This window comes from Balaenoptera borealis (assembly GCF_965194805.1).
Source record: "Balaenoptera borealis genome assembly, chromosome: 14".
Lineage (NCBI taxonomy): Eukaryota > Metazoa > Chordata > Mammalia > Artiodactyla > Balaenopteridae > Balaenoptera > Balaenoptera borealis.
Window position 1 is genome coordinate 77,658,715 of NC_138875.1, and position 60,948 is coordinate 77,719,662.

At 44.0% G+C, this 60,948-nt stretch overlaps 1 long non-coding RNA gene across 1 annotated transcript; it reads left to right on the top strand.

Annotated features, from left to right (window-relative positions):
- The first annotated feature begins 26,895 nt into the window (after nt 1-26,895).
- On the top strand, nt 26,896-46,224 carry LOC309611385. Its single transcript, XR_014234496.1, has 3 exons — nt 26,896-41,029; nt 43,420-43,513; nt 45,440-46,224. It is a non-coding gene; the product is annotated as an uncharacterized lncRNA (long non-coding RNA).
- The last annotated feature ends 14,724 nt before the right edge of the window (nt 46,225-60,948 follow it).

Consider the following 60,948-nt stretch of genomic DNA (forward strand, 5'->3'; position numbering starts at 1 on the left):
CAGAAAGAGATAGAGAGAAAGATGACCCTACCTTCTTTCCCCTGGACATGTCAGGTCTAGATGCAGCCAACTGGGAACACAAGAGATATCATTGCTGAAGGCAAGGGCCACACACCAAGGATGGCAGAGCGATGAGAAGAAAGAATCTGAGTCCTTGATGGCACTGTGGCACTGTTGAGTCAACCCAGCCCTGAAAGCCACCCTACCTTGGACTTCTTGTTGGGTGAAATCATGCCTTCACTGTTAGCCCCAGTTTGGGCTTTGTGTTACTTGCACCAAAAGCTTCCTAATTCATCCCCAGAATAGGGAAGTTGATCTGGGCTAGAAGGCAGCAGAAGAGAGAGGTTAAGTAAAGTCCATATGGGTTTCAATACGGGTTCTGCTACTTCTTAGTTGTGTGGCCTTGGCAAACTACCTCTGACCCTTAGCTTCCTTATCTGTAGAGAGGGGGAAATAATTCTGCCCACCAAGTAGAGCTGCTATGAAGAGTCAATGGATGAATGTACATAAATGACTTATGCTAAATGCCTGACCCATAGAAGACCTCCGTAAGCCGTGACTACCTCTAAGGCATAATTCAGACAGTTCTTCAGGGCCCTGGACCGCCCCCGTATCTGACAGCTTGGCAACCGCCTCGGAGATCATCAGATGAAAGGTCTCCCCAGAACACCACGTATTCCCGTCATCGTCCTGGGGCTTCCAGGAGTCTAGGATCCAGCACGGCACATCAGGACCCCAGATGCCCCCCTCTACGCACCTGCTTGTTCCCCAGCTCCGGGGCAATATTCGCTTGGAAGTTGGCCTGTCACACCACCTGCTCACAACTGGTTTGAGACTGAAGTTTAAAACCAAACCAAAGTCTCCTCTTCTCCCTGTTCTCTTTAACTTTCCTCAGTAAACAGGAGCTCCCATACTTTGTACTGGCAGAAGAGCATCCGAGAAGCGAGACTTGGAGATGCTCGCCAGGCTTCGTTTAATCAGAACCAATGACGGCTTTCCTGCGTGTACACTGCCCTAACCAGTTGCAATAAATGCATGTGGTGTCCATACAGAGGCAGCAACAACCTCTGGTTGCCTTACTGGGGGAAGGAAAAAATGAGTAATCATTTGAGAAAGTCTCAGGTGTTTTCTTGTAGGAAAGCAGGTACCCCAGAGGCAACTGGATTCTAAGATTTAAAAATTATGAGTAGAAGAGGGAAAAACCGGGGCTGATGATGAAACTTGGCATGTGCCCATCCTATGGTATCTGTTTTTATGGGCAGCATCCGGATTCATTGATGTCCCTGCTGTTATCTGTTGTTAAATATTTCGAAAACTGCCCGTGGGAAAACCTCTTGTGACGGTCATAAGAAATTTTCTATCTTTAGAAATGGAAACTTTGATTTAACTCTGGGCTTTGGGAGAGATCACCAAAATGGGTGAGAAAATATATTTTGTTGAGTGTGATTGAGCTGGAGCTGTGCTTTTTAGGTTGCTAACCTCTGTGCTAATAGAGGTGTGTCCATGTTACAAAGGAAATAAGCTGTCCCATTGTCCTGTAGGGCGGAATGTTTTTGAGAAGAAAAGTACAGTAAGTCCCCTACATATGAACCTTCAAGTTGCAAGCTTTCAAAGATGTGAACGTGCATCTGGTCTCCTATTGCTGACGATTCTTCAGCTCTACCGTCTCCCACCTCCTCTCCCTCCTCCAGTCAGTAACTCTTGTTGCCTGTTCCCTCGATGTCAGCCCCTGTATGCCAGCTGTTGTACTGTACTACTGTACTTTTCAAGGTACTGTACTGTAAGATTTAAAATGTTTTCTTTATTTTTTGTGGGATTTTTTAAATGTATTATTTGTGTGAAAAGTGTGATAAACCTATTACAGTACAGTACTATATAGCCGATTGTGTTAGTTGGGTACCTAGGCTAACTTTGTTGGATTTACGAACAAACTGGACTTATGAATGCACTCTCGGAATGGAACTCGTTCGTATGTAGGGGTTTACTGTATATGTTAGAGAGTTGCTTGCAAAGGATGGGGATGGATGGGAAACAATGGAAATTGCTACTGTAGGAAGGTGGGTTACTCTGGGATCAAGCAGTGTTGCTTGTCGGCCCAGGTAACAAAATATGGCACAGAGTTGGTGCGAGGCCCACCCTAGCCACCTCTGCTCACCCACGCTGTGAACTTGGGAAAGGGGAAAGAGGGTTATCTCGGCATTGACCACCTTCTCAGGAGCCCCTTGCACCACAGCCATCTCAGGACAGAGGACCTCAACCAAGGGAAGACAGTTGTGCACAGTTTGGTGTCTATATTAGATAAATTGGTTTGTGAGCACATTTGAATCTCCTCTTTTGGTACCCTCAGCAATACTTGGTGACCTTTGTATCCATCAAGAACTTGTACAGTTGCAGGTGACAGAAATTAAACTCCAATTGGCTTAGCCAAAAAGGAACTTATTGGCTCATGAAACTGGGAAGTCCAGGAATAGTAATGGCTTCAGGCATGTCTTGACCCAGGGGCTCAATGATACAGCCAGTTTTCTTGCTTTCTCTGTCTCATAAAACAAATGATGCAGATTCAGGCAGTGATGATCTGTGGATGAAACCATTAGATGAAAAGCTGATGAGGAAACGTGCAATGAAGAGATCAGGCTGTCATCACCTGAATTCCTTGATCAATCGCAGCATTCAACTAATAGTGGGACAACCAGACATTGTGAGGCCTCTGTGATGGATTCTTATGAAAAGGTTGAATCTGAATCTACTTAAGCCTCGTCTTAGTTTGGGTTCCCCCTGAAGCAGCTCTAAGATGAAAATTCAAGTACACATAATGTATTTAGGAGGTAGTCCCTGGAAATGCTGGTGGTGGAGTTAGAAAATGAGACAGGGAAGGGAAGGCAGACAGTAAAAGGTGAGTTATCAAGCAAGTTACCCCTGTGGGTGATTACAGCTTAACCCTGGAACCCTCAACCCAGGAAGTCTGGGAGCCAGTGTAAACTATGCCCCTCAGAGTTACCCCACCCAAGGGATGGCACAGCTGGAGTATTTATATAGCAATTCCTCTAAGCCACTGGTTAAGGGCTATTACGGAGTGGGGAGTGTTGAATCTCCAGCACTTCTGGAAAGCGGACCCTGGTAGCTGAGGCAGCCTCTAGGTACAGAAATGCCAAAACTGTCAGTTCATACTAAAGTGATACATGCAAGAGGACAGGCATGAGGCCCAATGTCTACTACGAGTCTTTAGAGCTCACTGATATTTACAAGAAACACAAGGGACTGGAAACAAGTTAAATGACACCACATGAGCATTACATAATGATAAAGGGGTCAATTCTCCAAAAAGACTAGTAATCCTCAACATGTATGCACCTAACAACAGAAACTCAAAATACACAATGCAAAGCTGATAGAACCGCAAGGAGAAATAGACACATCCACTGTTACAGCTGGAGAATTCAGTACCCCTCTACCAGTAATCGACAGATCGAGCTGGTCAAAAGTCATTAAGGACATAGCTGAAGGGTGGGAGGGAGGGAGACGCAAGTGGGAAGAGATATGGGAACATATGTATATGTATAACTGATTCACTTTGTTATAAAGCAGAAACTAACACACCATTGTAAAGCAATTATACTCCAATAAAGATGTTAAAAAAAAAAAAAAAGGACATAGCTGAACTCAACAACACCATCAATCAACTGGATATAATTGACATCTATAGACTACTTCATGCAACAACAGCAGAAAATATATTCTTCTTAAGCTCGCCAGGAACATTCACCAAGACAGACCATATTCTGGGCCATAAAACACACCTTAACACCTGTAAAAGAATAGAAACCATATAATATATGTTCTTAGACTATGATGGAATTAAACTAGAAATCAGTAACAGAAAGATAACTAGAAACTCCCCCAAATACCTGGAGATTAAACAACACATTCTAAATAACACATTAATAGACTAATAGACTAATCTAATAATAGATTAAACAGCACTTCTAGAGAGCGCAGGCGTCAAAGAAGTCTTAAGAGAAATTTAAAAATATTTCAACTAAATGAAAATTAAAATACAACTTATCAAAACTTGTAGGATGCAGTGAAAGCAGTGCTTAGTGGAAAATTTATAGAATTGAACGTATATATGAGAAAAGAAGAAAGCGCTAATATCAATAATCTAAGCTTCCACCTTAGGAAACTAGAAAAAGAAGAGAAAAATAAATTCAAAGTCAGCAGAAGAAAATAAATAATAAAAATTAAAGCAATAATCAATGAAATTGAAAACAGGACATCAATAGAGAAAATAAATGAACCTAAATGACACACAGACAAGTCCAGAATGTGGGACATTATCTATGACTTGTTTCCACAGCAAGTCAGTGGCACGGAAAGAGAGTTGGGGCGTGCTCTACATGAAAAGATAGCTAAAAAGTACATCAACCAAATGTAATATGTGTACTTGTTTGGACCCTAATTAGAACAAGACAACCATAAAAGATTTTCTAAAGACAATCAGGAAATTTTGATCCTAAACTGAGTATTCGATGATAGCAAAGAATTATCGTCAAATTTGTTAATGTGATAATAGCACTGAAGCCATGTAAGAAAATGCCCATGTTATTTAAAGATGCCCATGGAAGTAACGATGAAATAACGCAATGGCTGGGATTTCTTTTAAAGTTCTTCAACAACAATTTTAGATAAAAACAAAGTCTGACCCTGCCCTTACTCCTCCTCATTTTAATCCTTGGACCTGTCAGGGTTTGTGTTTCTTTAAAATTTAAATAAAATGTCAAATCATAGATTATTTGGCACTAGTTTGGTTTTTAAAAAATATTGCATTAAAATACTATTTATTCTGATTACCGAGTGTTTTGGGCGGCCCCTTAAATTCTATGGGAGTGAAGCATGAGTCCTGGCACGGTGTCTAGCTCAAGTCGCCTTATTCCTTGCCTGGGGGATGCCTTGCCTTGGGGTAACCAGAGTTGGCCACTGTTTTCCAGGTAATTACCCACAGAAGATTTCGCCACCTTCCACTTTTACCGCTTCTACATATTTTACACCCTCTTCCACCCTTCAAGGAGCCACAATGGGAGACACAGTCCAAATTTAGGACATGGTGGCTTGTGGTTAATTAGGAGTCTCGCCAAGGGAGAACACGCTATTTGCCATCCCTGCCTTGAGTCTTGTTAGTGTTTTTAAATCAGCTTTAAAATATCCATAGCCAACCCAAGTGCTTGTCTCCTATTCACTCTGCCTTCTTACTTTCACCCCCTTCTAACCTGATACAAGCCACATTCTCCCACCGCACCCCCGTCCCTAGGTAGACACATTCTGCATTTTCTGGGATTGTTTCTCTGCCCGGTTTCCAGCAGGAAACAAGGACAAGATTTGAGTCTTTTTCTGACTGTGCACACATGTGATGGTCCCTGGCTCTTAAGTGCAAGAATCCTTATTCAGTGCATAGGGTTCCATTTCAAATGTTCCTCAAACCCTCTTGGAAGTGAATAAAATGTTACACTTGTAAGGGCCCTAGAGAATAACTGAATCCCAGGCTTCTTAACTCTTTTTATGAGGTACGCAATGAAAGCTCTAAGAGTCAGGTGGATCTGGGTTCAAATTCTGACTCTGCTGCTGTGGGCCTTTAGACTAGTGACTTAACCTCTCTGAGCCTGAGTCAAATAGGAATAAAAATTGTATGGACCTCATAGGGTTGTTGGGACAGTAAGTGAGATGATGTCTGTGATGTGCTTAGCATAATTCTTGGAACAAAGTAAATGCTTAATACATGCTGGTTGCAATGATTATTTTGGGGGTCACCTGTACCTCTTTGAGAATCTACAAAAAGCTATGCAAGACCCTTCAGGAAAATATACATAAAATGTTTGCATTCCTTTACATAAAAAAGAATTAAATATGTTTTAAAAATTAATCCATACAGATATTTTACATTATTATTATGAACATGTTTTATGAAAAAGAAAAAATAATAAAAATCCTTTACGAGTATACTGTAAAACAATTTAACAGACAATGTGAAAAATAGAAGGAACGCATTCTTTTCCTACCTCATACCAGAAAGGCAGTTCCCAGCATTTCCTCCATCAAGGACCATTCATGGCAACGTTCATGGCTTACAGTCTTGCAAAGCCAAGAGTAGCCATGGAAGATGCACTTTCTTATCCTGTTTCACTTACTAAAATAGAGTCAATTCTTTCCCGTGTTGTTACATAGACTTCCTACGTATTCATTTTAAAAATGCACTGTTTTTGTTCTGATTATGGAATTGGTACATGCACTATGTGTGAGTAGAGTGAAAAATCGTCTCTCATAATCCATCCCTAGAGATAAGCGTTGAGAGATCGGGGTATATCCTTCCGGTATTTGCTCAGTGCAGATAGGATGCATGTAAAAACACGTGCTGGGCTTGGTGGGGCATCTAAGAGAGGTGGTTTGTCACGTGGCTGGAGGTGGGACCGTCCACATCCCACATACCTAGGTTTGCCTCTTGGATCCAGCAAGTCCTCCAGTGACCTTGGACATCCTTTTAATATCTCCAAACCTCATTTCCGCATCTGTGCAGTGGGACAAACAATAATACCTAGCCTGAGGAATTGTTGCAAACATTAAATGAATTGACGCATGTAAAGCTCTTAGCAAAATGTTTCTCCAGCGCGGCACTACTGACATTTTGACTGAAGAACTCTTTGGTGGAGGGGGCTGGGCGGGGGTAGTCTGGCCTGTCATTGTAGGATGTTTAGCAGCATTCCTAACCTCTACTCACTAGATGTGGAGGGCATTCCCCCCACCGCAGCAGTTGTGCCAACCGGAAGTCTCCAGTCACAGCCACGTCCTCCGCCATAGTAAGTGCTCAATAAACTCTCTTTTATATTATCATCATTACTGAACCTAAAACATTCCATGGCTCAAGTAATACAAAAATACAAATCTACTGGTATTTTAACTGGCTGTGAAGGAGTCCAGTTCCTTCTTTCTATTCACAGCCCTTCCAGAAAAAATACTCAGTTTAACCTCAGATACAAACTTTTCCTTAGGAGAACTTTTCACCTGTATAATAGTAAAATACTGATGAAATACTACATACAGAACGACAGGATTCAGCCATTTTTATTGGCTCTGTGCCTCCGAATCTGTCCTCTTTCTCCCCCTTCCCCCGCACGCAGGTGACAGACAAAACTGAGTCTGCAATTAATAAGCTGCTTTTCCTGCCCCAAAGTACCTAATTTCTCGTCCCTCATTGTGCATCGAGGTGTTTTTCCGCAGAGCCCGAGGAAGATGGGATTATGTGTACGCATGCATGCATTCACAGGCTAGTTAGGATGCAAACCCCCGGGGATAAACTTGGAAAACGACTGAATTAATCACTTATGATCTGCATTCGGTGCACATTATCATAATATTGATATAATACACACACTGTTCTTTGCTTATTTCTATACTGAGAGCTTGCCCTGCAGCAATTTTGAGGAAATTTGAGACCCACGCACCTGGCTAAATGCTCTCTCTCTCTCTCTCTCTCTCTCTCTAAATAACCCGAGGTCTCCTGGTTTGCAAGGATCAGACTAAAATGAGTTACAGTTGCCAGAACATTTTTAAGTAGGGAAATAAATTAGAGTGGTAATAATCATAACAATTATATAATACATGTTAAAAATCGTAAGTTCCCCAGCGTACTTCATAACTTTATTTTGGTGGGGTGGCGGTGTGTGTGGAAATTCCATCGTCTGCATCTGGTGACATCATCAGGCTGCAGTGAGAGGGGCCGGCTTCTAAATTCCAAATGTCACCAAGGTGCCGAATGAGGTGGCACTTCGACTTTCTCAGCCGAGTTCGCTGGGCTTGAATTATTACAGACATCGCTTGCAAAATGAATTTAGGACTTCAGGAACGTTTCTGGATTGACCATCTTTCTCTTCCACTTTCTCCATCAAGGAACCCAAGGCAGCCACACCTGTACAAATCATCTACATGCCCACACTCTCAATAATTCCTCCATCTCCACCTGCAGACTGAAGAAAAATAGGACTGAAAAAAGGGATGACAGCATGTTCCCAAACCAGAGCCCCTTCCAGGAAGCCCAGATGACTAGAAACCATGTTTAAATGCCCCCAAATGCCCAAACCTGTGTTCTGGGCTGTAAGGTTTGGTCTGAGATCCATCCATTCAATACACAGATGAAAGTGAAGGATTCAACCAGTGCAAATCAGACACAATTCACAACAATGCTAGTCAACATTTATATGCCTGGCCTTGTGCTAACCACTTTGCTTGCATTTTCTTGCTTTTCCTGCCGTGGGGGACTATTAATACTCCCATTTTACAGATGTGGAAACCGAGGCTCAGAGGGCGTAAACCACTTGCTCAAGGTTACAACAGCTTTAAGTAGGAGAGGTAGGTCAAACCCAGATCTGGGTAACTCCAGAGACGATACTCTAAACCATGATGCTATATTACTAAGACAAGCTGCATCCCTGTGAGATGCAAGGTTTTCAAATCCCAGAGGCATGCCTGCAAATCTCGACATAGTCATGCATGATGGGAACAAATTCTAGCATTACCAGAGTATGGTTGCTATGGACTATAGCCCAAACAATCATCTAAATGACTTTTCTCCATGATAATTTGGAATAGTCCTCATGTCAAAAATTAATGTTGCATCTGTTATCAGGCTTAAAGACCCAAAGCAGAGCTTACCCTTTGACGAAACAGCTATTCCTTTCCGGAATATGACCAATAGACCATCACATGAAGTAATCTCCCGTGTTCTATTTCCCATCTTGTTGGGTCACTTGTTTCTCAACCTCCTAAGAGCCCTAATAGAGTGTTTGGAAGCCCAGGCTTTGGTTAGACAGTCCTAGGTTTGAAAGCTGACTTCCCCTCTAATCAGCTCTGTGGTCCTGAGCCAGGGGCTCCACCTCTCTGAACCTCAGTGTGCCTGCCACCTGTGAATGGAGGGATGCTCATTGCCACAGTCACTGCCAGCCCATATTGTTGTGCCTTTGCAAAATTAGGAAAAGGCACCCCTCCCTCAAGTCACCTTACTTCTGTGTTGGAAATTTGTCATAATATACTAATTTCATTAAAAGAGACACTTTACTGCCATCTGCTGGAAAGCTGTTGTAATAAATAGACATACATGTGTACAGGCCAGGCTGTGAATGGCATCCTCTTTGTGCAGTGCGTGACCTGCACAACTGTACCTGGTTGCCCAGTAATTCCTCACTGGATTGTTGGGAAATTTCATACTGCCTGCCAAGTGTTTACTTAGCACTTTGGTAGATATGGTCCACAGGTCCTCAGCAAATGTTGGCTGCTGTGTTAAGCTCTGGCTCAAACAGGTTGGATGATAGTATCTCTTCTGGCCACTTACTGAGAATTCTCATGGAGCATCCGTTTTGGGGCTGGGGTCTCGGTCTCTCAGTAAATCTCAGCCCATCTCTCAGCACTTGTCCCCTTCGCCCTCCATGGTTCCAAACAACTCTTGCTGCCCTGGACAGCAACTTTCAGCTCCTTACGTACTTCCTCTCTTGCCTCTTGGCCAGGAAAAGGGACTGAGAGAACTTTCTGGGGCTGGCTCCAAAAACTCTGGTATTCCTTTGATGCTTTGAATCTCTGAGTCTCCCCCAGAGAGCCTTGTAAAACGTTTGGTATGTTCCATCAGTTTTGCCCCTGGCCCAAAATTTCCTGGGATGGATGAAGAACACGGTGTCTGCAGTTCAACAAAAAACCTGGGTTTGAATCCTAGCTTTTCCATTTACTAGCTGTGTGCCCTTGGGTGAGTAACTTAACCTTGCTGTGCTTCAGTTTCTTTACAGCTGAAAGGATCTACTAATCTATCTATCACCTAGATGTACAAACAGAAAAGGAGAAAATGTGTTTAAAGCACTTAAGAGTAAGCCCTTTATGAATCAAAGTTATCGTTTTCATTGACAAATGGGAAAAATATTTCAGACTATTATAGGGTCATACATTTCCAGCTGCCCATCTGATCTCTAATGACCTTGTTTACTAAACCAAAAACTAGAACCCCAAATCTGACAGACCATCCCGAAAATGTCTTCTTCTAGCGGTTTATAGGAAAAGCTAAAAGTCTAATCACATTTCCTTCTGCATTTAAGGCATCACACAAAATCAGATGTGTCCCAGCTTCTGTGGGACACAGAGTTGCTTCACTCAGGAAGTGCTTTTAATGTCACAGCTGTTTCTTCTTCAACAACAAATACTCTAGAGATATGAATTGCCACTAGCAAGGGACCCACCAGCATAGTTTCCCCTCCATGGTACTCAGGCGGCCTATACCCAGCCCTTTATCATTATGTCCTTTTTTTCCTGGAACTTTAGGCAGGATAAGAACATCCTCTGTTTCCCAGTTTGTCCTCTTATGTTTGCTGTCCGCTCCATCCCCCATCCCTGGCTGCAGACTTCCAGAGCCTTCTCGCTCAGCCTGAGGATCTATGGCTTATTGAAACAGCTCTGGTACACAGAGTACATGCCTAGGTTGTTACTGGCTAAAAAACAGCTGTTTTTGGATGATGGGTTAGTTCATTCTGGGGGACATGGGCAGGGCAAGGAAGAATCTCCTCAGAAGGCCAATCTACGTACAGATGGTCCAGAAATGCAGGTCTGGAGGCAGCTTCTGCAGCCTCCCTTGGCTGTGTGACTTTCAGCAAGTGGCCTCACCTCTCTGAATCCATTCACATTTCCTTTGTCCTTAAATGCAAACGATGTCTTTAAATGCAAACGAGGCAAATTTTTCACAAACTTGTAGTGCTTAAGAACTAGGTCTTTGGAGGAAACCCACCTGGTCTCTGAAGTCCAACATTCAGCTGCTGTGTGACCCTGAATCAATTACTTCCCCTCTCTGAGCCTCAACTTCTTCATTTATGAAATGAGGATAAAAGATAGTTTCTATCTCCTGGACTTGTTGTGAGGATTAAAAGAGATAATGCTTTGAAAGTGCTGGCAAAGTGTCTGACCTGGGGTGAACACTCCATAAATCTTAGTCATTATTATAAGCCTTTTAATAAGATAGAGGCTTTCTGGGGATTAAAAAAAAAAAAGAAATACTCATGAGCCAAGAAGCATTTTGGAAAACTGCTTTATTTAACATGTTCTGAATGTATCTGGCTAGTCTTTCCCACTAAAAAAAAAAAAATTCCCCCAAGGAGGCCACAGTCTCGGCACAGCACACAGCCTGCTCCAGGCCACACAGTAAGTTTGATTTGGGCTCCCAGGAATGAAATCCAGGCCTCTGACCCCGAGTCAGATGGTCCAAGCTCCCTGCTCTCAATCACAGCCAGAGATGTCACAAGGAACCGTGCCACATCTTAGGGAAGGAAAATGAGATTTCTCTCTTGCCTTGATCTGGTCCCGGGCTCCAGTCAGGGGGCGAAAAAAACCTCAGCACCCTGGAAATCTCTCCTCTCTCCCTTTCCTTCAATTCCGGAGTGCCCTTGCCTCGCTGCAGTATCCCAACCCCCAAAATTTCCAAACCAAGACTGGGCCTTTGAGATCCCTCAGCTGCCCTGCCAACAAGGCGGGGCCTAGAGCAAGGCTTCCCGAGCAACACTGAAGACAGGGCCAAAAAAACAATCATCAAGATAAATAATATTTTAATGCGGTATATTAAAAAAAACAAAACTAACGCAAAAAAAAAAAAAAGTTCACGGTGAACAAAATGTCAACATTTTAAATAAAGCGAGGATCAGTGGCCAGGAGAGCCCCCTCTCACCTGCAACCCACAGTATAGCCCAAGGGAGTGAGGTTAAATTTTGCCACTACCTTAGCCCCACCCCCTTCGAATTTCCCGTAAGGGCCACAGCCATAAATTTCCACCTTCCCTCCCTGCGCGCGCCCCTTTCCCCGCAGAAGTGAGCAGGGGTGAACAGCACCGAGGCTATTTGGAAAGCTGAAGCGAGAAAGGGGAGTTGGGTGGGACATTCCAACTTTCCATCTTGCGTTTAAACTCCATCTAGGCTCCTCTCCTTAATAAAACAAGAATTAGATTTTAGCTCGAAGAGTCGCTTCCTGTTGTCCAGTTTATGACCTTGGCCACCTCGCAGCCTTTTAAAGCCGCCGGGACTGGTTTCCTCCAATACCTGAGGTCGCAAAAACAGGTAGTAAACAGATTTGGAGGCTTCCTGCGGCTCAGTGGGCAGGGCAAGTTCAACGACCCCACCCCACGCGTTCTGGGTGCGCTGCGCTCGCTCTCCGAGAACTTTAAAACTTTTCCTTTGATCCCCTCTTTTTGAGGGCTTGGGGGATCCGGGGGGGGGGGGAGGGGGAAGCAGCCGGGAAATGAGGTGCTGAAGCAAAGATTTTATGCTCTCCTGCCTCCGGCTCCAGCTCCGCCCTCGCCCAAGGGGGAGGACTTTGAATTCCAGACCCGGAATTCTTCTCTTTTTTTTTTTTTTTTTTTGAAATTGATCGATTTTATCCGGGAGCTTCAAATCGAAACCAGGAGAGGGGGCTTTGAAATGTCAAAGAAAAGTTGCAAAAGGAAAAAGGGGGTGGGGTGAGGGAGGGAGTGGGCAGGCAGAAGTTTTCTTTCCAACTGAAAAACGCCTCGCTGGTACCTTTGTAACGATGCTTAACCTTTTCACCCTTGCAGCGGTGGTGGTGAGCTCCTTGGAGCTCTTTGAAAATTTGATGAGACCTGTGGACCTTCTCCCTGGAAAAAGAAAAATGCCCTTTAGGGACGTGATACGTTTGTATTCAATTTCTGGAGGCTCCGGGAGTCCGGAGCGGACCGTTTTTGCGCAATTCGCGGAAGTTTTTTCCAAAACCTTCTGCCCGGCCGTTTGCCTTGGAATGGAACCGTTCCCAATTAAAATTCGGGACGAGTCCTGTTTGCCAGGGGTCATCTCGACCTAATTAAAAAAAATTTTTTTTGGAATTAAAAAAATCCAGCCTCGTTCTGGAAAAGGCAAGAGCTGGCAGGCACGCCTTCCAGCTGGGGACTCGGTGTAGCCCCAGACTCGGAGCCTGGAAACCTGGGCCCGCAGAACACCCCGCCGCCGCCGCTGCCGGTGGTGCCCCAGTTTTCAACGAGGCCACCTCCTCACACTGCCCCAGTCCTTTCCTTCCGGTCCCCACAGCGGGGTGCTGGGACAGGAGTCTTCTAAACTTGGCCATCTCCCTCCCCTTCCCTTTAGAATAAAGTATCAAGTCCGGAAGACCTCGGGCTGGTGCCGGAGGTACCTCTTTAAGTGTTGGTACCTTGGGAGGCCCCGGAAATGCAGATTTGGTTAATTGCAGGGCGCTTCCTGTCTTCTTCAGGTGGGCCCTGGGGCCAAGAGGATTAAAATAACTATCCTAGGAGTCGTTGAAAACCTCGTCCAAATTGTCGTTTTTAATCGTTTAATTGTTTTGAAGATCTCCTAATGGCAAGGCACCCTGGGGCAGGGCAGGAAAAAATGAGGGCCTGGCTCAGCCCAGGCAGGGCTGAGCTCACCCTACGCCTTTCCTCTCCAGCAGCCCAGGACTGGTGCTGCAGTAAGGGAGGGGGGCAGAGTGGGTGCAAAGGGTGCTGGGGTCACAGAGGGCAGCTGTCCCAAGAGACATCACCTTAGGACAGATGAGGGTGCGATGGAGAGAGATGTACTGAGATAAACAGAGAGAGAGAGACGAACATCAGAAAGAGAGGAAGAGATGCATACATAAAAGAAGACAAAGTGACATAGTGAAACAGAAGCAGGTAAAGCAGAGGGAGAGCGGTAGACCATAAGAGACGCACACAGAGAGATGCAGAGATAGCTACAGGTAGAGAGACTCAAAGCATCCAGAGTGTGCTTCACCCACAGCCCAGGGATTCTGGTGGCCAGGCTGCCATATGGTGGCCCAATAGCCTCATGACAGCCCCTCCAGCTCCTGGGTCTCGGTCCAGTTGTGTACTCACCATGTACGGTGAGCCCACATGCCCCGTTTGAGACCTGGGAGAGCTGTCGAGGTCCCCGGTGGTTACTTGGCTCCTGGGATCTGAGCAGATGAGGGCTTTACACATGATTGGTAGCTTGCTGGCAGCTGCACGACTGACCCAACATGAAAGGAAGTTACTAACTGCTGAACGCCGACACATCTGACAAGAAGGTACCATTGAGGAATGATGGACTGGTGTCAAGAGATTGCCAACCTCTCGATAGTGAGACTTCTGCTGGCAAGAGAGAGTCCTTCCTTATGCAGAAAACTGGGCTAGTGGGGTCCCCAGGAGGGATGCAAAGAGCTTCCCGATGCAAGGTGGAGCCAGTTGACCATCTGGAACGTTAGAGATGCCCCATGAATGTCTGCTGAAGAATCAGGGTTATCAGTCCAGTGCCTGCTCAATGCCCATTTAGTCCTTGCAAAAACCCTATGAAGAGGTAGCATTATTGTCTGTTCTGTCCCTCGGTTCACAGGGGTTAAGCTACTTGCGCCACATCTCAGGAAGCAAGTTCTGTAGGGTGCGAACAGGAAGGTCACTTGTTCCCTCGGGGCTGCGCAGAGGGTGGGCTTTTTTTGCCTTTGAGCTCCTGTCCCAAAATACCTATTTCTGTCTCTGAGCTGCACCTCCCAGGCAGAGGGAGAAAAACCCACTGGGTTGTAGCACCCTGGCAGACCCATCCTTAACATTGTGGAGCCCTGGGGCAAGGGTACAAATTGAGGTCCCCATACTGTGATTGAGAACTTCAGAGTTATAAATCAAGATAGCAAACTAGTCTTTTTTTTTTTTAATTTTTGGCTGTACCGTGCAGCTTGCGGGATCTTAGTTCCCCAACCAGGGATTGAACCCGCACCCCCTGCAGTAGAAGTGCGGAATCTTAACCACTGTACTGCCAAGGAAGTCCCAAGATAGGAAACTGGTAAATAAAATGTGTTCTATCATCCGACAAGTGGGCAAGTGTACCTTTCTAATAATTTGGAAGACCAAAGTGGACTTGAGAATTCTCAGTTCCTTTGAGTTCTGTCCCAGAATCCAGTGACAGAGGAAGAGCTGACACCCAGCCTCCAGCCCCACACCGTTATGGCCCACCTTGGTCTGTCTCTACCATGAGGGGCTCTGTACACAAGTGTGGACACCCCAGCCTGCACTCCCAAGCCTTATGCATATTCCCTCCTGCAAACAGCCACCTCTGGGCCATCCCGCATGCCCAGGGGTGAGCACAAGGGTAGGGGGATATACCCTCCAGTTATGCATCCAAGAAATAGGACCAAGCAGGGTCTGGATTCAGACTGGGGCCCATTTGGGCAGAAGTCTCAGTTTCTGGGTACCCTGAACATGTGGGTACCAGTGATGGAGGGATGTAGCCTCTGTCCTACAAACTCTCTGCCCCTATGAGAGGGGCATGGGCAAAAAGAGGCAGAGCGGAGCCCGCTAAAGCACAGAGGCCCTCTTGCCCAAGACCAAGAGTAGCACTGCCCTGGCACGGCTGGACCCGACCATGGATGCCCCCCAGAACCCCTCACTGTCTGCAAACCTTTCTGACACCCACAGCTTACGCACCCTCCGAGGCCCCAGCCACGCTCAGCTCCTGCCATCGCTGATGTTTCCTCTGGGAGCACATTTGGCAAGAAAATCTGCTGTGTGCAGAATTATAGGTTGTTCTTGGCCCTGGCCTCGCCCTCACCCTCGGTGCAAACACAGACATCCACACAGAGCAGAGCGGGCTTTGCAGGAGCTCCATGGGGTTTGGCTTATGGCAAAGAAACTGACCTCTCCTTTCTCCCTTGCTTGAGCTGGAACCCTCCCAGTGCCAAGGAGGAAAAACAAAAGCATTTAGGAGCAGACTTGGAGGGAAACCCACCTTCCCTCCTCCGCTTCTCCCCAGAGATACCTGGTGCTTGCCTGGCACGACTGAGAAGACCTCTCTGCTTCCCTTCCCGGATCAGAGTACATCTGGGGTTCTAGAGGTGGTCCCTGCGTGCACTTGGGCATCCTTGAGATCACCCTAAAATCGTATGCAACATTGTGCATATCTATACCTCTGCCTTTTTTATATCTGTGTATGTCTGTCTCTATCCCTCTGTCTCTCTGCTTCTGTCTGTGTGTCTGTGCCTTTGGGGTAAGGGGCCCAGCTTTCATCAGATTATCTGAGATATCCATGATCCCAAAAGGGTTTTGAGCTCCTGGGTTTAGAGGTGAAGGATTTTCAGGGGCAAGTGGTACCCATGTCCACCAGCATAGGTATGAGAACCTCCAGGACTGCTGCTAATAGCCTTACAATCGAAACAATGGAATTATCCATCAACAGTAGAACAGATGATTGCATTGTGATAAAGTCATCAAAATGAATCCTATTCTGCAGTAAAAACGAATGGACTACAGCCTCCTGCAAAAAAATGTGGATGAATCTCTCAAGCGTAACACTAAGTGAAAGGAGAGGATGCAAAAGAATCCTATAGTGAGGATTCCTATTGCTGCTTCAGTACACCTGAGGGTTCCGGCTGAAACTGAATCCTGGTTTGTCTCACCCTTTCACACTCCAGAAGCTAAACTCTTTAAACTGCTCTGCTCTGGAATGATCGCCAAGAGTTTATAAGCGGAGAACCTGTTCCTTCCATCATGCTGAAGGAGGCAGGGGCAGAGAACAGAGTTAAACAGGGCTGCGCCCTGTGTGCAGAGAGAGGGGCAAAGGAGCGCTTGGAGCTTGGGACATAATTATTGTCCAGCCTGTATTATTGTCTCTTGGAGCACATTAAGGTTTGAAACCCAATTCCAACCATTGCAAAAAGGATATTTAAAAGTTTGGCTCTACCTTCACTATATTCTTCCTTTTAAAACTAATTTAAATAAAACAAAACCAAAAAATTTTACGATCCCCCGCCCGCCTCCAAAAAAAGCCCACAATATGACGATCTGGGCAACATGAATGATCACAACTTGCCCAGAGATTACCCTAAAAATCCTTTGATGTAAAAATTTGCTTTCAATCTTTCCGCATATACAAATATTTCCCTCTGTTTTTTACCTCGTTAAATTCCTTAGATGCAGGAGCCAAAGGAAGCCTCGTGCAGAACCAAATTATCTCTGTTCCACATGTTTAGTTTTTAATAATAAAGTAAAATGAAATGAAATCCAAAGGGTGCAAGCTTTCCAACCAGGCTTTTATTACCTGATCGGAGCACATGTCTCAGCCACGCCCGAGGGAAGCTTCCTTCTCGGACCCAGACCCCAGCTGTCCAGGGCAAGCTCTTATCCTGTCCCCTGATCCCAGGCCACTCCGGAATTCTCATCCCCTACATCTGGTCCTTCTGCAAGGGCTGTGGTTTCTTCTGGCCGAGGGTGAGCCGTGGCTAAGTAGCTGAGTCTGGAAGTAACTCAGTTTGGGATTCAAAAATGAGTTTTCTTACAGTTTAAGTCACTGCATCCGGTGGCCCAAGCTTTTTTGTTTTCCTGTTGATTAATTCAAGAAATATTTATTTTCAGCGTTTATTAGGTGCACTCAGTGTGTGAGATTCAGGGATAAAACAGTGAACATGCTGTATAGTATCCCTGTTTTGGGGTGCTAGCCATTCTGGAGGAGAAGACAAACAATAAGCAAGTAAAATATATATATGTTTGTATGTGTGTAATTTTCTGCATAGTATGTAATGATTTCTAAAATTTTATATGTATAAAATTATAAACAATACATAATTTTAGTATACACACAGACTTTTCTCACCCACCATAATTCTTTCTCATATGATTTTATTTTTTGCATAGTACTCAATGATTTCTAAATTATATGTAATTTCATATTGTTATGTGATTTTATTTAATTTTATATAATTTTATGAGTATAATAATATATATATATAACTTTTAGAAATCTTTAGGTACTATGCAGAAAATAAAATAAAATCACGTGGGAGAGAATTATGGCGGAGGAGGATGTCTTTTAGATAAAACGGGGTCAGAGAATTCCTCTCCAAAAAAATAATTTTTTAAAACGTTTTATTGCAAAAATGATATAAATAAACTTATTTACAAACAGAAATATACCCACAGACATAGAAAACAAACTTACGTTTACTAAAGGGGAAAAGGGTGGGGGAAGGATAGATTAGGAGTTTAGGGTTAACATATACAGACTACAATATATAAAATAGATAACCAACAAGGACCTACTGTATAGCACACAGAACTATACTCAGTATTTTGTAATAGCCTGTAGGGGAAATATATATATAACTGAATCACTTTGCTGTACCCCTGAAACTAACACAACATTGTAAATCAACTAGACTTCAATTTAAAAATAAATAAATAATAGTTTTATTGAGTCAAATTTACATACATGAAGATTCACCCTTGATAACCTTATATAGTTCAGTGACTTTTGACAAATGTGTACAGTTGTGTAACAACCACGATAATCAAGGTATAGAATATTTCCCTCACCCCGAAAAGTTCCTTTGAAACTCTTTAGTCTCCTTTCTTTCCCCTGGTCCCTGGCAACCACTGACCTATTTTCTGTCCCATAGTTTTGCTTTCTCTGGAATGTAACATAAATGGAATTAGATAGTATGTAGTTTTTTTTGCCTGGGTTTTCTTCACTTAGCCCAATGCTCTTGTGGTTCATCCATTTTGCTGCAAGAATCATCAGTCAGTTCCTTTTTATTGCTGAATAGTATTCCACCAAGTGAATGTACCATGGTTTGCTTGTCCATCCCGTAGTTGATGGACGCATGATGTTGTCTCCAGTTTGGGGCTGTTGTGAATAAAACTGCTACGAACATTCATGCACATGTCTTTGCATGAACATATGTTTTCATTTCTCTTGGGTAAATGCTTAGGAGTACAATTGCTGGCTCATATGGTAACTCTGTTTGTAACTGTATAAGAAACGGCCACACTGTTTTCCAAAGAGACTCTACAATTTCGCTTTCCCACCAGCAACATAAGAGCATCCCAGCGGTTCCAAATCCTCAAAACTTGGTATTGTCACCTTTTTACTTTTAGCCATTTTACTGTGTTTTTCCCTAATGCCTGATATTGTTGAACATCTTTTCAGGTACTTCTTGGCCATCATTATATGAAACATTTAATTTTGTATATTACATGTTATACTATAATTATATATATTTATATGTTTATAACTTTATAACATATGTATTATATAACACCTGTTTGAATTAATTCAATGCTGATAAGAAGGCAGCCTTGTGAAGAGACAGGGGAAAACTATTCCCCGGAGAGGGAATAGCAAAGACTTGGAGGTGGGAACCAGGTAGGGATGATTGAGGAGCAGAATAGCCAGGGCAGGTGTTATCAAGAGTGATGAAGGATGGTAGGAGAGGGGATGGTAGGCAGGAGCTAGATGTAGGGCTGTGTATTTCGCGAAAGAAAAAATAGAGCCCTTGGAGGCACTATTGTTACGTAATAAAGTATCCCAAGACATTACAACTTTAAATAACAACTCTTTTATTATGCTTGTAGATTCCAGGAGTCAGACATTTAGACTGGGCAGAGTAATGATGGCTTATTGCCATTCCACAATGTCTGAGATCTTTTTTTTTTTCCACAAAATCTGAGATCTGAGCTGGAAAGACTCAAATGACTGGAGGTGACTTGATGGCTAAGGCTGGAATCTTCTGGAAGCTCTTTTCCTCATAGTTTGGTGCTTGGATTGGGACCATTTGGAGGCTGGGCTCAGCTGGGACTCTCAGCAAAGCACCTGCCTTCCTCCCATCATGGCGGCCTCAGGGATCCGTGCAGAGGTGTTCCAGGGAACAAAGCTGAGGGGGCATCGACCTTCATGTCCCGGCCTTGGAAGTCACACAGCCTCATTCTGTCCCATTTCTTGGTGGAAGCAGTCACAAGCCTTCCCAGGTTTAAGAGACAGGAAACTAGACTTTTGATAGGGAGTGCAAGGTCACTCCAGAGAAGAAGCTGGAGAATGGGGGATATGGTCGGGGCAGCCTTTGGAAACTAGAATTGGCCACAGAACAAACCCTGGTAGTGATACAGATTGTTCTGCTCAACAAATGCTTCTGAGGGGTGATAAATAAGCATGTGGATGAACAAGACCCACTCCTTGAACTTGAGGAATTCCCAAGGCAAATGGAGGAGATGGAGATGTAAATAAAAACCATACTGTACAGACCTCTACAGCATGTATCACATTAGGCTGTAAAGTCCGCGCAGGAAGCAATCCGTATTGCCTGGGAGGTGGATGGCGGCTTGGGCTCTGGGGGATGTGCAGGAGTTTACCAGTTAGGCAAGGACAGAGAGCACATTACAAAGAAGAGGATGATCAAACAGTGGAGGTTCAGGTAGGAGAGGAGATTGGAGATGACATTGGAAAGGCAGACTAAGCTCAGGTAGGTTCTAAATGAAGGCTGGGGAGTTTGACTCCATCATATTGGGGGATTAGGAGCTGTGACTGGTTGCATACTATGGAAGGACACTTGGGGGGCTGGAATGGTGGATGGATTGACCATTGACAAGGGATTATGTTAGAAGCCCAGAAGCCAGTAGGGAGGTTTCTGTAGCAGCCCAAGTGAAAAGTTATGAGCGTGCAAATTGGGGCCAAGGATGGAGAGAACGGGGACAGAGCTAAGAACATCTGGGTAGTGGGTTCAAAAGGGGTCCCGAGAATGGGGAGGAGCTAAGGGGAAGGAGCATGCTTGTCCCCTGGGCAGCTGTGGCCATCATCTGTTCTCAACCCTGACTGTGCACTTGAGTCATCTGGGGGAGTTTCCCCCCAGCTGGACCTGCTTCAGCTCCACACCAAGTCAGCTCCACCAAAACCTCCGGGTTGAGCACCCATCACTGGTGTTTTTTAAGAGCTCCCGCGGCAGATTCTCACTCGCAACTGAGGTTGGAGTCGGCGGGAATACATGATGCCTTTCCAAAAACCCTTTAGAGAATCCCCAGAATGCTGTCTTGGGCACAGCAAGGAAAGAAAGAAATGATTTCGATTTGGAACATGTTGGGCTCATGATAACAAGGATTTGAATCCTTCTCCAGGAGGCTTGCCATAGTTTAATACAAGCTGGTCAATCCATAAAAAGAGATTAGATGGCCTCTCCCACAGCACTGTTACAAAAAAGGATGCAGTGTGCTCAGAAGCCACAGAAAACATTTATTATAATCCTAAGCATCCAGGCAGAGTGCTGTGGGCTGTCGCCGCAACAGCTATTCTTATCACGCCCATTTTGCAGAGCTGGAAACCGAGGCTCAGAAAGACCAAGTAACTAGCCCCAGGTTACCAGGGAGGAAGTAAGTGGCAGAGCCCAGAGCCAAACGCAGGCAGTCTGATCTCAGAGGCAGAGGGTCCATAGCTCGCCCTTAGCACCCTCTACATGCTTGCATATCCCTAGCACTGTTAAAATGACTGCCCGTATGAAACCAGGCTTATAATTTCCATCACTTCGGTGTCGTCACGACTCCCACCAAAAACTCTCCTGACCATCACTATTGCCTTTTCACTCACATGGTCCTCCAAACCCCAAGGAGAATTTAACAGAGCCTCCCCGGCATATCATAAAACAAAACCAAATGCTTTCTCTGCCCCCCTCCGCCCCCCTTTCCCTGAGTATCTGTCAAAGCCAGCAGAGAAATAAAAACCAGAATCTCCAAACAATACACTTCCCCACAGATAATAAATAAAATCTCCAAAGAGGGGGAGAAAAAGAGCAAAGAGTCCCATAAAGATGAGGGGCTTGGGTGGACAGGCACATGATGTGCATGGGGCTAAACAGCTACCAGCAGACCCTGGGGCAAGGAATCAATTGAGATAAAAAATGGACGTCCCCGTTACACATGCCGTGCTCACAGAAGTGTGCGGACACCGGCAGGGAACACGGTCCCCCTCAGCCCATCTTGCTCTTTGGCACACAAATAAATACACATGTTGCCTCGCGTGGAGCAGATGCGCCATAAATTCTTAAGCAATGCATCAAAGTACCAATCTTCGTTTATGCATTTTTTTTGCAAGTACACATGTTTATGGGCAATAGCTTCTCCGCTCTCACAACTGTGGAACTAGCAGGAACTTTTTGAAACCTTTTGTATTTGTTGGCACGCGTTCGGTTAAGCTTTCCTGTGTATTGCTCGTGGAGAAAGCTGGAGAAATCAGTGATCCAGAGTGGCAACTGGGGACACCTCTGGGAATTGGAGGAGAAAAGGAAGCAACACTTTTCATTTCTGTTTCTTGGATTTTCATAGGATAACATTTTGCTAAGGGGTCTGTAACCATTTTTTTCATCTAAAGAAATTATTTTTCTAATGATCCCTTAAGGTCTTTATGAAAGTATTAAAGTCCTTGTAGAAAATGAAATAGAATTTTAAAATATTTTGAAGTGTGTTGTAGGGACATGGACAAAGCATGGAAGAGAAAGTGGACCCACAATTCTCCATGGCGATTGATCAGATATTTGTTTCCCTGCTCTCTGGTCCCCACCCAATCGTGACTTTTCACGTGTAATCGGAGTATAGATGACCATTAAGAAGTGTTTCTCTAAGCTCTGTGGATGAGCTTTATGACCGCTTTTAGCTGATGGAGGCCCCCCACCCCGCTTATATCCAGATGTGTAGTTGTATCCAGCGGCTTGGGGGAAGGGGGCCTGCCCTGAGTGTCAGTCCTTGGAGGGTCCCGCTCTGTCCCTCCTCCAGCCACACCTGTCTCATGGGTTGAGACCTCTGAGCCAAGGGGCATCCCACCCAGAGACCACCCCCTGTTCTGAAGTTGGCAACTACTGAATAGAATGTAGATCCGTAGATTCTGCTGGCGTTTGTCATGTGTGTTGTAAGATCCTCAAAATGAAATCTCCCTGAAACATCACCTCTGCTTCTTCCCTAGTTTAGGGATGAGGCTAGATTTTGTCTTCCGGTGAAAGGGAGATTATAGTTGGTCATTTTCTGAACTGGGTTTTTTCTTTTGAGTGACACAGCCCAGGAACTTGGCTCAGAGATGTGTGGTTTCTGTGTGTGCAGTGCTAGGCGGCTGGGGAGAAGATTTTTCCCCCATGAATTTCAAAGGATGCCAGCTTCTCTGGGTAGGTTTGCATGATCACTGTGAAGGGTGGGAGTTGAGACCTCAGGAAGGATGACCATTTCATGATCTGAGCCTCAAGACTCCAGACCTGTCTTGCCAGACACCTCCTGGATGTCTCCATGTGGTCCATACTCAACTGCCTCAAATTCAGTGTGTTCCAAATTGAATTGGCTTTCTTATCTCCAAATCCGGATTTCTCCTGGGCTCCTCATCTCAGCAGATGGCTTCTCCATTCACTGAATCTTCCAGACCAGAAGCTGGACACCGTTCCTGTCTCTTCCTTCTCTATCACACCAGTAACAATGGCAGAAGCATGAAACTTCTGCCTGCTTTGTTCTACACATGTAGAGCGTCACTTATTCCTCCCATTCACCTGTGCGGTCAGCGTTATCATTACACCCACTGTACAGATGAGGAAACTGAGGCTCAGGGAGACGAGGAGCTTCCCAAGGTTACCCACTGACAGAACCTAATTTCCAACCCAATCGGTCAAACCTTTTCCTTCTATCTCTCGTGGTCTTCTCTTCCCAGAGGAGTTCTTCAAAGGCACCCAGTAGGTGTTCAGAAAAGGTGTGTTGGACCGAACGGAACTGACCTAGAGCCCGTCTGCACTGCGTCTCCACCCTGTCGGGCTGGAAATTGTTGCCAACACGAGGTCCTCCTTGGAGAGGAAGGGGAGAAGGCTAAAAGTGGGGAGAGAATGGATGGGGGACTTCAAAGGGAAGGAAAACGATTACTGGGAAATCTGTTTATAGAGCCAGTGAGTGATGGTGAGGTGGAAACGCTGAAAAGCCAAAGGAGGGCGAGGGAGTACCTGGTCCACGAATCCATCACTGGTCCTTTTTCATCTGCTGGCCAAAGTATGTACCCCTTTGAAAGTCTCCTCATCCCCTAAGCTGGGCGGCCAGCACCCCACCACCACCCAGCTCTGGGCAGTGCTGATTAGAGCGTGGCTTGAAGGTCACCTGGGTCTGCCTTCCTGAGTTCTGAGACGTGGAGTGCTCAGGCTTAATTAGAAACAGTCTCAACGGACACTTTTTAGGAGCACTTACTATGTGCCAGGCACAATTCTGAGTTCTTTAGAGTTTTTTAAATCCTCATGACAGCGTTATGAGGAAGGACTATAATTAGCCCCATGTTTTAGGTGAAGAAACTGAGGCACAGCCTGGCAAGCCTGCCTAAGGCCATGTAGCTGGGAAGAGGTAGAGCTGGGCATTTAACCCAGGAGTGTCTCCAGAGGGGACGCTTTTAACCCCTACACTCTATGCCTACCTGGCAGGGAAGTCCTGGGTCATGAGATCAAACCCTGCTGCCGCAGCATTCTACAACCAGGGGACTTCTGCAAACTGCTTCCTCTCTGAGCCTCAGTTGCTGCATCTGTGAAATGGGGACAATAAAGCTAACTGCCTCAGAATGCTGCTGTGATGTTCCTGAGATAATCCACACCCAGCTAAGGAGGACTTAATCTTATCCATGTTATTATTTCTAACCAAACATTGGGAACCTCTTTCCCCATGTCCAAAATTTACAGAGAAGTGTGGAAGGGCTGGGAGGGGAAAATAATCCTTCCCTTCTTCCCGGCCACAGGGTTTCAGGAAGAGCACAGGACATCATGTATGAATGTAGTAGCATTTTTTAATTTGCCTTTTGAAATATTTCAGGCACACAAAAGAATAGAGAATCCTATAATAAACACCCATGTGTTCAATCCCCAGCTTAAGAAATAAAATCTTTCAGGTACCGTTTCTCCTAAGTAACTCTCCCTAATTGCATTCTTTCCCTACCTCTCCAAGGGTAGCCATCTTCCCGATGTTGAAGTTTCTCATTTATATGCGTATCTTTACACTTTTACCATCTATGTTTACATGCATGTGTTCTTAAATGATACATGGTATTATGTAACACGTGGTATTGCTGCACACATCTTAAAACTTCATATAAATAGTATTATACTGTCCATATCCTTGTACAAATTTTGCCCAACATTGTTGTTTTTTTAAAAAATATTTATTTATTTATTTGGCTGCACTGGGTCTTTAGTTGCGCCACGCGGGATCTTCGTTACCACGTGCAGGATCATCTTTGCGGTGTGCGGGATTTTTGGTTGCGGCATGCGGGATCTAGTTCCCCGACCAGGGATCGAACCTGGGCCCTTGGGATCGTGGAGCCTTAACCACTGGACCACCAGGGAAGTCCCCCAACATTGTTTTTGAGATCAATCTATGTTGACATGTGCATTTCTAGTTGGTTATTTTTAACCGCTGTAAAACGTTCCACTGAATGAATGCGCCTAGATTTATTCATTCATTTTCCTGTTGATGACCAGGTAGGCAGTTCCCAGGGTTTTACCATCACGAACAATGCTGCAATGAATATTCTTGTGCTTGGCTCCCTGTACATTTGTGTAAGAGTTTCTCGAGAGACCAGAGCTCAAGTGTTGGAGCTGGCTTGAAATGTTTATGTCCCTTTGAGCTGTTTGGCTCTTGCTTTTTTGCTCTCCAACACAGTTGTACCATTTTATCCTGCAGGAAACAGTGGCTGGGTGGTCCCGCTGTTCCACATCCTTGCGAGCCCTTGGTTTTGTCAAATGGCAGCAATTACCACTGAGAAGCATTGCTATTAGGAAGACTATGTGATCTCTTTGGAAGCCAAGGGCTTCCGGGTGTCGACAGTTGAGCCAGGCAGGTGATTTGAAGTCTTTCCCCAAAACAAGTCTACTAGATGCCTCAATCTTCTCTTCTCTTCAAGGAAGCCTTCCATGACCCTTCAACGTCTGAACCAGCATCCCCTTTTCTTCGCTCCTAACTCAACTGGACATCATGAAATTGGAAAAGGCCAGTTTTAGCCCTAGACTCAACCCCAGAACCTGGGACCCAGCAGGCACTGGATGAATTTTTATTGAATGAATAACAGAATCAATGTTACTCCATTGTAACCTAGTGCCTGATGCATATGGTCCAGGGCCGGGTGGGGGGTGGGCGTTGCTGCCCTTTGTTGAATGAATGAATGAATGAATGGGCCAGTTAAATAGGAGATAAAATAGCTCCTGCACTAAGGGGGACTTTTGTATTCATTCATTCATGAATTCATTTCTTTGGAAAAAAACCCCTTAATGAGCACCTATTATGTGCCAGGCCCATGGTCCCCATCGTTCAGCACCTCATGGTGTGTCATTCTGCAGTGTGACAGATGCTGGGACAGAGGTAAGCACAGAGAAGGGAGACTGAACCCAGCTTGGGATGGGAGGCAGCAAAGTCTTCCTAGAGGAGATGCTATTCCCTGAGATCTCCCCCTCCTGTCCTCTCCCCACCGTCTCCCAGCCGTCTCCTGAGAACCCCTCCCCACTCTTCCCCAAACTGTCTAAGAGGTCAAATTCAGTTGCTTTACCTTCAGTTTTCCCCAAATCAAAAGTCAAAAGGTCAACATAGTTGAGGTGTGACCTGAAGGGGTTTTGCATTTGGTCCAGGGAGGCCGATGAAGAGGTTTGCCTCTTTCTTTTGTGGTTACTCAAGAAAGAAAAGATGGGGAGGTGGACGATTGGGTGGGGAGAGTGGCTTTGCTGACATTGAGGACAGGGGATGGAAGCAAGGGGGAAGGAAACATCCTGAAAGAGACAAAAGCACGCTCCGTGATACCGTGGGTTTGGGATCCAGGATCCAGCATCTTGGAAAGTCACACCCAGGGACCTGCCAAGAAGGCCTGCAAACACACCTCTCAGCTTAGGCACGACCGTAAACCACTCAGCCAGCACTCGCCGCCTTTACTGCGATGGCCTCTTGATGTATTTACCCAAAGGTAGCTGCGGGCACGAAGCCATAAATATATCCCAGCGTCTAGGTGACATCATCCCAGATTCTCTGCCCAGTGCTGCACGGCTTATGAAGTCACTACAGCAGGAGACATCTCCTGGGAGGGCGGGGTGGGCAACTCCAAATGTATTTGACCTACTTCATTGAGGGTTTTGTTTTCCCTTTCACTTTGGGGGTGGGGAGTTGGGGTGAACTCTTTTCACTTGGAGAAAGTTTACCTACCTCCTTGACTTACCTGCTTCAGGGTTTCTGGAGGGAGAATAATGATGCTTTGCAAATAACAGGGAAAATGGATCGGCTTGGAGAGCAAATGGGCTGCTCTATGATTCGAAGGACCAGTCTAGACTAGGCGAACTGAAAAAGTAGCCACTCTCTCAATGTTGGCTTTCTCTTTAGATGTTAACTCTCCAGGGTGAAGATTTCTACTTGCTCTGTTCACCGCTGTGTCCCCAGTGCCTGACACATAGTTGCACTCATTTATTGAGCGGATGAACCTTTGATTGAAGGTTTTGATGAACTTTACTGCTAACTGAAAATAACAGCTAACTCCGAAATTCTTTAGTTTTGTAAAACTTAAGGAAGAATTCTTAAACACTAAGGAGTACAAATGGGTCAACCTTTCTGGAGGGAAAATTTTAAACATGTTTCAAAAAGCCTTGAACCCCAGTAACTCCCCTGCTAGGAGTTCCTCCTAAAGAACTACTCAGAATTCTGTACTGATATTTAGATGCGAGATGTTCATGGCAGTGTTATTTACAGTGGAAAGAAATTGGAAAGAACCCAAGTTTCCAGCAATAGAAAACTGGTTGTCTAGATTGTGTCACCATATTGAATGTCTTAGAAAACTACTGCTAAGAGTGAATGTACGTAGTCTGTAAGTGGGTGTTGGTGGCTCATAAAACAGTATACACTATATGACCCCAATTTCGTTAGAAAAACTATGTATCTATATGGCTGTATACTAATAAGCTTACAGAGGTTATCTCTGGATGGCGGAACTATGTTGTTAAAATTTTCCATTGTTTTATTTTATTCCCCTATTTTCTACAATAAACATAACTCAGTTGAATAATAAATGTCATGAAGAGATCTTAGGATGAGGAAATACAGTCAGGGAAGGGTACATTTAAATACATGCCCGGCATAGGAGGGATTCCTCTAAACAGAGAGGCTTGTTTTAAAGGTACAGGAGGTCTGCGAGTGGATTCTCCCAGAGGATTAAATGATTGGTCCTAATGATTTGATGGTCCCCTGAGGTGGTATTACTCATGGACACCTTTGCTGTGATCTCATACTATATTACATAGGTGGGCGGGGGGCTGGCCACATGACTTGTTTTGACCAATGGAATGCTAGCAGATGTGACGCACACAGAGGCTTGAAATGTACCTGTGAGTTGACAGACTCACATTTGGAATATGTGGCGGTTGGTAGAGTGTCAACCTGGTAACATTGGAGCTATGTTTCCAAGAGTCCCCTTAGTGTGGGGTCCAGACGGTAGGTGGCCAAAAGTGGGATTTGTGTGAGTAGAGGGTGGAATGAAACACAGCCATTATCCTTGGAAGGTCGTCTTGGTTGGACATGATGACAAAAGCAGAGGTGTCAGCACTTCTCTATTCTGTTTCCAGTTCTGCTTCCCAAATATCAACCACCATCAGCCCCAGGCTCTCCAGCAGAGGTTTGGAGCTGAACTCACAGAGGCCACAGCCATACAGAAGCAGATCGTCTCACGGACCCCTCTTCCCATCACAATCTGCACCCCCTAAGCTTCCTTTCAAGAGTCCCATTGTGGCTGGACCTATGTGGTTTCTCAGATCGTCTGGTTGGTGATTCCTCCTATTGATAGAATCCTCTAATTTCTTCCTGGACCTTCTGTTTCCCAGCTCCTCCTATACTTACCCATTTGCAAGCTCCTTATCCCAGACCTCACAGCGAAACTGCTTCTCAGATGGGCCCCCGATTGGTGCAGACCATCTCAAGCGAGAGGCGGTTTCAGGCAGAAGCGAGCAGTGTATATATCCATTCTCTTAGAAACTCTGGGTGCCTCAGTTTCCCCATGTGCACAATGGGCTCTCCACCTCTCCCCATAGTGGTGAAAATGACATGAAATGAATCAATGTTAATGAGTAGATACAAATGACTAGCACTGTTTACTGCCGGTCCTTATTGCCTCTCCTGCTTCTCCCATATTTTACAGGGAAGGCAAACGAAATTTCTCCCTCTCCAAATTGTATCTGCTTCATGTTCAAGCTGCCCGGTTCTGGAAGATCCTTCTGGCTAGCATTTAACTTGTCGGACACTGTGCATGAAAAGAAAGCTTGGCTGAAAACAATATATACAATAATTCGTTGTGGATGTTGAGTTGTTATACAGTACTTTCCCTCTCATCATCACACTCAGTTTCTTGATTCGCCCCAGGAAAGAGGCAGGTCAGGGAATGCTCTTTCCATTTTATACATGAGGGAAACAGATGTGACAGGCTCCAGGCGACACGGCTGCTTAATGGCAGGAAGTAACTCCAGGCATTCTGATTCCAGGTCCAGAGGTTTTTATATGACATTAAAATGACTATAATACCTGCAATTTTTGAGCCTGCACTGTGTGCCAGCATCTGTGGTTAAGTTATCACCTTTTTTCCTCTCAACTGCCCTACAGGTTAGATATAGTTCTTATGCATTTTTTAAAAGGAGGAAACTGAGGCATGGGGATATTAAATAACTTGCCCAGGGTCATATAACTTGTCTCTGAAGAGACACAAGGGAATCTCTGAAGAGAAATTCTGTGGCTACGAATATTGACCGTGAAGCTACATGGAAATAGAATATTCGGGGAGGGAGGGCTGATCTGAACCCCAAGCCAGACAAGGTCTGAAACCATTGATTGATTATAAGACATGGAGACACATCCATACGTAAGTCCAGAAGATTAAATGATTGGTCCTAATGATTTGATGGTCCCCTGAGGTGGTATTACACATGGGCACCCTTGCTGTGGTCTCATACTATATTACATAGGTGGCTGGGGTTTGGCCATGTGACTTGTTCTGACGAATGAGATGCTAGTAGATGTGATGCACACAGAGGCTTGAAATGTGCTTGCGCACTTGGCCTTGCTCTCTTGCATGCTGGTGACCCACCATGAAAAGAGCATGCCCACTGTAGCCAGTGCCCCTGAATGAGACACATGGGGCAGGTCACATGCCCCAGATGGTCCAGGGAAACCAGACTTGGACTCAAACTGAAGCCTGAAGTCCAACTGAGAGGCAGCTGACCCACAGAACTGTGGGCTTGAGAGTGCATGATTGTTGCTTTAAGCCTCTGAGTCTGGGGACGGTTTTGTTATGCAGCATTATTGTGGCAATAGCTGACTAATACTTAAGATGCCCTGATCATGTCGGAGGAAAATGTTGCTGAAGAAAGTGCATAGTAGTCTCTCTTTTAAATATAGATGCATATGGTTGCACATGTGTGTGTTCATGTGTGGATGTGTACGGCAGTCTTTGGGTCAGATGTTCATGGTGGTTTTCTAAGGGGATGGGATTTCCAGGAACTTTCACTGTTTAAATCATACATAGTAGTAATGTTCCATTTTTTTAAACCAAAAAAACATATAATGCTTTTGTAATCACACAATAAAATCAGTTTTCTTTATAAGACTTCATATATTCTGGTCACTAATGGATCTGTCAACAGGAAGTGACTTTGTCTTGAGTGAATATACAAATATTTCCTTCGGAGGACCTTTCCCTCAGCTAACCAGATTCCACTGGCTACGTGATGTGAACAAGTTCCCTGAAAGAACCCAGATGACGGATGGGAAAAAACAAACAAGAGATGATTTCTCCAGAACAGTGGATCTCAACCGGGGGTGATTTTGTCCTCCCCAGGGAATATCAAGCCATGTCTGGAGACATTTTTGATTGTCATCACTGGGGCGGGGGTGGAGGGGTTGCATGGATGCTGCTGGCATCTAGTGGGTAGAGGCCAGGGATGCTGTTAAACATCCTACAATGCCAGGGCAGCCCCCTACCCCTGCAAAAAAGAATCATCCGGCCCCAAATGTCAATAATGCTGAGGCTGAGATCCACTGATTTAGAGGTTGTCTGGGAAGCCCTCCCTGGTCCCCAGTCTGTGACAGACTGGAGAGGCACAGCCAAGCACCCTCCACAGGGACTCAGCTTGGTGCATTCGGGGTTAACCCCGAGCTTGTCCTGTGGGAATAAGATGCAGAGCCTGGTCATTCTGAACTTTGGGACAGACATGTAAGCAAGGCATGGGTTTGGGGAGCTAGACCGGACTCCAGACAGGGCTGGTGCCCAAGACGGAGACTGTGATGGGTTCACGGTGTAGAAGCATCTTTGCTAAGATTGCTTACAGGGTAAAATTAGACCTCTAGGTGCAGGACAGTTGTATACTATGAACACTCATCTGTGAAAATGACAGAAGTAAAATCTTTTTCATGTCTATATATATATGTATAAAGATTATATATATATGCACGTATATATACACACATAGATTTTATATGTATATATGTATGTATACATATATACATATATGTGTGCATGTGTGTACAATGTATACACATAAGTATTACACACACATATATCATACACAGTGTACAAGTATAATGTATATGATATATATTTCTAGAAAAAGTCTGGAAGTATATATACTAAGCTATGAGTAAAGTAGTTGAACAGAAAAGGTATAGAAAAAAGATGAATTTCACTTTTTTACTTTACATTTCTGCACAGTCTAGGATTTTTGTTTTTTTACAGCAACCATACATTACTGTTTAATCATATTTTATAAAAAGGAAATAATAATTACAAATATCTAATAGAATAAATATATTTAAACATGTACTGTTGTTAGGAACATAGAAATACTGATCACAAAGGTGGAAAGGGCAGAGTTGACCTTTTATAAGTTTAAACAAATTTTATATTCCATGAAATTGACATATTTTAAGTGTGTAATTCAATACCATCTCAGTAAATGTACGGAGTTGTGCAACGTCCCCTATGATCCAATTTTAGAATATACCCATCACCCCAAAAAGGGGCCTTTGAGTCTATTTGCAGCCACTCCCCATTCTGACGCCAGAGCCAGGCAAATACTAATCTTTTTTCCATCTCCATGGATTTGCCTTTTCTGGACATTGCGTGTAAATGGATACACTCTGTCATCGTCTGCTCCTGGCTTCTTTCACTTCGCATAAGGCTTTAGAGATTCGTCTGTGCGGCAGCATGTACCAGCATACGTGCTCTGTTCTTTTTTGTTGCTGAGTAATACTTCTTTATATGAATACACTGCATTTTATGTCTCCGTTCACCAGCTGATGGACATTTGGATTGTTTTCCCTTTGGAGCTCTATCATATGTTTTCAAAATATATTTATAGGGAACTCCCTGGCAGCCCAGTGGTTAGGACTCGGTGCTGTCACTGCCGGGGCCCAGGTTCGATCCCTGGTGGGGGGACTAAGATCCCACAGGCCATATATATATATATATATATACACTTTGAAAAACACCAGTATTTTCCTGTATGCATACACAACCCAAAATATGACAATTCTTTTAAATATGTAAATGCTGCAAAACATATTCTCTACCTATCTAATCGATATCCCCATATTCTCAGAAAAGTCTCAGCAGTTTAGAATTCTTTGATGTGGAAGCCATAACGTTATTTAGTTAAAAGAACTAAAAGCAGGATATACTAGATATGTGTGTGCTTAACAGTAGCTAATATTTATTAAATGTTCATCTCATGCTTAGGAGCTATTAAAGTGTTTGATGAGTATTAATTCCTTTTATTCTCTTGACCACACTATGAGGAGGATAATGTTATTCTCCTTATTTTACAGATGAGGAAACTGAGGAGCAAACAGGTCGCTGATGTGCCCGAGTGCCCATGGGTAGGAAATAGAAGGATTCAAAGCCAGGGAATCTGGCTCTGCCTCCTAGCCTCGTAACCACTAATGCATGCATTGATTTTTTTCAAACAGTATAAATCACCTTATTACAATGTATTTATTCCTCAGCTTTAAGCCATCCATGCCAATATAAGCTAAGCATTGCATTTCTCTCCCGATGTGCTACAGTTTAAGCTTTTTGATTATGTACCCAACCCCACGTGGAGCCTAAGACTGTGGGCTCTTGAGTCCCACCCCTTAGCCGTATTGTGCAACCTGGAGCAGGGACCTCAACCTCTCCAGTCCTCAGTCTCCTCATCTGTAAAATGGGGGTAATCCAGCTCATAGGGTTGCTCTAGTATTAAAAGAGATGAACATCAGATGCCTCGCACAGAAAAAGCATGGACTAATGTAACCCAGTGTAATTGGTGTTCTATGTGTGTCACGCTTCTTCTTACCGCTCACGTTCACATCAGCTGTTCATTTTGATACATAGCATCGTGGCTGCTTTTACACAAATCCACATCAATATTTACACGTCGAGAGGCACTCGTCCGGAATTGGGAAATAAATCTCCAGACAGCAGGGGCAGGCTCCAATCTCCACAATTTTCCGAGGCAAACAGGGGAAATCTTTGCTGCATGTACGTACACGCTGAGCCCCAGAAACACGGGCAGCCTTCACTTACCTCCCCTCCTCACCGCATCATCTACCCATCCCCCTCTCTTCCAGCATTCCGAACTGCAGAGGCCGACCCTGCCTCTCTTGATGATTTAAGTTTTGGAGAAGGACCGGAGAAGGATTTGTTTTGACATTTAAAGGCAATCCAGGTAATGAATGACAGGGGCGGCGTCCACCTCCCCGTCCATATATCTGCACAACAGTATCTATTTTTGACGTAGCTGACACGCCGTTTCCTTTGGCAGCGCAAAGGGGGGGCTCGTCTTTAAATTAAACTCGTCTCCGACCCCTCCGAGCCGCAGCCGGTTCGGAGGCAGATGCTGGTGAGGGAAGCAAGAGGGCCGGGCCGCCTGTTGGCTGTCATTGATGTATGGTGCAAAGGCCCGGGCACCGTGAGCCGGACCCGAGACCTTCTCAAGCATTAACTAATGACAGAGGAGGCCCCCAAGTCGTCTAATGACCTTTAACGTGCACATATAGAAGCTAACTTTAAAGCAGGTGAGATAAGCAGGTCAGACAAACAAAGAAAATAAAATAAAATCATATCATTGTCTCTGGTTGGTTTGGAATGGGGAGGGAGAGATGCATTTGATGAAGAATTAACTACGGCAAAGAGGCTCTCAGGCTTCCTTGAGAGTCTTTGTCTCAATAACTAACTGATCTTCCCCCCAGCCCACTGCCTAGAGGTTCCAGGATTCTGTCCTTAAGAGCAAACTTGGTAGAGCAGAGAAAAAATGCTAGCATCCAACACAGTCAGCAGATCCCAGCTCTGCCACTTGACTGGCTGCGGGTTTGCGAGGGGGGGGTCTTCTTTCCCGAAGCTCAGTTTGCTCATCCGTAAAAGGTCCCATATGTCCTTTGAAAGGTTATCGTGAGGGTCTAAATGCAGAGAAAGAGCCAGAGGGATAGAAGGACAGAGAGACATGGAGAGACAGGGCAAAGAAGAAGGAGAGAGAGAGAATATATATATATGTGCAAGCGATTTATAAACTGTTGCCATGTACTTTCCAAATGTTGCAATTATTTGATAATGATAAGGAGACAGTTGAAGTCTGTAAGGGGGAAAAAGCAATCACAAGAAATAAGGTATTAAGCTGGTTGCCTTCTAAGCCACATGGACATTTCTCTCCATGCTCGGCCATGATTCTTCCCTCCAATCCTTTTCCCTTGAGGTCCTGAATCTTTGATCTTTTACTTAGAGAAAAAAACATTTTTTTAAAGACAGCCAGGGGGTCTTAGAGCCTGTGTGATCCCCTCTGATTTAAACCTTAAATGGAACAAAGACCTCCTGGAGAATACCATCACCAAGTTGACTTCTCTGCTATTGGGGTGAATTTTCTTCCTGTCAAAGCAAAGAGAAGTGGGGTGAGTGAGTGCGTTATATAGGGCCCAGAAGGGGCCGCTCTCACAAGCACACGCAGCCATCCTTCATCCGCTAGCCCAGAACTCTTACGACATGGAACTTGGGTGGAAGATGATTCTAGCTTTCACCGGGCCAGAGTCCCCTGGACCCTGGCACTGGCTTCTGTGGGATGACGGAAGATGTGTCCCAAGACCCTGAGACAGAAACGATAAGGAGCCTCTTTCCAGAAAGCTAGTATCCACCCAAGGCTTTCTCTCTGCTGGTAGCAGCTACTATAACTATGCCCCTGGGAGACTTGGGAGTAGCCTCTAACCTCGCCTCATGCAAGCAGCCAGCTGGATTCCTGTGTCCCCATCTCCTCGGACCCACAGGACCCCGATGCCTCAGAAACACAGCATGTTTTTGGTCGCTGGGTAGAAATGAACTAAGAGTCTGGAGGGGTCCATGCCCTTTTGGTGGATGACCTTCGTTTGCATGATGTCTATTGACATCTCATGGAATTAGCTATCCAGGGAACTTACTTTGGGAAAACATTGTTTCAGTGTCAAGCTTTGTCCTTGGACCCTCTCTGTCCATTTTATTACTGATAATGACCCTAAAGGCATGCTTCTTTGGAGATGTCATCAAGCTGGAAAGGATACCTCAAATTTAGATGATTTTAAAAGAATCTAAAATTCTAAATATTGCTCGACAAAATGTCAAGGGATGCATTTAGACTCACTTTTATGTTTTAATCCAACGCCAAAACGCAGGATGGCCAAGAGGTTTCATCACGGTTGATGTGACTGTGACTTGGCAGTCTGGGTTACTGAAACCAACCGATCATAAGTGATGCCCAAGTAAATTGAGGGGGCTACAACCCAAATGTCCATTAGTCGCCCAACGGGTAAAGAAAATGTGATCTATCCACACACTGGAAAGTTATTCAGTCGCAAAAAGGAATGACATACCGACACATGCTACCACATGGGTGAAACTTGAAAATATTATGCTCAGGGAAAGAAGCCAGAGACAAAAGACCACATATTATATGATTCATTCATATAAAGTGTTCACGGCAGGGATAGGAATGATAGCCAAGGGGTAGAGTATTTGTTTTTGAGTGGATGAAAATATTCAAAAATTGTCTGGGGTGATAGTGGCGTATACCTGTGAATATACTGAAAGCCACTGAATTGCACGCTTTAAATGGGTGAGTTGTATGGTATGTGAATTATATCCCAATTAAGCTGTTTAGAAAAATAACTCAGGGGTGTGTTAGGGTTCGTTCACAGAATAGCCTCTTGGCCAAGGTTCTATTGGAGAACCTGTAGGATTCAGGCCTGGGGCTCTATTGTTTGTGAAGGACAGGGGATACCAAGATGAAGGGGTTCTGGATCTTGGAGCAAACAGATGGAGTTGTTTGTGGCTGTTAATCCTGGGGATAGAAGATGGCAGCCCACAGATATTTAGAGAGTTGTGTTGTGGAAGAAAAAAGAACCTCATCCAGTATAGTTGATGAAGGTGACACGGGAATCAATTAGGGTTCAGCATGTGATAGAGATTTTAAAGCTAGGGTGTTTTATAATATAGATAAAGGAGAGGCTGTCTGTGAGAGCCAGAGCTCCCAAGGAAGGCAATCTTCAAGAGCCAAGTGGGGACCATCTATCTGGGATGTTAAAAAAGGGATTTTCTTGTGCTAAGAAGAGTTTAGAATAGAAGCCTGGGGACTTCTCTGGTGGCACACTGGTTGAGAATCCGCCTGCCAATGCAGGGGACACGGGTTCGAGCCCTGGTCCGGGAAGATCCCACATGCTGCGGAGCAACTAAGCCCGTGCGCCACAACTACTGAGCCCGCGCACCTAGAGCCTGTGCTCTGCAACAAAGAGAAGCCACCGCGATGAGAAGCCCGTGCACCGCAACGAAGAGTAGTCCCCACCCGCCGCAACTAGAGAAAGCCCGTGCGCAGCAACGGAGACCCAATACAGCCAAAAAAAAAAAAAAAAAAAAGAATAGAAGCCTGCCAAGAACATGTCCAATTCTTAAGTGCCTGTGATTCCAGAAGACTAGAACCCAGGTTCACTAGAATCCTGCTAAAGCAACATCTGCTTTGGGACAAGAAGCTTGAATTATACAAACCACCAGAGGACCACTTTTAAGGCTTCTTGATGTATCATCCCTGAAGACAGTATTTCTGTGACGATCCTAAAGGCTATCCTCAGGAGACAGTATCATATGTCAGATCTGAGGCAACTTGGGAGTCAGAGAGACCTGAGTTCGCGTCCTGACTCTGCCACTTATTTGCTGTAGGTTGTTGTAGGCAAGTGACTTCAACGTTCAGTTTTCTCAACGACAACATCAGAGTGATTCCATATACATCACAGGGTTATTAAAGCATTAAAATAAGAGTCTGTATTGGCATCCTCAATTTCCCCCTTATCTGCCAAGATAAAATCAATGTGTAAAACCTTCATAGAAAATACAAACCAGGAGCAAATCTGTCCTAAAATCTCATCTCCCAGGTATACTTGCTACTTCCTCTTTATACTTTGATATATTTTCTATATTTGCTTCAACAAGAGTTTATTGTTTTTGTTGGGAAAACAATACAGTAAACTTGATACACTAACTATAAAAGCTTCACAGCACCCTCACAACATTCTGTGTGCTCTCCTATGAGTCACTTTTTTGTCTAATATCCTCGGCTAACATATTGGCTGTAATAGTAAGAGTTGGGTGCTAGGAAGACTCAGATTTGGGATCTCGTCTCCATCCTCCATCATCACCTCCATCCTCACCATTGTCATAACCACCGTCATAACCACCACCACCTCCACCATAACTACTGTCCCCCCTGGCTGTTATCATACCCACTGTGAACACCCCAACTATCATCACCACCACTTCAACCAGCATTCTCTCCACCACCATCACCACCATTGCCACCACCATCACCGTGTGTACCACTCCCACCATTTCCATCATCAGCACCATCATCATTAGTACCAGCACCATCACCCTCATCACCATCACCACGAGCAATTATGAAGTACACTTGGACAAGTCACTGTGGCTCTCGATTCTGTGCCTGCATCTCAGGTCTGTTTGCCTACGTTTAATGAAACATCTACTTGACCCCGTAAGTCATTTTAAGAGCCTTTCCTTATATCATTTTTTACCAGGGTCCCCGTGGACTCATGGGCACTCCAGTTCTAGGTGTCAGCAGCTGAATATGCACGAAATTTTGAATTTATATTGAAATTCTCTGTAGTCCGTAACTCGGGAACTTCTCTGTTGAAAGTTTTGACTATCAGGTTCTGAGTCTCTAAAGCCAATTATCTTGGAAAATCTAACCACACACATGCATCCAAGAAAGAGTAGGAGAGAAGCCAGCACCGCAAAGATGGATTCCTCAGTCCAGTGGTTGTGAAGCCCTGCCTTGTGAGCGAAGTTCTCCTAAAGAATCTGGGCAGTCTTTGATTTTTCTGGACTCCATCCTTGACCTGTTGCCTCATAGTAGAGTGTGTTTCTGAAAGATACGATCAAGACATTCCACTGAGTGATGCTACATCGAAATATCAGACGATGCCTTTGAACTCTTCCGACAAACCACAAGCTTAGGAACCAACACTGACACAACACTCAGCGGATTCAAAACACTGGGCAGGGGAAAAGGGGGAGGGTGTGGGCAAAGGCTCTTTGATTAAATGTATTTCTTTCTCTTTGTGCTCTAATAAGGTCTCAAGGTACTGCCTGGCCACTTCGAAATTCCTGTGCCTGCTTTCTGAAGAAAATCTCTATCAAGTTCTCTCTCAGAAGTTTCCAGCCAAGAGCAACAGGAGAGATTTGTTATTGGCTTAAATAACCAGGCCTTTCAAATGGATAAACATTCAAACAAGAAAAGGAAGACCTAGAGGAGAAATGTCTTGTAAGAAAGAAAGGGATGTAAAGAAAATCAAAGTGTTCACAGTCAAAACATCTCATGCTCCAAAGAACCAGGCTTATCTTTGCACAGAATTTCCTTTGCAGGAATGACTGTCTAACCTCCGTGCCACGTTTTTAATCTCTCCAAACCAGTTTTAGTTTTTGCCAAGATGGATGTCGAGTCCGAATTAAAATCAGTCATTTATCTTTGCCAAAGCATTTTCTCCTTCCACAATGGAAAGTTATGAAGATAGGTGCCTCCCATTTGAAATAGGTGCTTCCCTTCTGAAGTTATCAGGCCCCTGTGGTTTGCTGATAACCAAAGAGACTCAGCCTCGGAGGGGCAGAAGCTCCTTGAGGATAAAGGAGGAGACCATTAAAAGGAAGACATATGACTTTGCAGCCAAGCAGAAGAGGGAGCAGCTTTCTGGATGTGGCGCCTCTTACATTTGCTAATAAAAGAGGCTTTTAAAAGGCTGTACACCCCGATTTTCCAAATCTTGGCTCAAACTCCTTTATTTGCAACTCCTGTTTAGGCCTAATTTGGGGGAAAACATTAGAATTCCAGGCACCTTCTCTAGTAAGAAGAAAAGCTAGAAGGAAATTCTGCCATTTGTGACAACGTGGATGGACCTCGAGGGCATTTTGCTAAGTAAAAGATGTCAGACAGAGAAAGACAAATGCTGCGTGATCTCACTTATATGTGGAATCTAAAATGAAAGAAAGAAAAAGGAAGGAAGGAAGGAAGGGAAGAAAGAGAGAGAAAGAGAGAGAGGGAGGGAGGAAGAAAGAACCCCAAAACCGAACTCACAGGTCCAGAGAACAGATTGGTGGTTGCTAGAGGAGAGGCCTGGGGGTGGACAAAATGCATGAAGCTGGTCATTAAGTTATAAGATAAATCAGTCCTGAGGATGTCATGCACCTCGTGGTGAATATAGTTAACAAAACCGTATTGTATATTTGCAAATTGTTAAGAGAGGAGATCCTAAAAGCTCTCACCACAAGAAAAAATTTTGTAATGATGTGAGGTGATGGATATTCACTAAACTTATGGTGATCATTTTGCAATAGATACATTTATCAAATCATTGTGCTGTACACCCGAAACGAATACGTTATATGTCAATTATATCTCAATTTTAAAAATAAGTATATTACAAACTGAAAAAATATGTAAAAAATAAAGCTAAAAAGCAATTTGGGGAATTCCCTAGCAGTCCAGCGGTGTTTCCACTGCCTGCGCCCCGGGTTGGATCCCTGGTCGGGGAACTAAGATCCTGTAAGCCGTGTGGCCAAAAAAACCCACAAAAAACCAAAACCAAACAAAAAGCAATTTAAAGCTGATGACTGATTTCTTCCCTTCCCCTCCACTCACTGAGGAGATAGATTCTCTTTGAACTGGCAACCTTGTCAATAGGAAAACTTAGACTCTGCCCAGAGAGATTCTACTCTGATTTGATATAGGATAAACTTCAGGGGGTGTATCGTCCTCCCAGGTGAAGCAGAGTGTGTAATTTGGTGAGAGGCACAGGACCAGGGTCTTATGAATGGCCATTAGCAAGACCACTTTTTGGGGACTCAGAAAGCATCCAAATGTCTCTAATCCATTGCAAAGCACCACCCATCTCTCAGTTCCTATTAGCCTGGGGATTTGGAGCTGCTTTTTAGAGTCCAAGACCCAGAGCATCATTGCTGCCTCATAAGCGCTGGTGGCTGTTTCATATTAATTATGAATAATTATGGACTATACCCCTTACAGGTGCTATGATATTTGGCTATATGTTAGGCTGTCAATGTTATTAAATTCCTTCAACATGAGGGAAATAAAAACCCAGGGTACTTCATGAGAGGCCAAATTGAAGCAGAGAGAGAAAATTAACGAGTGGCATGTCACTCAGTGATAAATCTTATTCATCGGAAGTGGAAAAAATAATTTTGAACTTTAAAAAAAAAAAAACACGATTATTTTGAGCAGTCAGTCTTTTCCCCCCTTATGCCCACAGGCTTTCTTTCAAGGTTAAAGTTAGCAGCTGTTTCACAGAATATTCAAGTTCTCGGGGTTTGGAACATGGAGGGCCCCTCCCAGCAAGGATTCTGGAAGCTCCAGGCCATTGCCTATCTCTGAGAGAGAGGATGGAAAGAGGACGGACAATCCAACCCCAATTCCCGCAGCCCTGATAGCGGCTGGAAATATGTGTTGCTAGTGCCCTCTAGTGGCCAAAGCTTGGCTGAACTTTAAAAGAGATTTTTCACCCTGAGCTGGGTGTTGAGTGCTTTTGAAAAGCTATGTTGTAGCTTGTCTGTTGCCTTGGTGCTCTACCAGGAATGGCTTTCGACTCCTTGACGCTGGTTCTCTCACTGTAAGCTGTCTCAGATCCTCTTGGGGGAAGCTGGTGAGTTCGAACTAAACTACAATTTTTGAAAACGGCAAATTGTAATTTTTCTGAGGAAAACTTTTAGCCTCCAAAGTAGCCCACTCTGTGCCTGCACGATTTCCTCTTGACTGCCTATGCCCCAGAGCAAAATCTTCATATTTATAAATGTCTTTCGCTGCCCAAATTTCTTTCACAAAATCATTTTTCTTCTTCATGCTAATTATGTGCCTTGCAAAGGCACTAAAAATCAAGCAATTCCCGTTGACCTGGAAATTCCACTTCTAGAAATTTTTGATAAGCAATCACTATGGATATGAGTAAGAATGACGATGAGCTATTTGTTGAAGGGTTCTTCCTAATACAGAGAAAAAACCCACAACCCCCTAAATATCCAACAAAACAGAATTTAATAAATTATAGCTCAAGCAACTGATGAAGTGAAATGTTGCAATTAAAAGCCACATTACAGTGGAGCAGATCATTTTGCTAACGGATGGGACACAAAGGTCCAGAGGGGATGACTTTCCTGGAGTCTCACACAAAATCTGGGTGATGGTTTCATGGATGTTCACTTTGTGATAAGTCATTAAGCTGTACATTTTCTGAATGTGTGTATATTGCATAATTTAAAAAGATTAACAAAAAAACTGGTATCCTAACCCCTAATTTAACACTCTTTTTCTGACACTGTTCTGCTTCTTGTAACTAGATTTTTAAATTGTACAATCATGCAGATGTAGAGAATGGACTTGAGGACATGGGGAGGGGCAAGGGTAAGCTGGGACGAAGTGAGAGAGTGGCATGGACATATATACACTACCAAATGTAAAATGGATGGCTAGTGGGAAGCAGCCGCATAGCACAGGGAGATCAGCTCGGTGCTTTGTGACCACCTAGAGGGGTGGGATAGGGAGGGTAAGAGGGAGACACAAGAGGGAGGGGATATGGGGATATAGGTATACCTATAGCTGATTCACTTTGTTGTACAACAGAAACTAACACAACATTGTAAAGCAATTATACTCCAACAAAGGTATTTTTAAAAATTGTACAGTCATGTCTCGGTACCCTCTGGGGCTGGGCTCCAGGACTCCCAGCAGATACCAAAATCTGCAGATGCTCAAGTCCCTTAGTTGACCCTTTGTATCCGCAGGATTCAACCAACCCACGGATACAGAGCCAGAGGGCTGACTATATTTAGAATCTTCAAGTGCTGAGACTAGATTTGCTTGCAAACAGCTTTGTCTTTGGTGAATTGGAAAACAATGTGAAATGCCATTCAACTGAAATTCACAACTTCTCAGAGGTGGGAGTGGGAACAATACACTTAAAATTCTTGGCTCCCTAGAGATTAGAGATTATCAATCTATTTCACTAATTCTATCTCCTTATTGCTATAACAACTGTGAATTGCCATATCTTTTGCTATTATTTAACAAACCCATAGAATATTTGGAGGAAAACAATTTGCCTAAATGTCCAAGGTAATATAACTCTTCTCTATAATTCCTTGTCAAAAGCAGAGAAATGAGTGAATTTTGAATTACATTTAATAAGTACTTATTTTGTGTCTGTCACCCTGAGACAATAGTGAGAAACAGCTCTGTCCTAGACCTCAAGGTACCTTTAGCCTGGCTGGAAGTATTACATCCATGAAAAAAAAAAAGAGAGAGAGAGACCTATGTAAGGCAAATGAATGCAAAGTGTACTGTATAAGTGTTATAAGTTGTATGGGACAAGATCAAGTGTGAGAAACTTTGAGTCAGACGGATACAAATTAATGTCTGTAAGGACAGGTGAGTTTAAATCTCTGTGGCTTAGTTTCCTTATCTATAAAATGGAGGCACTATTACTACTGTAAAGATTAAATAAGGGAACGCACTTTGCTAGAACGTTAAATGCTCAAACATGTTAATAGAATACTAATTATTATTATTAAGGACTAACTTTGAGCCTGGCCAACTACACAGCCTGAGTGGAAATGCTCAGTCTTTGCATCAGGCCAGGTGCGCAAGCTCTAACTCTAGGAAATGGTTTCTCAAGCCCAGAAAACACCAAGGTGCCTGAGAAATCACCATTTCCATTTCCGTTGCCTTTTTCTCTCAGTAGAGGGCGCCCCTGAGACCTCTCCCCACAGGGATTTTTTTTTTTTTTTTTTCATCCCAGGGAAAAGGAATCAGTTTTTCGTGCCAAGTACAAGTCCAGAGAACAAGATATCCAATTTAGCTAATTCCTAAAGATCTTAATTTCCAAACTCTGTCACTACAGAGTGTATTGCATAAGGAATGAGTCTATGATTGCATACGTGGGAGGCAGAAAGCCCTTCTCCGCCTTGTCAAATGAATCGGGCCGTTTGGGGGTTTGAGGGCAACTGAGTCAGGGACCACCTTCTCTACTTCTCTTTGCAGGGTCTTGCAACCTGGAGGAAGATACACCAGTCCTGGTGCCTGAAGATCAGGCTTTGAATCCTGGCTCTAACCCCAGCTTGCGGTGTGACCTCAGGTTTGTTACTTGCCCACCGCGTCAATTTCTCCCTCCGTAAAAGATAACACCAGTGGAGCTCAAACCCGTTGACGGGGAAAATAAAAGCGAGTATCTGTTAAGTACTTATGCTGTTCTAAGCACTTTATCTGTGCTATCACTTTTAAGCTTACATAACCCAAGGAGATTGGTATTACTAGATAAGGAAACTGAGCCATGGTACAATGAAGTTCCTTGCCCAGGGTCACTCCTCTAAGTAAATAACAGAGCCAACCTTTGACCCAGACTGTGCGGCGCCACCGCCCAGGCCCCTGGCTACTGTACTTTTCCGCCTCCCTACCTTCGAGAGCCCACTATTCACGACTGGACCAGGCTGGACCAGGGGGCTGACATAGTAGGTCAACGAGAAGAATCAATAAACTTGAATGTCCATCACTTGAAACTGTGAGAATATTAGATTTTCATCTAGAGAGTAGGATCTTAAAGAATACTGGGGGGCTTCCCTGGTGGCGCAGTGGTTGACAGTCTGCCTGCCGATGCAGGGGACACAGGTTCGGGCCCTGGTCTGGGAAGATCCCGCGTGCCGCGGAGCGGCTGGGTCCGTGAGCCACAACTACTGAGCTTGCGCGTCTGGAGCCTGTGCTCCGCAATGGGAGGGGCCGCGATGGTGGGGGGCCCGCGCACCGCGATGAAGAGTGGCCCCCGCTTGCCGCAACTGGAGAGAGCCCTCGTACAGAAACGGGGACCCAACACAGCCATAGATAAATAAATAAACAAATACTTTAAAAAAAAAAAAAAGAATACTGGGGTTGGATGAATCTTTAGGAATCACTTGGTTAATCTAGAGCCCTAATTTTCTTTTTTTTTTAATTTTGTTTTATTGAAGTATAGTTGATTTACAATGTTGTGTTAGTTCTGTTATAAAGCAAAGTGATTCAGTTATACATGTATATTTATATGCATTCTTTTTCATATTCTTTTCCATGGTGGTTTATCACAGGCTATTGAATATAGTTCCCTATGCTATACAGTAGGACCTTGTTGCTTATCCAACCTATATCTAATAGTTTGCATCTGCTAATCCCAAAGTCCCAATCCATCCCTCCCCAATCTCCCCTCCCCCTTGACAACCACAAGTCTGTTCTCTATGTCTGAGTCTGTTTCTGTTTCCTAGATAAGTTCATCTGTGTCGTATTTTAGATTCCATATATAAGTGATATCATATGGTATTTGTCTTTCCCTTTCAGACTTACTTCACTTAGTATGATCATCTCTAGGTCCATCCATGTTGCTGCAAATGGCATTATTTCTTTCTTTTTTATGGCCAAGTAGTATTCCATTGTATAGATAGATAGATAGATAGATAGATAGATAGATAGATAGATAGATAGATATACACCACATCTTCTTTATCCATTCTAGAGCCCTAATTTTCAAATGGGGAAATTGACACCCTGGAGGGTTTTTTTTTAAATAGCTATAAATTATTTGAGAATTCTTCCAGAGAGAAATGAGGTCTGTGTCTCTTCCCCTTGAATCTGGTCTGACTTTAGTGACTGACTTAAAACCCATAAAAGATGGAATGAGTCGGTGTGGTTTTTTGAGGCTGGGTCAAGTGTTGCCGCAGCTCCCATCTTATTTGCTGGGACATTTTTGCTTGGACCCTGAGCCACCATATTAGAAGCTCAGCTTCCCTGAGACTGCCATGCTAGTCAGATCCCACGTAGACACTCTGGTTGCAACCCAGCTGGGCAGCCGGCAGCCAGCCAACCAGGCAGGTGAGCCATTTGGGATGCCCAACCCAATTGTACCGTCGCATGTCTGCAGCTTTTTAAAAATTAAAAAAAAATTTTTTTAATTTTTAAAAATTAAAAAAAATTTTTTTAATTTTTTAAAATTAAAAAAAAAATTTTTTTTAACTTTTTTTTTTTTGGCCACACCACACAGCATGTGGGATCTTAGCTCCCCGACCAGGGATCGAACCCGTGCCCCCTGCAGTGGAAGCGCGGAGTCTCAATCACTGGACCGCCAGGGAAGTCCTTCTGCAACTTTAATGCACATCTAACTGCCACGGCATGAGAGTCCCCGAGTAAGAACTGCCCCAACGAGCCATCCGGAATACCTGACCCACAAAGTGGAGAGCAAAATAAAATGTTGTTTCAAGCCACTATGTGTTGGGCTGCTTTGTTACACACCAGAACACAGAGAGGGGAAGTAACTGCCTCAAGACATCTGTGGGTAACATCTGTGGGTAGCAGCAGGACCAGGGCTAGCACCCCTTTCCTGACCTTTAGACAGAGTTTTGCCTGCTCCGATGCCAAGCTGCACCTGTTTCTCGAGCTTTCCGGAGATGCCTCCCCAGGGAGTATTCTAACCCGACGGGAGGTGTCGCGCTCTCTGACAGACTTCTGTGCTCGATGCCAGGGAACACAGAAGAGAAGCCACATGCCAGGGAGACGAGGCAAATCTCCCAGGCAGAAGAGTTCCAAATAATTTATGTAGCTACGCTGCCCTTGAGGCAGCGGATCATGACTCCGTCCCTTAAGTGTGGTCTGAGCGTAGTGACTTGCTTCCGAAGGTGACAGTAAGGAACAGGGAACAAAGGGTAACTCTCCAGGGGAGGCCCCGACAAGTAGCACCTCAGCCAAGTGATCTGGGTTCATCACCAGCAATGGAAGTCGTGCGTGTACTTTTTTTTCTTGTCCACTTTATTTTTAATTTTTATTAAAATTTTTTTTAAAATTGTGTATACAGGGGCTTCCCTGGTGCTTCAGTGGTTACGACTCTGCGCTCCCAATGCAGGGACCCCAGGTTTGATCCCTGGTCAGGAAACTAGATCCCACATGCCACAACTAAGAGTTCACATGCCACAACTAAGGAGCGCACGAGCCGCAACCAAGACCTGGTGCAACCGAATAAAAAAAATTTTGTATACAATTTAAAGATTACTTTCCATTTACAGTTATTACAGAATATTGGCTCTATTCCCCATGTTGTACAATACATCCTTGTAGCATATCTTACACTCAGATAGTTTCTACCTCCCACTCCCCCACCTCTATATTGTCCCTCCCCTTCCACCCCCCCCCCCACTGGTAACCTCTAGTGTGTTCTCTACATCTGTGAGTCTGCTTCTTTTTTGTTATATTCACTAGTTTGCTGCATTTTTTAGATTCCACTTGTAAGTGATATCATACTGTACACCCTTAAGAAAAAAATCAGTCCCTGCCAACATGGAGCTTGTAGTCTAGTAAAAGAGAACAGACATTAAATAAAGAACTCCATAAACATATAAATATATAAATAAAGTTTAAAAATAAAAATAAATATATAAACTAGGCCTCAATCAAGGGTGCGTTTGCCTCCCAGGCGACATTCAGCAATGTTTGGAGACGTTTTGATTGTCACAACTAAGGGGAGAGGCAAGTGGTACCAGGATGACCAGGATGTAGTGGGCAGAAGCCAAGGATGCTGCCAACATCTTAAGATGCGCAGAACGGTCCCCACATCAAAGAATTATCCAGCCCCAGACGTCAATAGTCCTGATTACACATTAATATTATATTGTCGTATGGAAAAAAAAGAGGTTGCAAGACAGTATTACAGCACGATTTCACTGTTTTTTAAAATATTTATTGATTGATTGATTGATTTTATTTATTTATTTATTGGCCCTGCCGCACAGCATGCTGGATCTTAGTTCCCCGACCAGGGATCGAACCCATGCCCCCTGCAGTGGAAGCACGGAGTCTTAACCACTGAACTGCCAGGGAAGTCCCTTACTTTTTTTTTTTTTTTTACAATGTACATTAAAAAGTAGGGCAAGAAATTCACCCAATAAAACTTGCGGACTAAAAGGGATTGGTGGAACTACAAGGGATTTTAATTTTTATTCTTTTCTTGGCTTTTTTTCTCCCATATGTCCACAGTATAAACACATCGTGTACTATTTTAAAACTTTAGAGAGAACTGAAATCACACTGCAAATTAAGGACAGTCCCAAGATGACAAAAGCTGTAGCCCAGGTCTCTCTGTAAGATCAGCTCATTGTACGCTGAGTAGTTATGTTTCAAGCAATAAAAAGCTTCCATTAGAAAACATTTTTTTAAAGAAGATATAATATGCTGTTTAAAATGGAAGTGAGCACCTCTTAGCTCTTGACTCTTGGACAATGGCTTTCAAATTTGCCTTCCGGGACATAGGAAGGAAGGAAAAGGGGGAAAGTTAGATATAAAGAGGATGGTCCAGACTCAGAGCTGGAAAGTGATGAGGAAATGGGGTGGAATCCGAGGGACATGAAATGATGAGCAGAAACCTTGCCTCCAGGGAAGATATCCGTCTCTCCTACAACGCTCCATCTCAACTGCAGTTTGTGTCCCAACAGGCAGTTATTATAGTTGTAAGAAACCTGTAGGATCAAGGTGTTACTAAGTGCATATTCACTACCCTGGCCTCCGGACACCATCCCCTTTCCTTATCTGAGGATCTCGGGTCCCTGGGTTTGCACAATCGATGCTGAACAGAGACTTCGGAGAGCTTAACAAATGCTCGGGCTGGTACCGTAAAAGGAGACAAGGCACATAAATGCTTCACAGGGTTTTCTTTGTATTGTTTGTCATTTGCTCAGCAGTTCTCTCAAGTGATTAACTAGAGGCCCTGGCATTTGTCTCTGAAAAGAAAATGTCTTTCGATTTCTTCATCCAAAAGAAATAGCAGCCTTCTCCCTTGTTGGGAAGGCAAGAAACGAAACACATCTCTGTCTTTAAAAAGTCACCTTTTCTTTGAGGAACAGGATATGAGAACTTGGGAGGAAAGAGAATTGGGCAATAGAAAGAAAGGAGAAGGAAAACCAAAGTTATCCTTACAGAGATCATCAAAGATGTTTTTTCTCAAAGGTCTAAAAACCTGGACCTCCCGAGTTCTTCCCCAGGAATAAATTCTTTCTCTGTCCCTGTCTCTCTGTCTCTCTCTTGTTTCTCTCCAGAAGTTAGATAAAATTATGCCCGCAAGGATCAGGGGATTTACTTCACTATTAAATGGAGACAGCTATGTGAATTTCAATGTGTAGATTACATTTATCTATGTTACAACCAGGCTTTAGCATCTTCCGGTCTCATTCTTCTATTTGGAAATGGTTGTCAAAGGATTCTTGCAAAGCTGGTGAAAACTTTGTTTAAATGAAATTCCTCAAAAAGACCAAGATGCGTAGTAGTCAAAACAAAAGCCGCTGGAATACTAGTGAGCAACGAAAAGGGGAAAAAAACCCAAAAAAACATGGATATCCCCAACCACTTGGATGGATCTCAAGGGAATTATGCTGAATGAAAAAAGCACATCTTGAAAGGTTGCATGCCACATGATTCCATTTGTATAACATTCCTGAAATGGCAAAAATGTAGAGATGGGGAGCAGATGAGTGGTTGCTGGGCACCAGACACAAGCTTGGCTAACAAGTAAAGCCTTGTCCCAGGATTTTTCAACTGGGAACCAGAGACAGTGAGTCTTGGTCTCTCACTGATGGTGAGGTTATGAGGTGTAAGCATAGAAGTAGCTGGCAGACAAGTTGTGTGTTGAAATCTGTTCTGAACGTATGAAACCAATGGGCATAAAGAGATGGTAGTTATCAATTTTTTGACGTTAATTTTCCCTGAGACTTACCTGCTTCCTGCCCCTCCTACTGCCTAGTGACATGAGGGAATGCGTCTTCTCTTTTTTTGTCTGATCAATTTCAATAAAGTCTTGACAAATAAACCCCGCCCACGTACGATGCAAGTAGACTTCTTTCCAGTTCAGTCCCAACCAATTTCTAGCCCATGGCCAGCTATGAACTTCAGAAGAGAACCCACTACATATAGAAAAACAGGGCATTAGTGATAATCTAGTCCCAATTTCTCATTTTGGGGAGGAGCAAATTAAGACCCCAAAAGGGGGAGGACTTTCTTGAGGTGACACAAAATAAAACAGGTACAAAATCTGTCTCTCTTGAATTTAGAATACACCAACAGAAGAGCAGAGATGAACAGAGCACATACATTCCATCTGGTCACCCACAAAGTTTCTGGGGAACTCACAAGTCAGAAACTTATCCTCCAAAACGGGAACGACAGAGAGATTGAACGTGTTGCCTTTAAAACGGCAAAGGTTAGAACATTTTTGCACAACCCTGTGATATTAAAAGTATAAAGAAATGAGCATATTCAAGCATCAATAGTGGGTGTACAAATGGAGACAAATCTTTCTTAGAAGACAATCAGGCAACCCAGCGATTTATCTTCCGGTAAGTTATCCCAAGGAGATAATTTTTCAAGTTAAGGGAAATGTTTTATGGAAAAATGGTCATCATCGCATTTTCTGTGTAACAGAGAAATATTAGAAACAATCTAAAAATCCAACAGAGGGGATCAATTAAATGAGTGATGACCCATCTTCTTGTCAATGAAATGCTATGTGATTGTTAAAATTTGCATGGAGAGAGACAGACAGACAGACAGAGACAGAGGGAGAGAAAGAGAGAGGGAAAGAGAGAGGAGAGAATTCTGGAAGAATATACACCAATATGTGAATAGAGGTTCTCTCCTTTGGGTTGGATTTTCTGTTGCTAGGATTTTTGTTTGTGTCTGATTTGCCTTTTTCTTTTAGACTTCTCTTTACCGTTTGAGTTGTTTTACCTCTGCCCCAAATCTGGGCTACAGAGACTGTTTCAATATAAAAAGACACCTGGTCCTCCGCGTGTTTGCCAAGGATCATAATCTTAGCAATGAAGTCATAAATAACCATCAGGACCAGAGCTGGGCCAACTTGGCTTTCCTGATAACCTTGGCTCTGAGAACGTCAAAGCCCTTCCCACACAAAAGTTGTCTCATCCTTACACCTTTTGGCTGGAACCCGGCTTAGGGCCGCAGAAGCAGCCAGGGCTACCCTGTTTCTTGGAGAATTCTTGTTCTTTTTCTACTCTGCTTCTGTTTTCTCAATGTGCTCCCTCATTATCCAGTAAGACCTCCCATTTTCTGGCTAAGCCAAGTCAACATTTAAAAAAATTTCCGGATACAAACATCTCGAGACAATGGCAAGGCGCTGAGTTCTGGTCCCAGGAGTCAAATCATACCTCAGTTTGAAAGAGGATCACCAACTCGTCCCAGTTTGCAAGGATCTCTACTGCTTTTAGCATTGAAAGCTTGGCATGTGGGGAGAATTCCCTGGAGGTCCAGTGGTTAGGACTCCACGCTTTCACTGACAGGGGCCCGGGTTTGATCCCTGGTTGGGGAACTAAGATCCTGCAAGCTGCGTGGTGCGGCTAAAGAAAAAAAAAGTTCAGCACATGGGAAAACTCAATCTCTGGCAAACCAGGGCGACGGGTCACTCCAGCTTTGAATCTGATCTGTTTCATTTAGGAACACATTTCACCTATTCAAGACTGAGTTATCTCAGTCTTGAAAAGGATACACCTTTCCTGGGCCTCGAGGATATAGCAGGACATAAAAAGACCTGATGTCGGGCTTCCTTGGTGGCGCAGTGCTTGAGAATCTGCCTGCCAATGCAGGGGACACGGGTTCGGGCCCTGGTCTGGGAAGATCCCACATGCCGCAGAGCAACTAGGCCCGTGAGCCACAGCTACTGAGCCTGCGCGTCTGGAGCCTGTGCTCGGCAACAAGAGAGGCCACGATAGTGAGAGGCCCGCGCACCGCGATGAAGAGTGGCCCCCGCTTGCCGCAACTAGAGAAAGCCCTCGCACAGAAACGAAGACCCAACACAGCCAAAAATAAATAAATAAATAAAATAAATAAATAAAAATAAAAATAAGGGAGAGTGAAAGCATCCTCTCTCTTTCCTTAAAAAAAAAAAAAAGACCTGATGTCTTCTTTCCTAGGGTTTTCAGTCTAATGGAAAAGCAGACATTAAACCAATAACTATATAAGCAGGATATTGGTGGGGGTATAGAATTGGGATTGGCGTGGGCAGAGAAGTCAGGAAAATAACACTTCAGCTGGCACTTGAAGGACAGGGGCCAAAGCTAATACTTCCTGGGTGCTTACCATGTTAAATACTTTACACACATTATTGCATGGAAGTAGCCCAATGACTCTTTTCAGAGAGATGCTTATATATCCCCATTTTAAAGATTTAGAGGGACTTCCCTGGCGGTCCAGTGGTTAAGACTCAGCGCTTCTACTGCAGGGCGCGTGGGTTCGATCCCTGGTCGGGGAACTAAGATCCCGCATGCTGCACAGCTAAAACAAAAACAAAACAAAACTTAAAAGAAAAATAAAGATTCAGAAAACTGAGTGTAAGGGGGGAATGAAGTAAATTTCTCAGTATCACAGAGCTAGAAAGTGACAGATAGGAGATTTGAAAACAGGCAGCCTTACTCCAGTGTTTGTAGAAAAAAAATATTTTTAATTTAGTAAAGTAAATATCCGTAAGGTTAAAAAGCTAGAAACAGTGCCACAAGCATCATGATGGAAAAAAGGAGAGAGGCAGTCCCTGCCCACAACTCTCTCACCCCTCTGCTTTTTCCGGGGCAATGACCTTCACAACTTTTAGCTGCTTTTTCATCAGCTTTTCACAGTGTTTAGAAAGCACTATTTTAGGCTAAATAGAAGGAAACTCAAAGCGAATTTTAGAGAGCCACAGCTGTGAGTTTGTAATTTGCCTACATTTGCAAGGGTTTGACTTTTGGCTCCGTGAGGGCAGGGATAGTTGCCCTTTTGGTCTATTGTTCTATTTTCAGTGTTTATGTGCCTGGCACGTGGTAGGCACTCAAATATTTATTGCATGAATTCGTGAAATAAATGTACCAAAAGCCTGCACTTTTCAATTGAGATATAGTTGATTTACAATATTGTGTTAGTTTCAGGTGTACAGCAAAGTGATTCAGTTATGTTTTTTTCAGATTCTTTTCCATTATAGGTTATTACAAGATGTTGAACATAGTTCCCTGTGCTCTACAGTAAATCCTTATTGTTCACCTATTTTATATATAGCGTGTGTCTGTTAAAAAGCACCCATTTTTGAAAAAATAAATCTGACACGAAAAAGTACTTTCTTACAGAAATATCCAGTCCTTTCTCAAACATATATGTGTGAGCACATAAAACACCCCAGGTTCTATAAATAGTATAGTGATAAATACTCAGTAAAATAGAGCATGTATTTGTTTAATGCTCTCTTTTAAATGTTATTCTCATCTATTCCTTCCAATAATTCCTCCAGGTAGGAACGCTTATCCCCTGCCCCTTATTCCGTCTGATGAGGAAACCTTGACTCTGAGAGTTTGTCCTTTAGCAGTAAGTGGCAGAAATCTCCACCCAGGTACTTTGAGAGCAGACAAGAGACGGGGCCTCATTTAGAGCTTTGCTCAGACATCAGACCACTGTATGTAGCCAACGTCAAATTCATACTCATCCCTGTTTTCTGTCCCACAATACAATACAACCCTCAATACAACCTCGTGGAATTATCATAAGACACCAGTTGGACAGCTACGAAAGTGTTAGGGGCTGTATGGAAATTCACAGATAAATAAGACATGACCTGTACTCTTAAGATGACTTACAGACAAGCAGGAGACCCAACAGGTCCAAGTCAAATTTGCCAGATGCTATACAGACATATCCGTATGCAGAGACAAGTGAATGTTGCTTGGTGTTTCTGAGCAGTGTCTCTGAGGTTAGACAGCTCTGTGACCTTGGGTGAGAAACTCAACCTCTCTGAACCTCAGGAGAGTGGGGCTTTTAATAATGCATAACCTCTATGGGTCATTGGGCTGATTCTGTGACCCATTCATTATATGAGCCGGTGCATGTGACATGCTGGACACAGCACCAGCTCTTATAAGCTTCCCAATAAATAGTTTAGGGAAGGAAGTCCTCTTATTTTCTCCCCATGAACCTAGTATATAAATATTAGATTGAACTCTATTTAAACTTGCCAGTTTTGTAGGTTAAAAACAGTCAAATGAAAAAAAATGAGATAAAATCTTCAGGATACCTTCCAACTGTGAAAAAATAAAATATAACTTTTAGATAAAAAACAAGGTAAAATAAAATGTCAAATGTCAGTGCGATATGATGATATAATAAGAAATATATGTTTGGTCCTATTCCCCAGTTCCTGGCACAGAGCTCCTAAAACCCTTGGAATTTCCTGAGTCATAAGGATGAGAGGAGCATTATTTTCTTACTCATAACAAGTCCCTTTCAACCATAGCTGAGTTTATGTTAATGAGATGACTTCAGGATGGAGGCTGGTTGCCAGAGGACCAACTGGATAATTAGAAGGTTGAAATTTTCAGCTCCACCCCTGAGGTCCAAGGAGAGGAGAGGGGCTGGGGATTGAATTAGTCACCAATGGCCAATGATTTAATCAATTCTGTCTATGTAATAGAACCTCCATAAAAACCCTAAACCATAGCATTCAGAGAGCTTCCGGTTGGTGAATGCATCCAAGTGCTGGGAGGATGACTAACCCCATGGGGAGAGACGGTCCTGCGCTCAGGTGCTTTCCAGACTTCTTCCAGATGTCTTCATCTGTATCCTTTATAATATACTTCATAGGAAGCCGGTAATAGTAAGCAAAGTGTTTCCCTGATTTCTGTGAGCCTTTATAGCAAATTATCCACCCTGAGGAGGGAGTCCGGGGACCCTCCGACTTGCGTTTGAGTTGGAGAGAAGTGTGGGCTACCGGGGGCCCACTACTTGTGACTGGCATCTGACGTGAGGGGCCATCTTGTGGGACCGAGCCCTTAACCAGCCTCTGGGGTCTGTGCTAACTCCGGGTAGTTAGTGTCAGAATTGAATTTAACTGCAGGATGTTCAGTTGATGTTCTCAGAAAATCGGAGGATTGCTTGGTGTAGAAAACCCGCGCAGTCGGTATCAGAAGTGTCGTGTGGAGAAACAGTTTTTCCCTTGAGTCGGCAATTTCGTAGGGTTCAAACTAATCGGGTTATTTAAAAACTGGGAGGAATGGATACAAGGAGGGAAGGCTCTTGAAACTCAGAAAAATCCAGGTGTTCTGCCTCGTTGTGATGATTTTGCTAAATGTCTCTCCAGGCTGGCCACAGCCCTGCCTTTGACACCACGCTCTCTGCAAAGTTGGCGAGGACCTGACAGTAACATTTCAAGAAGGGAAACGCCAGCAGCCTAGAGCAGAGTCCTGACTTGGTTTTAGGCAGCAGCATTGGACCCCTGGCCAATTGAGGAGTGTGGCTCTCATTTTGCTCCACACTTTGTTATTCAAATAAAGAAGTCGTAGAGACTTCTGCGTGAGTTTATTGTATAGTAATGTAATTGGTGAGGGCCCCTGGGTGACAGAGCAGGGACATAACAGCAAACACCCTTTTTTTAAAAAAAAAACATAGCCAGGACGTAGGCTTTTTAAAAGTAAGTTTCAGGAAGAGATTGTTTTCTAATTGACCAATAGCTATTGCTTGCTGCTTTGGCCAAAGGGGAGCTTCAGGTTAGTGGGTATCTGGGGCAGATGGTGGGGAAGGAAGCCGGATGCTATTTACTACAACTTTAAGATGCATAAAAATCTGTTCTGTCATCCTGGCTTTGCCCCAGCTCACTGTGTGATCCAGAGCAAATGATTTGTTCTCTTGGAGTCTTTGTTTTCTTTTCCACACAATGAAGCTAAAACTATAATACCTGTCACAAAGGACTGTTGTGAGGATGGATTGAGATAATTGTGTAAATTACATGGCAAATAGGAAACGCTCTATATAAAATGCATAACCAATAAGGACCTACCGTATAGCACAGGGAACTATACTCAATATTTTGTAATAACCTATAAGGGAAAAGAATCTGAAAAAAATATATGTATTTATAACTGAATCACTTTGCTGTACACCTGAAACTTACACAACATTGTAAATCAACTATACTTCAATAAAAAAAAATTTTTTTTAAATAGGAAACAATCAATGGCAGCTACTAATATTATCATGTATCCAGTGCCTGATGTGGGCCATGCCCCGTGCCAGGAACTTTATATATGTTTGCCAATTAATCCTTGCAGCAAATCTATGGAGCAAACGTTTCAATAGCCGTCCCACATGAAGAAACTGCATTCAGAAAGCAATCTCACCACACTGTGAGGGTTTGGAGGGAATTCCCTGGCGGTCCAGTGGTTAGGACTCCACGCTTCCACTGCCCTGGGGGGTGGCGAGACGCCCCGGTTCCATCCCTGGTTAAAAAAAAAAAGTGGGGGAGGAGGGTTTGGATAATTTGGAGGGCTCAGAGCAATCGCTGTTCGTTTAGCTGTCTCTTTAAGTCCTAGTACCAATTCAGTAAAATTCGACGAATACTGATCATGCCCAAACTCACTGCCAGATGCGTGGCTAGGTGAATGCAATAGGAGCTCATGTCCAGCTGTTAGATTGTTCAGTGATTTGTGACTAAAATTAAAAAAAAAAAAAGACAGCATCTAAATAAGTGTGAAGGATGTCCCAACTCATTTCCGTAGACGGAGATGCATGAAAAGGCTTCCAGAATATTCTGGGAAGGGAGAGTCTGGTGTTTGGTGCCACCCACCTGCTCTCCACGGACAGAGAAGAACAACTCTCCAGGCTGGTGGCGAGGCTTCTCTTATCAGTACCGGGTTATGGAGCGTGTTTCAGAGGAGCTTTCTCGACCCAGGTGGGGCTGCCCCCGTGTGGGTGCGCAGACCCAGGGCAGCGGACGGCCGCTAAGGGAGGTGGCGTTGCCCAGCGCAGGCACTAAACCAGGCAGAGACACACAGGCCAGTTCCTCCGCCTAGCCCTTCACTTCTCACACCTGCAAAATTATGACCTGGAAACAGCCAACTCCTTAGTTGGGGTGAACCACCCACAGATTGAACCAACTTCTCACGCCCAGGGCTGACCTGCCGTCCCTACCCGACCTCCAGCCCCCATGCAGGGAAACAGACCAGCTGACTCTGAGCTTTGTCTTAGCTGCCGGATTCTATATACTCCCCTTGTTGCATGAAGAACGACCACATCCCTCACCACCCAGAGATATCAATCATTGGCATGCTGCCTCTTCCAGTGTATTCTGTTTTTTCTTTTTTAATTTAAAAAATTTTTAATTTTGTTTTAATTTATTCTTTAAAAAAGTTTATTTTTTGGGCTTCCCTGGTGGCGCAGTGGTTGAGAATCTGCCTGCCAATGCAGGGGACACGGGTTCGAGCCCTGGTCTGGGAAGATCCCACATGCCGCGGAGCAACTGGGCCCGTGAGCCACAGCTACTGAGCCTGCGCGTCTGGAGCCTGTGCTCTGCAACAAGAGAGGCCGCGATAGTGAGAGGCCCGCGCACCGCGATGAAGAGTGGCCCCCACTTGCCACAACTGGAGAAAGCCCTCGCACAGAAACGAAGACCCAACACAGCCAAAAATAGATATAAAAATAAATAAATAAATAAGACCTGGTGCAACCAAATAAATATTTAAAAAAAAAAGTTTATTTTATATTGGACAATAGTTGATTAACAATGTTGTGTTAGCTTCAGGTGTACAGCAAAGTGATTCAGTTATACATACACATATATGTATTCTTTTTCAAATTCTTTTCCCATTTAGGTTATTAAAGAATATTGAGCAGAGTTCCCTGTGCTATACAGTAGGTCCTTGTTGGTTACCTATTTTCAATATAGTAGTGTGTATATGTCAATCCCAAATTGCCAATTTATCCCTCCTATTTTGGGGTTTTTTAATGCATATTTTTAGAGTCTCTTTTTTTCAAGATGGGACATTCTGATTTTCACAAAGATAGCATCTCCATTTCTGATTACAAAGCATTACACTCATTCTCAATAATGATTATTAAATGTAAATTAAAATGATAAGATACTATTTGGGGCTTTATGATAGTAACAGCAAACGCGTTCATGATTTATATTACTGTGCTGATTCTGTATCCTGCAACTTTACTGAACTTGTTAATTAGCTTATTTGTGGAGTCGTTAGGGTTTCCTACATAGATCACATCATCTGCAAACAAAGATAATTTTACTTTTTTCTTTCTGATTTGAATACCTTTTATTTCTTTTTCTTGCCTAACCCAATAGCAAATATTAATAATAATAACCCAATCAAAAATGGGCAAAAGACTTGAATAGACAAACAAATGGCAAACATTTATATAAAAAAGGGCTCAACATCACTAATCATCAGGGAAATGCAAATCAAAGCCACAATGAGAAATTTAAAAAGTCAATTGTCACTAGTAGCCCACGTCACTCTGCTAGGTGGTAAACATGAAATGATTAAATAACTAGGGTCAAAGTATCTCTCTTGGGCTTCCCTGGTGGCGCAGTGGTTGAGAATCTGCCTGCCAATGCAGGGGACACGGGTTCGAGCCCTGGTCTGGGAAGATCCCACATGCCACGGAGCAACTGGGCCCGTGAGCCACAATTACTGAGCCTGCGCGTCTGGAGCCTGTGCTCCGCAACAAGAGAGGCCGCGATGGTGAGAGGCCCGCGCACCGCGATGAAGAGCGGTCCCCACTTGCCGCAACTAGAGAAAGCCCTCGCACAGAAACGAAGACTCAACACAGTCATAAATAAATAAATAAAAGAACGTGAATTTCTAAAAAAAAAAGTATCTCTCTTGTGGAATTCCATCTAAGAGAAAACAAAAAAGAAGGCATTTTCCTCGAGTTTCTACTTGTCAGTACTCCTGGCAGTAAGGGAAAGAAACCCAATACAAATTGGCTTTGGCAAAAGTGGGAACAACTAGCCTGTGTTGCTGGTAAGGATGAAGCAGGAACTAGTTTCAGACAATGGACCCAGGGATTCAACTAATGATATGAGGATCTCTCTCCTTCTCTTTCCGCTTTGCTTCTCCCTGGGGGTCAGCTCATCCTCGTCTTCTTCAGATGTGTGTCTTCCATGTAACAAAGGAGAGGTAGCATGGTTGTAGGCAGCTCCAAATTGACATCCTCCCGACTCACAACCACAACGTGAATGGAAGTCTCTTGCCTCTTGGTGTCTGTATAAAATCCCAAGGAACAGCTCTGACTGGTGCTGTTGGGTCACGTGTCCATTCCTTGGGCCAATCACTGTAATCAGTGGGTGGGTTACTATGACTAAGTCAAGCTGGGTTCTGGGAATAGCTCCTGTGCTTGGCCACTGTTAGAATCACAGGGATGGGGGAGGACCACAGGACAGGGTTATTAGATGGGTACAAACTAGAGAGAAGTGAGTGAGTGGATGAGGAAGCAGCAGATCAGCAGTCACTCCATGCCCCAAACTGTTCTAGAGCATTAAGTATGCAGCAGGGACACAGGTAGGTGGACCCAACGGAGTGGTGTGGTATCAGGACAACCACAGGAACTCACTCTAGCAGCAAGGAACACCAACAACGTGAGAGGGGGGTTCAGGGGACAGGGAAGCACACAGAGCGTCTGTGGACCAGAGGGATCCAAAGCAAGATCCAGAACAGAGGGACCTCACAGCTGCTTGGACCAGCCTGAGGATGTGCAGGAACACTGCACTTCCTTGCAGACTTTCAGAGTGTCTAGAGATAGACCTTAGTGAGTGTAGCAGGCACTACTGCTGGCCTTCTGTATCCCCTGACCACTCATGGCTACATATGGAAGCCTGCTTAGGGCCAACGCCCGTGACTCTCTTCCTGAAAGCTTTTATATTATGAGTGCTGAAGTACTCAGCCTGTGCAAAAAGCAAGCCAGAATGTGTGGACAAGACTGCACAGCCAGTGGATAGATGCCTCTGGAAGCAGCCCTCAACCAATGATGGTAAGGAGTTGTGGATAGCGTCCCAACTTCTTCACTTCTCACTTGGGATAATTCTGAAAGATGTGCCCTACTCCATCCCCCAGTGGGATTGAGACCCGGTTGCCCCCAGGGGAAGCTGACGTGAGTATACATCATTTATTGACCTCCCTGTCTTACTTTCCCACCTTCTTAGTGGTATTTCCTAGGATCCCCTCCCAAATAAATTTTTACATTTGAATCCTTATCTCAGGGTCTGCTTCTGAGGACATCCAAATTATGTGGGTTTACAACTGGTGGGGTTAAAAGAGATTTGGGGTACACATCTGAGCATTTCCAAGGAAGTATTTGGAAGACAAGCAGATGGCATTAAGAATACTGGGATTAGGAAAGATAGAAGGGAGAGATGGAGACAGGAAGGAAAGAGGAAAAGAAGGAGGGAGGGAAGGAAGGAAGGGAAGAAAAGAGGGAAGGAAAAATAAACTTAGGTAAATGAATAATGAGCCTGTTGCTTGATAATATAAAGCACAACATATATGTATATCGAATACATGAATGAATTAATAAATAAATGAATGAATAAGTTAAAGGTTCCTTCATTTTAGCTTTGCAAGGGATAAAGCCCTGTTCTGCTCTGAACATTTCAATACCAATAAACAATTCAGAAGAGGTGCTATGTAAAGTTGTACCCACTTCTTAACATCAAAGCACTTCCTGGAATTTCATTTTTTTCTCCTCTGCAAAATGGTGATGAAAGGATGATCAATAACAATGATAATGCCCTTCCTCAAGGGCACTTGAGAGGATAAAATGTAATGAAGCTTTGCATGAGAGAAAGAACTCTTCTCCTGAGAATTTTTGTTGGTGACAGTTATTAGGACAGAGCTGTGTCGCTATGATGACAGGAAAACGTCATAGTAATTTTCCAGTTGGACTGTAACAATGAAAGTGTGCCCGCCCAGTGCCTGCCACATAGTAGAGGCTCAATTAATGATGGACCAATACTTGGATGACATCAACAGGTAGTTCTTATCTCATTCTTTTTTTTTTTTTAATTTTATTTATTTATTTATTTATTTATTTATTTATTTTTGCCTGTGTTGGGTCTTCGTTTCTGTGCGAGGGCTTTCTCTAGTTGCGGCAAGCGGGGGCCACTCTTCATCGCGGTGCGCGGGCCTCTCACTATCGCGGCCTCTCTTGTTGCGGAGCACAGGCTCCAGACGCGCAGGCTCGGTAGTTGTGGCTCACGGGCCTAGTTGCTCCGCGGCATGTGGGATCTTCCCAGACCAGGGCTCGAACCCGTGTCCCCTGCATTGGCAGGTGGATTCTTAACCATTGTGCCACCAGGGAAGCCCTTTTGTTTTGTTTTTGATAGTAGCCATCCTAATAAGTGTGAAGTGGTATCTCACTTTGGTTTTGATTTACATTTCCCTGAGCTTTTCAAGTGCCATGGCTCCCTTTTTTCCAGTCAATAGCAATCCCCTTTTCTGGATCCTGGAGAGAGTTAGACTGAGGACGAGGAGAGCTGGGTTCAACTTTATCACTTACCAACTAGCATGTCATGGGGCAGATAACCGCCCCTCTCTAAGCCTCTGTGTTCCCAGCCATAAAATGGAGCAAAAAATACATCAGTAGAATAAGAGAGACATCTGTGACTCTGAACCAAGCCGTCCTTTGATTCCTGGGAGCATAATAATCAGCTGTGTGACCTTGGGCAAGTCTCTTTCACTCTGATATTTATTGGGTTGG